The 69,868-nt window shown below is 44.8% G+C and overlaps 4 protein-coding genes and 1 long non-coding RNA gene across 12 annotated transcripts in view; 3 read left to right on the plus strand and 2 right to left on the minus strand.

Annotated features, from left to right (window-relative positions):
• Window positions 1-17,206, plus strand: part of ENTPD5 (ectonucleoside triphosphate diphosphohydrolase 5 (inactive)) — a 32,304-nt gene extending 15,098 nt beyond the window's left edge. The window contains exons 7-15 of one of the 2 annotated variants that reach the window (XM_034768560.1): window positions 1,227-1,262; window positions 1,998-2,086; window positions 4,192-4,271; window positions 6,829-6,890; window positions 7,313-7,411; window positions 10,198-10,338; window positions 10,888-10,944; window positions 14,382-14,497; window positions 16,982-17,206. In XM_034768560.1, coding sequence (XP_034624451.1) covers window positions 1,227-1,262; window positions 1,998-2,086; window positions 4,192-4,271; window positions 6,829-6,890; window positions 7,313-7,411; window positions 10,198-10,338; window positions 10,888-10,944; window positions 14,382-14,497; window positions 16,982-17,068 — 767 coding nt within the window. In that variant the 3' untranslated portion in view covers window positions 17,069-17,206. Of the gene's footprint in view, window positions 1-1,226; window positions 1,263-1,997; window positions 2,087-4,191; window positions 4,272-6,828; window positions 6,891-7,309; window positions 7,412-10,197; window positions 10,339-10,887; window positions 10,945-14,381; window positions 14,498-16,981 lie in introns of both variants that reach the window. The other variant, XM_034768559.1, reaches the window with a different exon arrangement.
• A 3,273-nt stretch (window positions 17,207-20,479) lies between these two features.
• Window positions 20,480-41,031, minus strand: COQ6 (coenzyme Q6, monooxygenase). 3 transcript variants are annotated; one of them, XM_034768557.1, is made up of 12 exons: window positions 40,818-41,031; window positions 37,379-37,513; window positions 28,775-28,833; window positions 27,746-27,869; window positions 27,110-27,240; window positions 26,611-26,718; window positions 26,463-26,525; window positions 25,966-26,073; window positions 23,946-24,148; window positions 22,989-23,104; window positions 21,566-21,732; window positions 20,480-20,658 (listed from the first exon to the last, which is right to left on the minus strand). In XM_034768557.1, the coding sequence occupies exons 1-12, from the start codon at window positions 40,999-41,001 to the stop codon at window positions 20,629-20,631; spliced, it is 1,428 nt and encodes a 475-aa protein (XP_034624448.1). In that variant the 5' UTR covers window positions 41,002-41,031; the 3' UTR covers window positions 20,480-20,628. The 3 variants fall into 3 exon arrangements, with proteins under 3 accessions (XP_034624448.1, XP_034624449.1, XP_034624447.1); XM_034768558.1 differs by lacking the exon at window positions 40,818-41,031 and adding an exon at window positions 40,076-40,487; XM_034768556.1 differs by lacking the exon at window positions 20,480-20,658 and having other exon boundaries at window positions 20,665-21,732.
• A 247-nt stretch (window positions 41,032-41,278) lies between these two features.
• Window positions 41,279-55,011, plus strand: FAM161B (FAM161 centrosomal protein B). Of its 3 annotated transcripts, none has more exons than XM_034768998.1 (9): window positions 41,279-41,378; window positions 43,348-43,665; window positions 44,110-44,663; window positions 49,537-49,874; window positions 51,055-51,170; window positions 51,657-51,824; window positions 52,324-52,423; window positions 53,856-53,989; window positions 54,255-55,011. In XM_034768998.1, the coding sequence occupies exons 1-9, from the start codon at window positions 41,308-41,310 to the stop codon at window positions 54,310-54,312; spliced, it is 1,857 nt and encodes a 618-aa protein (XP_034624889.1). In that variant the 5' UTR covers window positions 41,279-41,307; the 3' UTR covers window positions 54,313-55,011. The 3 variants fall into 3 exon arrangements, 2 of the variants coding, with proteins under 2 accessions (XP_034624889.1, XP_034624888.1); XM_034768997.1 differs by having other exon boundaries at window positions 41,279-41,376; window positions 43,349-43,665; window positions 51,052-51,170; XR_004645522.1 differs by lacking the exon at window positions 52,324-52,423 and having other exon boundaries at window positions 51,052-51,170.
• Window positions 55,012-58,738: 3,727 nt separating this feature from the next.
• ZNF410 (zinc finger protein 410) overlaps window positions 58,739-69,868 on the minus strand; it is a 30,762-nt gene continuing 19,632 nt past the window's right edge. For all 3 annotated transcript variants that reach the window (XM_034768575.1, XM_034768574.1, XM_034768577.1), the window contains 4 exons: window positions 62,707-62,832; window positions 61,896-62,033; window positions 61,081-61,216; window positions 58,739-59,538 (listed from right to left, as the gene is read on the minus strand). In XM_034768575.1, coding sequence (XP_034624466.1) covers window positions 61,089-61,216; window positions 61,896-62,033; window positions 62,707-62,832 — 392 coding nt within the window. In that variant the 3' untranslated portion in view covers window positions 58,739-59,538; window positions 61,081-61,088. The remainder of the gene's footprint in view (window positions 59,539-61,080; window positions 61,217-61,895; window positions 62,034-62,706; window positions 62,833-69,868) is intronic.
• LOC117876415 lies at window positions 60,083-63,427 on the plus strand. Its single transcript, XR_004645490.1, has 2 exons — window positions 60,083-60,310; window positions 61,753-63,427. It is a non-coding gene; the product is annotated as an uncharacterized LOC117876415 (long non-coding RNA).

Genomic DNA, 69,868 nt, shown 5'->3' on the forward strand with positions numbered 1-69,868 from the left:
GGGTGGCCCTGCCTGTGGGGGCAGGGGGGCAGTTCCCAGAATTGTGGCCATGGGGGCGGTGCCGCGCTGCGCAGAGCCACCTGCACAAAACAGGAGCTGCCCCAGGTAAGTGCTCTGCACCTCCTGCCTGCCCCAGCCCTGAGCCTCCTCCCGCACCCCCACTCTGAACGCCCTCCTGCACCCTAACTCCCTCCCAGACCCTGCATCCCCACTCTGAGCCCTCTTCCGCACGCTAACCCTAATCCAGCCCTTCGAATCACTGTATCACAAAGTGTTAAACCAAGATTTTCAGAAATAATGAAGCATATTCAATCACATTGCTCTCACTAAAAAATATTAATTTTTTTTGAGAGAGCAAAAAGGTTTTTTGTACCGTTAATAAATTAAAAAATAATTTTTATTGTATTTTAATATTGTTTTTCATCTTTATCTCATCCTTTTTTAATTTCTATTTTTTGTATGTTTTATAATGTACATAATATATTAGTACATGTATATAATTTATACATAAATAAATTACATATATCGGGTGCGTGCTCAAAATTTTTTTACTGATAGGGGTGCGCGATCAAAAAAGTTTGGAGACCACTGCTGTAGGGAACAGTACTGCATGCGCAAGGAGAAGGACTAGTGGGTGCTAATAGAGCCTACTATGACCTTCACAGGTTTTTATTTTCTAAGTTCTCTCCTCAAACTGCATCTGTTTCAGCTGGAATCCCACAGCTGATGTACACTCAAGTGCTCCCCAGTGCCAATACCAAGCTCAGTGGCTAGACCAGGAGAAGAGGAATTGTTCATATTTTACTGGGTCTCGCTAAGCAGATCCATGTTTTTCACATCTAAGTGTATATACAAAAAAATTAAAATACAAAGAATGTGTACGCAGTTTTAAGGTTAGGAATTTAAATGCTCAAAAGTCAACTAACACTGAAGGCAAATTTACACATGCTACCTTGTCTCAGTGACCGTTTGTGTATCGATGTGATACAGAGCCCAAGTCTTGGCTCTGCTCTAGATGTACAGATGCCAAAAAGCCCTCCCCCCACTTCTCCTTTTGATTTTACATGTCATGTTATTTTGTTATACGTGTAAGTTAGATTGTAAGATGTTTGGGGCAGGGAACTTGTCTTATTTGTTTGTCTGAAAAGCACACATTGTATGAGGCTGTGTGAGGGCACAGGAGGTAGAAGCGGTTTCAGTTCCTCTTTTTTTTTTCCTCCTTGCAGGAGTTTTAGCCTGGATCACTGTGAACTTTCTGACAGGTAATTAACTGCTTGACTCACTGTTAGGCCTGAACTGGGTCCCTCCCATAGAAGGGAAGGAGTTTGGAGTTGGCTACCCTGTCTGTCCCGTCCTGTCCCCTCCGCCCTCCCCCCTCCCCCACCTTGCCTGGCTTACCCTCCCTCTCCTCTCCACTGTGACAGTAGGGGTGGGGGGAAGAAAACAGGAGAAACTAGAAGAAAGAGCCTCTGCCCTGGCTGAGGGAAAATGGTAATGGCCAGATCAGTTCTCAGAATTTGCAAGAGCTGGAAGCATTTACCCTTCCCCTTCTGTACCTCACCAAGAATCAGCTACAGATTGGGGGAATGTATGCTCTCTCTCTCCTAGAGTCTGCTAGAGATGGGGGAGAAGATCTTACCCACATACAATTTTTGCCTGTGTAGGGATTTCCCCCCCTTCCTCTCCATGGAACTGAAGTTGAAATCAGGAGGGAAGTTCTCGCATCTCTGCCCTCAGTCCCTGCCCTGTGTCTGCCAGCCCCATGGTAATGAGTTGGGGGAAGGGCGTCATTCTTTCAGTCCCTGTGTTTCTGTCTGACACCACCCCAGCATGTTATGGAGACTAGCTTCACATTATGTGAAGCTAATCTTCATCTGGCCATGGACCCTTCAGGCCAAATCGGCCCCCATATGAGTCTGTGATGCATTGATGGCTGTAAGGACTTTATGGGCAGTCTCTGAGTTGAGTGGCTATTCTGAGCATGATATTGTCTTCAGGGCAGCTGTATGGCCAGAACCAGCAGACAGTTGGGACACTGGACCTGGGAGGAGCCTCAACCCAAATCACGTTCCTGCCACGGTCTGAGGTGAGGAGTATCATAGAATATCCGGGTTGGAAGGGACCTCAGGAGGTCCTCTAGTCCAACCCCCTGCTCAAAGCAGGACCAGTCCCCAGACAGATTTTTGCCCCAGATCCCTAAATGGCCCCCTCAAGGATTGAACTCACATCCCTGGGTTTAGCAGGCCAATGCTCAAACCACTGCATGTGTGCTAGAGTTGCCATAACCATGGGTAATGGTGCCCAGGCACCCACATGCTCTGAGGACTCACTTTTTCAGCACAGGCACCTGCATGCCATCTGTGAAGGTCAGTCTACTTTTGTTCCCTTTAATATTGACAATGAAATTCAAATGACAGGTGTTTGTAAACAAAAGATCCTGTTTAAGGAGAAAAGAAAAATGGGTATAAACCAAAGAAAAGCAGCTTGTGTTGTCTAGGCCCAGGCTGGACAGGCCTCACTAAAATGGAACAGGAGTACTTGTGGCACCTTAGAGACTAACCAATTTATTTGAGCATAAGCTTTCGTGGGCTACAGCCCACTTCATCGGATGCATAAGAGTGGAACATATATTGAGGAGATGCACACAGACACAGACACAGACACACACACACCCCCCATGAAAAGGTGGGCGTTGTCCTACCAGCTCTGAGAGGCCAATTAAGTAAGAGGAAAAAACTTTTGAAGTGATAATCAAGATAGCCCAGTACAGACAATTTTGATAAGAAGTGTGAGAATACTTACATGGGGATCTCCATGTAAGTATTCTCACACTTCTTAGCCCAGTACAGACAATTTTGATATCTTGATTATCACTTCAAAAGTTTTTTCCTCTTACTTAATTGGCCTCTCAGAGCTGGTAGGACAACGCCCACCTTTTCATGGTGTGTGTGTGTGTGTGTACATCTCCTCAATATATGTTCCACTCTTATGCATCCGATGAAGTGGGCTGTAGCCCACGAAAGCTTATGCTCAAATAAATTGGTTAGTCTCTAAGGTGCCACAAGTACTCCTGTTCTTTTTGCGGATACAGACTAACACGGCTGCTACTCTGAAACCTCGCTAACATGGGTTAGACTTCGTATGTTACAAAAGGAAAAAGTTTCCAGGGATGTTTCTTCCATGTTAGATGGAATTCTGAGTGGTGTCAATACTGGACTATAAGTGCTTCTCTTCCAGCCTGTTAGTGTATCTTCACTCCTTGAGCACAGGGGACAGATTATTAGGGAAGAGAAAGCACTGGGACAGGGACAGGTTGGGGGAGGTGGGATCACACGTGGGAAGAATGTGCAGAAGAGTCAGTGCCTACTAGAGCACACATTCCTTCAAAGCCTGCAATGGAACCCAAGATCCCTGAGTTTGACCATTTCTGTACGGTCAGCAAATACCTGTGAAACTCACTGGCAAAGTGTGTGTCTCATCCTCCTCTAGGGATCGAGGACGACAACATACTATTGCCATTATTTATGCTATCAGCTCAAATGGCAGAGGGTCTCTGTAGTGAATCTGCAGGTTCCAAGCCTGCTGATGACTCATGGGGGTGTCAGTATGATGGTACTTGATTCAATTTCTGATTTATTTTTCCCTGTTGGCTTTTTTAAGAGCAAAGAAATTACACACACAAAAACAACACTGAAAGAAGATTATTAAGGTTGCAAAGTTAAGTGCTAAAAAAATGCCAGAATTTAGACCCCTTGTGCATCTTTAATTTAATTTTATGATCACATTATTTTTTCAAGAGAACCCATGCCTCATTCAGTTTTTGAGTGTTTGACTTTGCAACCTTGATAATGTTCTTTTAATTTTAGATTTTGTTTGTGTAATATAATTTAATGACTCTTACACATAATAATGTGCACACACAATGGGCAGAATTAAGGCTGCATGGGCTATGCTGATTTTGAGGGCTGGACAGGTGAAGCATTATGGGTGCTACCACAATACCAAAAGTATGAGTTATTTGTCATGGAGGATGGATAGCTCCATGTAGCCACATTGGATGAGTACAATAAATTATCTCAATGCCTATGTGAAAATTAGCAATGATATTATCACTAGGTTTTGTGTTTTTATTTTTTGGGTTTTTGATCAAGTAACAGGGACTGAAAGATATACTGTTTACTTAATTTTTAGGAAACCTTGGAGCAAACCCCTGTGGATTTTGTCACCTCATTTGAAATGTTCAATAGCACTTACAAGCTCTACACGCACAGGTGAGGAGCAAGAAGCTGCCACTTCCACTGGAAAATCAGTCCTTTCACAGCCTGAGATCCAGCCTAGGATGTACCATATTGTTCCATAATGAGTTGTTGAGCCCTGATCTTCCGACTAGATTATCTGCTTGAAAACCATAACATTAATTGAACCTGGAAGGATGCAGAACCAATATGAATATCAGTGAAAGGGGAAATCACAGTTTGTACCTCGAACAAGTTTTACGGGTAATCATTTTGATAAAGGAGAAGCTCTGGTACATGGAGAGGTTAAATTAAACACTTTGGGCCACTTTGGAAAGGGGGACAATGTAGATTCAGCTATCATGACACAACCAAGGACTGGAAATGGGATACAGGACCTCTCACATCCCAAGCCACCAATTCCAGAAAGACTTGGCTTATTAATCACTGAGAAGCTCATTGTGTAAAAGTAATGTCCTGTGATCAGTTTCATCCTCTTATTCTGTTATTATGAGGGTAAATAGGAGCACCTCACTTACCATCTTTAGGCTATATGTTTTGTGTATCGGTATGTAAGGGTCCATGGTCATCCCCCCCCCCCCCCCCCGTCAGTTTTGGCGAGGGAGCCAGGCCCCCTTGCTACCATGTGGCTGTCCAACAAAGCTTAAGGGGGAACTGGCGCTTTCAGGGCTCTGACCCCAGTAGTCTATGAGTCTCTGGGCAGGGGCGAGCAGTAAGCAGTCTATAAGGCTCTGGCCCTTAGGCAAGTCAGAGCAACAAGCAGTTTTAAAGAGGGTCTGGCCCTCAGTGTAGGGCAGAGCTATAGGCAGTCTTTCGCCTGGCCTCCTGGCTCAGGCAGACCCAAGCCTCTCGGCCTAAGGTGGTAAGTGGCCACCCCAGGGGTGGGGCAGCCACAAGGGGTAGGGGGATGGGGCCCACCTTTCTCTATCAGGTCCTAGCCCCGGGCCCTGACAGCAGTGGAGATGTGTGCCACTGGGTCAGCGGGGATCCCACTTAAACACACTGACCAGTATTCTGGCCATGCAACCAGACTATTGTCTGGTGTCACTGGGCTACTTCCTATGACCCCATTGCAGTGTAGTTCTGTCTCATGGTGTCCTCCATCTTCCCGGGGTTATACAGCCAGCAGCAGTCCAAGCAGCTCCTCTGTCCTCCCGTCAGTTGGCCGACCCAGCAGTCCTTCTGGTTCCTTGGCATTGCAGGGGTCGTCCTCAAGCGTGGGGCTCAGCAGTGGGCAGGACACATCTATCTCCTTCGCCAACTCCCCTCCAACTGAGCTGCAGGGCCCACCTTTTAAGTTCCCTGGCCCGCTCTTCTGCTTCCGGTGGGGCAGGTGTGGTTGGTCTGTCTTTGCCTACCCGGAGGTGAATGGTGCTTCCTTCCCCCCCCCCCCCCGGTCCCTTACAGTCGCAGCTGGGGTCCATGGCTCCTCACTACACAATATCATGTCCCTCTCTTATTCCTCTCCTCTCAAAATTAAACAGCCCAGTCTTCTCGATCTCGCCTTTGCATAGAAGTGTGCCCAGGCCTCTTAGCACTTTTGTTACCCACTTCTGAAATTATTTCCTTTCTGAGATAGGGTGAATCGAACTGAGCCCAGGTCAGGGCATACCAATGAATGATGTAACAACATTAGATTAATTTAATAATTATTTTCTAACCTATACCTTGTGTATCCAAGCAGTTTGTTTGCTTTTTTTGCCCACTGTTGCCATTGAGCAGGGGTGTTTATTGAGCTTTCAAAGGTGATGCCCAATCAGTTTTCTGGAGTAATTTATAGTTAATTTAAAACTCAGCCAAGTGTGACTAGTTAGTGATTTCAGTCCAGTCCTAGTGTACAAGAGACCATTATCACAATTAGAAACTTGGTTAGTCGTCTTAGCAGATGTAATGAGTTCTGTGATATTCTGTGGTGTCAAGTGCCCCAAGAATTGGTCCTGGAGTCTCTTTCTCTCTTGCCTGTATCAGTTGCCTGTGGTCATTTTTCCTATTGTTTTACATTCCTTGTATCTTTACCCAAAGTATTTCTCCACTGCCCTCTTGCTCATCACATCGTGTCTTGTGGGCATCATAGATAATGTTGCCCAATTTCTGTTAGATCATCATCTCCATCACTGTGTATGACTTTTGGGTCATCTTGCTTATTTCCCCTTCTCATTGCATTTGTTTGTAGAGATATACAGGTGTTAATGCTCCTTTTTACTCCGTTCTTCTGGTGCAGCAAGTCCCTGTCTTCTTTCTGATGCTTTTTATTTTAAATCTCAGAAATTCACACCAGATTTTTTGAGTTGCCCAAAAGCTTCCTATTCTTCTCTACCCACTTTCTGCCTAGTTCTAGATTTGTACCCCATGTTTGTGCTTTGTAACACCTTGTTTTTGCATTAGTCCGTTGGCACTTAGTTTCCCTCTGCCAGGAAAAGAATTCCATCTAAGATGTAAAGGGGGATATAGGGTAGGAGGCACAGAAAGGGAATCTGGTTTGTGCATGCCATAGAGTTAGGTCTGGCTGTGTCTGGGCATGTCAGATGAGCCAGGGCAAAACTGCAATATTTTGTTTGGTGTTTTTTTGCAGCTATTTGGGCTTTGGACTGAAAGCTGCCAGACTAGCAACACTTGGAGCCCTGGAAATGAAAGGTACAGTCAGTTGAAATAGCCATGTTAGATACTTAAAGAGGTGAGTGAAGTTAATCTTGTGCCAGCTGCCCCTTTCCCATGTCTCCCATCCTGTATCTTACCCTTTTCTCCATTTCCCTGGCAGTGATCTGCCTAGAAAGTGAGAATAATATTTATTTCCCACTAACAGGTGAGAAGCCAAGCTGTGCTGCGGCTTGCAGGACCAAGGAGGGAGCGTATTCCAGAGTTCAGGCTATTCCCCAATTCAGAATCAGTTTATGCAGCATTTAACTTTTTAACCAAATCTTAATTTCCCCATGGACAAACTATAAGGCACCTTGGGGTTTTTCTCTCCTTCCTCTGGAGTATTGATTGGTTGCCGGGGAGAGTGGCATTGGGAGGTCGCAGCTCTTTCTGACTTTCCTCTGGCTTCCTTGCAGCAGTGGATGGACAAATGTTCCGAAGTTCTTGTTTACCGAAGCGACTGGAGGCAGAGTGGCACTTCGGGGGAGTGAGATATCAATATGGTGGCAACAGAGAAGGTATATTAAGGAGGCTTTGTTTCTGGCAGAGTTGGGTACCTTCCTTTTGTGGGATAAGCCTCAGACCCTAGGAAGAGGGTGTTTTTGGTCAACACCCTTTTTGTGACCCTGTTCTTTATGAGGATGTCGGTCAGTGCTCAGGGATATGGTCACAGAGCCAGTCACAAGTCCCTTGACATGGAAATCCCTTGATACAGCACAGGAAAAATCTGAAGTGATCAGGCTCAGGGCCTGTAGAAGTTGCCATTTCTCACTGCAAAATTCTGTAGATCTCTGGTAGGCAGTTTTGGATCTACTCGTCCCACTGAGGTAAAATTAGTGATTAATTTTGAGAGCTCATGGGATGGGTGAGGTCTCAGAAGGCTGGAGAAGGGCAAACATTGTACCTGTTTTTGAAAAGGGAACAAAAAGGACCTAGGGAATTAGAGACCTGTCACCCTAACATCAGTACCTGGAAAGATACTAGGAAGAAATAATTAAATTAATTGATAAGCACCTAGATAATAGAGTGATAAGTAATAGCCAACATGGATTTGTCAAGAACCAATTGTGCTAAATCAATCTAATAGTCTTCTTTGACAGGGTAACTGGCGTCCCCATTATGCATTGGGCAGTAGATGTGATTTATTTTAGTAAAGCTTTTTACACCATCACACGTGAGATGATCATAAGCAAACTAGGGAAATGTGGTCTAGATGAAAGTACTATAAAGTGGGTGCATGACTGCTTGAAAATCTGTTGTCAAAATCATTATTGATGGATCATCAAATTGGGAGGATGTATCTAATGGGGTCCCGCATGGTTGTGTTCTGGGATGGATACTATTCAGTATTTTCATTAGTGACTTGGATAATAGAGTGGAGAGTCTGCTTATAAAATTTGAGGATGACACCAAACTGGGAGGGGTTGCAAGCACTTTGGAGGACAGGATTACAATTCAAAAGAACCTTGATAAATTGGAGAATTGGTCTGAAATCAACAAGATGAAATTCAATAAAGACAAGTGCAAAGTACAAACTTAGTAAGGAAAAATCAAATGCACAATTACAAAATGGGGAATACCTGGTTAGGCAGTGGTCCTGCAGAAAAAGGATCTGGGAATTATAGTGGATCACAATGCCTAGTCTCTGAAGGATTCATACGCAGTTCAGCAAAAACACATATGATGTGAATAGTGGACTCAGCCAGGTGACACAATTGGGCCTGGGTCCTGGCAGAGTCCAAGTATGATGCTGGAGTAGAGAAAGAACATAAGAATCGCCATACTGGGCCAGACCAATGGTCCATATAGCTCAGTATCCTATCTTCCAATAGTGGCCAGTGCCAGGTGCTTCAGAGAGAATGAACAGAACAGGCAATCATCAAGTGATCCATCCATCCTCTGTCGCTCATTCCCAGCTTCTGGCAAACAGCTAAGATCACTCAGAGCATGGTGTTGCAGCCCTTCCTATCCTGGCTAATAGCCATTGATGGACCTATCCTACATGAACTCATCTAGTTCTTTTTTGAACCCTGTTATAGTTTTGGCCTTCACAACATCCCCTGGCAAAGAGTTCCACAGGTTGACCGAGCATTGTGTGAAGAAATACTTCCTTTGGTTTGTTTTAAACCTGCTGCCTATTAATTTAATTTGGTGACCCCTAGTTCCTGTGTTACGTGAAGGAATAAATAACACTTTCCTATTCATTTTCTCCACAGCAGTCAAGATTTTGTAGACCTCTATCATATCCACCCCTTTAGTCATCTCTTTTCTAAGATGAACAGTCCCAGTCTTTTTAATTTCTCCTCATATGGAAGCTGTTCCATGCCCCTAATAATTTTTGCTGCCCTTCTCTATACCTTTTTCCAATTCCAGTATATCTTTTTTGAGATGGGGCAACCAGATCTGCACACAGTATTCAAGATGTGGGCGATCATGGATTTATATAAAAGCATTATGATATTTTCTGTCTTGTTATCTATCCCTTTTTAATGCCACTGCACACTGAGTGGATGTTTTCAGAGAAGTATCCACAATGACTCCACGTTCTCTCTCTCTCTCTCTCTCTCTCTCTCTCTCTCTCTCTCTCTTGAGTGCTAACGGCTAATTTAGACCCCATCGTTTTGTATGTATAGTTGGGATTATGTTTTCCATTGTGCATTACTTTGCATTTATCAACACTGAATTTCATCTGCCATATTGTTACCCAGTCACCCAGTTTTGTGAGACCCATTTGTAATTCTTCGCAGTCTGCTTTGAACTAAACTATCTTGAGTAATTTTGTATTGTCTGCAAATTTTGCCACCTCACTGTTTATCCCTTTTCCCAAATCTTTTATGAGTATATTGAATATTACTGGTCGCAGTACAGACCCCTGGGGGACACCACTATTTTTCTCTCTCTCTCTCTCTCTCCTGAAAACTGACCATTTATTCCTACCCTGTTTCCTATCTTAACCATTACCTGATCCATGAGAGGACCTTCCCTCTTATCCCAATACAGTTTATTTTACTTAAGAGCCTTTGGTGAGGGACCTTGTGAAAAGCTTTCTGAAACTAAGTATATGTAGTGTACTAAGGAGGAGAGTTGCTGAGATATTATGGAAGAGAACTTCCTCTTGGGTTTGGATGTCTAAACTTCTCCCTTTCACACTCTCTCATTCCCTCTCACCCTTCGCTGAGTTTCTCTCCCTTTCTTATTTCTCCTTTGGACTCTTTCTCTTTTGCTTTCCCTTCAATTGTCACTGGTTCCTCTATCTCCTGATCTGTCTTTGTGGGTTCATTTTTGTGTGTGTTTGCCCTGGCAGGGGAAACAGGATTTGAGCCTTGCTATTCAGAAGTGGTGAAGGTCGTACAAGGGAAATTGCACCAGCCAGATGAGATTCGCAGACGCTCCTTCTATGCCTTCTCCTATTATTATGATCGAGCTGTTGATACCGACCTGATAGGTAAATCAGCTTGTGATAGAGAGCTCTTGTGTGATGATGTGCATGCTCATTAACTAGGAGAGGGAAACTGAGGCAATGAGGTTACTTAGCATAAGGGGTGGGAATAACAGGGTGTGGGGAAGATGGGCCGCCTGTGTGGCTTTGATGGAGGATAGGAAGAAACGCACCCAAGGAACAAACATGGAGCTAAGTCCCCCAACACAGTTTGTCTTGGAGTACCTTTCCAAGACCTGAAGAGCATCTCTGTGTAGCTCGAAAGCTTCTCTCAGTCTCCAACAGAAGTTGGTCCACTAAAAGATATTGCCTCACCCACCTTGTCTCTCTAATATCCTGAGACTGACACGTCTACAACTACACTGCATACAGCATTCAGTAGATAATGACTTTCACTTTCTTGTGTTCTACCCTCTGCAGCTCTGTGTATTCTGTGCTGCAGAATCTACCCTTTGCCTCAGAGTTATGCTCCAGAATCTAAGCTTTTGTTTAAAAAAAAAAGAAAAAAAAATTTCTCAGACCTGTGATGGTGCTTTCTCATGTCTTACTTTTCAGATTATGAAAAGGGAGGAGTTCTAGAAGTGAGAGATTTTGAACGGAAAGCTAAAGAAGGTAAATACTGTGAAACATGAGAGCTATGGGAAAGGGAGACAATGGCAATATGTGCAATAATTATACACCGTACAGAACATGGGACTAATTTTAAAAAGAAATACAAATCAGCTATGCCCAATTGTTCCCTCCATCTATCCCTTGCTGCCCTGTCATGTATCCTTTATTAGTTTCCTCATTTCTTGTAATAGAGGAATTTGAAGATGGAAAGCATACTGGCCTTACAGTTCAGGGAGTGTGTTTCATTCATAAGGATCATTGTGGCAGGAAGTGGATCTGCTGTACTAAAATCAAGAAGGATTTCTGGACTTCATGTCTGAGCTTAGCAGAGTGCTGACCCTTGTTAGTCCAGCATCCCATCGCTTTTGAACTCGTTATATCTCAAACAACCTGGACTCTCTTTGAATTCTGTTAAAGTTTACCTGGTAGCCACTTCTGCTTTTTACCCTCCCATGAGTCGATCATCTAGTTTTCACATCCTATTATGAAAAAATATTTGAAGGGCCTGATTCATGTGTTTTCATCTATTTATGAATCACCATCTTGAGACTTGAACTTGGTGTTTACAAAGCTAATGGCAGTGCAGTTTGAGTTGTCACATTGTTCATTGCTCTATCCATCACTGAATATGGTGTTCCTGATAGCAACATTAGCCCAAAGAATGAGATCCAAGACCTGCTGGCTGATCACCCCCATGTATGCTATTCCGTAAGAATAAGGTGTTTCTGTGCCCACACACAGAATTTTTAACTAAAATGGGCTCTGATTGCCACTTTAATCCATCTATTAATTATCCATAATCCTCCCCAAATCACATTTGTGACCGAGAGGCTAAATTACATGGTTTGGGGTAAAAATTTCAACCCCCAAGTGAATTAAGAGCCTAGGTCATTTTATTTTCAATTAAACTTAAGCTCCTGAGTGACTTAGGTGCTTTTGAAAATGGTCTTAAGCTCCTAAGTCACTTTCAAGATTTTGAAAATGTAACCATAGATGTTCAGAGAACCTTGAGCTCTTGAGACACGAGTAAGGACCTGATCCATCACTCACTGAAGTCAACTAAATGACTTCAATTGGGAATTGGATCAAACAGTAATTTCATATGTAAAATTCCTAGACTGTTTGTACCCTGTTCGGATAAACCTGAGGGCAGGCTGTTTGACACTTGGATTTATCTAAATAGATTAGAATGTGTATGCAAACATGTTATGGCCTTGAGGATGTGACTGCATCAGGATTTTAAACCATATTAATATAGGTCTAATATTTTGATTGCATGTCTCTGACATTTGCCATCACAGAGATATGTAAAGCTGTGTCTTGGAGTTCTGGTCAGTGCTCTATGCAGCATTACTCTGTTTATTTGGCTTCTAGATCTGATGCTCCACAAGAACAATCCTAGAGTCTTTATTTAATTAATGCTTCTCTTGCTCACGTCTGTGAGGCTGCGACTACATCTCAATTCCCTGTAGTGATGGACCACACAGTCAATTCTTGCTTGAGAGGAGGAAGAACAGTTATTTACCCGGAACAGTAGCTCTGTGAGACGTTGGCCTGTATGGGATTCACACTTCCCAGTCTTCTTTGTCTTTGCCATAGAATCTTGATTTAGCAGAAGAACTTAAGTGGTAGTAGGGGCCACATATAACCCCTTTTATATCCTGGGGCTTGTACGTGGTGTTGAGGAGGCTATAGCCCCAACAGGCTCTGCTGGTTAGAAGGTTCCAAACTTGCATACTGACCCAGAGCCTACATCCATACAGGAACTCAGCTTGAACTACAGCTGTGTGGTTAAGTGGCCTTTCTGTCCACCTTGTGACCTTTTAACCCTAAAATATCCAAGTCCACCATATGGAGGGAGGGATGGCAAGTCTTCAGTTGTGACTATGTCGTTTCTGAGTTGTACCCATCCGTACGGGTGGAAAACTTTCACAACTTGTATCAAAAACAACCTGAGCATTTATTATGAATTTGTTTTTTTTAAAAAGGAAAGTCATGGGCTCTGACCTTGTGACCAAGTTTCAGTCCAAAGAGCATTTTTATGAATTTTATGGTGATTTATAAGCACCCCAAGGTGCTTATAAGGTGGAAATGAGACGTATATAAAGAGGCCAATGTAAGGAAGTGAAAGAGATGCGGTGAACTTACTGCTTGTAAGATGGTAAGGGCCTAAGTATATTTAATGGAACATACATTGGCTAGCAATATATAAGCAATATAATTGTTGGCCTAGTTTGGTGTGATCAATAAGACCTTTGAATAACCCTTTTGGGAAGGAGTGGAAACAAAGCCTTTCTAACTTACTAAATATCCTGTTGTTCAGTTTTGTGGAATGCCCTTGAATGTCCCTGATTTGGCTACAAGACAAAGAAGACAGCAAGCATTGTGACCTGCCAAACACAATCAGAGTAAACAAGGAAAATCCCTGTCAAATAATAAGATTAGTAGGTTTGTTACTGTTAATAAATAGATAAACGTTCTATAGTCTAATGTATAATGCGGAATTTCATATTTGGTCATAAATATTAATTATTATATAATGAATCACAAGCGGGGGTATTGATAAAAGTAGGGAGTCCCCTTGGGTATAAAAAGAGTGTACTAAGACTTAAGCTGTGGCCTTTGTTTGTGTACATGCAGGCAACATATTGGCCTGTTACATCCTAGCTGATCACTGGGGTGTGGCATTCTGTACCTAGGCTGAAAAAAGGCTGTTCCTTGGATTTGAACTCTGAGTTAGCAGCGGTTATTTTTCTGCTACAGCAAGCAGTGCTTGTCTGTTTGCCTAGGTTCATATATAACTTGTGGGCCTGGCTGGTGGTCTGTAATATCCTTACAGCTAAGAGAAGTGAATGCGCCCATTACAGATGCAGCGTAACTTTCTCCCAGCTATTGGACCTGTGAGGAATTAGCTAAAAGGAAAGGGTGGAAGGCTCAATCTCGAGGCCTCAGTGTGGGCTAGCACTTAGTAACCACCTAAAATCACAAGGGAAAAATTGAGTTAAGAAATGAGCTGTCAAGGGAGATGGTGGAATCTAAGTCATTGGGGGGATTCCAGGTGAGACGACTAGACAAGGAAGGATTTGGGATAGTGTGTCCTTTGATGAAAAAGTAGGTAACCTAAGAGCTCACTTCTAGCTTTAACGTTCATCAAAAGCTGACTCAGCCTTCACTAGAGCTGTGTGAATGATCTTGCTGTGTTAAGAGGTGTTCATAATGGTGTCCAAAGGAAACAGGAGAAGTACCTTGAACATAAAATACTAATGTGCTAATCCCTGGCTTTAAAGAACAGCTGTGTAGACTCTGATTCCCTGCACTTGGAAGCAAAGGGCTTGTGCTCAGCACCTGTGCCATAGATTCTGATTATATGTGCTGTTTAGTCAAGTGTTCTACTAATGAATACCCTTCTGAGCCCTTTTTCTCTCTCTTCCCTCTAGTGTGTGATAACATGGACAGGTACACCTCCGCCAGCCCTTTCCTCTGTATGGATCTCAGTTACATCACTGCCTTACTAAAAGAAGGCTTTGGATTTGGGGATAACACACTCTTACAGGTGAGAGAAGCATTGCAAGGACCTAGTACTGGCTTTCCTGTATTTTGAATGAAGAAGATGCATTAACCTTCTGGCTCATGGAGTCTTACCTCTTCCTTCTATGTACACAGTGGTGGGATGAGACAGAATGCATTTCATAGATTCACTGCTTTGGCAAGGGATTGAATATAGCCACTGGCCTGTTGGTTATGGTGACCTAGAATTAAGCACTAGAGACTTCCAGAAGTTTGTCATTTCCTGGTGATCTTCTCAACTCAAACTTGACACAACATTTAGATTTTGTTTAAAATAATAATAATACAAGAAGCTTTCAAAACCTAAAATTAGAACTAATTTCCTGATTTTTAAAAAACTTATTCAGTATAAATAGATATGAACAAAAACTTTCCTCTGCAGTGTGTGCAACCCCAATATGGAAGCTCTGAGGACTCAACAGCATCAGTGGTGAAAATAAAAATAGATTTGAGAAATTCTCCCACTTTGAATTATCTTGGGTGCTGCTAGTCACATAGGGAAGGGAATGTATCTAATGTACATATGAGCCAAAGGCTCTTGGCTTTTCTCTGCTCTGGACCCTTAAGTTTCTGTGGGTGTGCCTGCCTTTTACATGTCCTTAGTCATTTGCACTGAGACACTTGTTGGCAGCTGCTCTTCCCTCCTAAGTAGCACAATACACCTTGCACTTTCCCAGCCCTCTTCTACCACCCTACAAACTTCCAGAACAAATGCCCATTTGCCGAGCACCTCCTGACCTTTCTTCCACCATCTAAACTGGACATGCAGGCCTAGCTGACTTTCTTATTTTTGAACAGCTACTTCCCTCTCTTTCTGGCCACGTTTGCATTCAAACTGTTCCCAACTCCCTTCCTTCCAGTTCTCAGCATGTGTGTGTGTGTGTGTGTGTGTGTGTGTGTGTGAGAGAGAGAGAGAGAGAGCGCGCGCACAAAGAATAATTGCTGCCCCCCCAAACCTTTCCAGTACAGATGATCAGACAGGTCTTGCTGGAGAGAGGACAATAAGCAAGTAAGAATAAAATTTACCTCTAATAAAGTGATGAGGCTGCTTGTTTCATAGTGGACATGTTTTTATTTAGGTTGGTGTAGGAAGGAGGGTTCAGGTGGAAGAAATGTAAGAAAAGGTGGCTGGAGGGGGATGTGAAAGAGGAGGAAGGGAGGGTGCATGGGGAACAGGATCAAGGAGGCTGTTCCTAGAAGAGGGAGCAGCATGGGAGAAGGCACAGAGTTATTTGTGGAAAAAGGATTCAGAGGGTGAGAAGGGAAGTAGATGTGCACACCGAGTGGATGTGAGAGAGAAGCAGGAGATAAGATGTGGGCAGAGCCTTGACTGAAACAAGATTGGATTTGATATGGAAGGAAATTAAAGGCTTGGGGCGAGATAGTGTTGGACAGCAGCAGAAGCGGAAGAGAAATTTGGCAGCAGCAGGTATACATTCTCACCAGCTGCTAACTCCCTTCCACCCAACCTCTTCCCCACCATCTTCCCTCCCCACGAAGCACTTGGTTCCTCCATCCATCTAGGACATATGACCCCAGCCCGCCTCATGATGTGTAGTTTCCATGTGTATAATCTCTTGAACCTAAGCACGATGAAGGTTAATCCAGCTCCTTAGAAAAGTCCAGTTCAGGGGTCACTATTGTTTTTACCGATTATGAAACAGGAAATAAGAAAATATAAGAATTCCTGTGTTTATCCCATTTTTTTCTCTGTGGCCCAAGTTCTGTCTGTGGAGGGAGGTTCTGTGGGCTTTATTATTCTTCACAGAGCCAATCTCTGCTTAGCTCTTCCCCCCTCTTGTAGCTGGCTAGATGGCAGGTGGAGAACACTTAGCAACTTGTTGCTATGGGAGGATTTTAGGCAGGTCTGGGGGGAGGCAGTCTGAGGTTGGGGAGGATTTCTTACAGTGGAGAGCAGGCTGAGACTGTTCACTTTGCTTCCTCAGTGTATTTACTCTTTTCCCCAAAATCACTTATTTCTTGTCTTCAGTATGATTGTCAGGCCAGGGACCAGTAGGGGCTAGCAAGGAGAGGGCAGGACAGTGAGGAGTGGCTTTGGGAAGTGCAGAGGGAGACAAAGTTAAAGAACTGAAAAGGATACTGGTCCGGATTGTACAGTGGGCTACAGATGAGTACAACACCTAATAGAAAGCAGGAATCTATGCTGCCCAAGCAGTCCCCTATCCCCATGTCAAGTTGTTGCAACTGGACTCAAAGGAGAGAGACTGTTAGTATTTCTTTTAAAATCCATCTGATTCCATAACAGATGTTCGTGGACACTAGCAGTTCAGGTTGCTGCCTCCAGGCAATATCCATTGTGTTTTCCTTTGCAGAGTACCGAGTGAAGCTCTTTCAGGTTGTTGCCATTCTGTGCATCTATCCATCAGCGCTCGCTCTTTGTCTATGGTGGCAGCTGTATAGGTCTGGGAGAAATGCTGCAACTGACTGATTTCTTTTTGTTTCTTCATAGTTAACAAAGAAAGTGAACAACATAGAGACAAGCTGGGCCTTGGGTGCCACCTTTCACCTGCTGCAGTCTCTGGGCCTCTCCCACTGAGCCAGCACCCCCTGCAGAACATTGGCCTTTCCAGAAGGAAGAGAGGGCAAGTTCAAATTTCTAACTGCATAGCTCAGCAGGAGTCAGTCCTTCAGCAAAACATGGATCGAAGCCATGGAATCAATTCCTCAAGGACTAGGCAGTTCCCAGCTGCAATGAGAGCAGCCCTAGTATGGTTTCTAAATAACTTAATTGCAGTCTTTGATACAAAATCTGCCTCCAGAAAGCCAAAGAAGCTGATTATACTTATAAGCAGCCTAGACACCGGTTCAGTGAATGGATTCATAGATGCCCCGTGTTACCAGCAGTTCAGAGTGCTTGTCATGCACCGGCAAACTGCAGACCTTTTGTGGCTGATGCTTGATAACTTTTATATGTAGAACTGAAGTTTGGCCCTGAGAATTTTAAAAAATATAAATATTCAAACATAACACATGCATTCAATGCAGAGTGAAATCCCCAACGTGTTGTAAACCTCAGTTTTCAATGTGTTAGCCCTTAGCCTGCTTAATACTGAGGGCTTTTACCCTTTCAGGATTGGCCAGTTCCAAAGCAAGTGTTTCTTGGGCAGGGATGAGGGAAGGGTTTTAGCAGAAGGCAAGAAGGGGTTATGTTGGCTGTCTTGGTTTGGAAGCCTGGGCCTCTTCCCTCCCTGTTCTCCCCCTCTGACCAGTCTCATGCTAAGCAGTATTGAGTAAGGTAGAACCAGCATGGAACCAAAAATCAATTCTCTGGGTAGAGAATGCTGGTTAAGGAGCTATGGTGAGACAAGAACAGAGTTTTTCACTTACTTGAGGTGAAAGGGAGAGGAAAATGGGAGTGGAAGTAACTTGGTTCCTGGTCAAATTTAGAATCAGACAGATCCTTCATTTCCCCCTTTAGGGTTTGTGTTTTAACCCACTGAACTCTAAGTCAATGAGAGCAGGAACTATAATAATAATGGTGCAGGGTTGGGCCCATAACACACAAATCTAAGCTACTGGGGGGGAGGGGAGTGTGTGGCTGGCCCCTACAACCTCTATTTTATACAGCCATACTCTTAGTACAAGACTCCTGGCAAGTCACTGCACGGGGGTAGAGAATGTGTCTTTTTTAATATCTTATACAGTTGGTCTGTAGAAACAGGGCACTCAAGGAAGGGGTTGTAGCTTCTCAGTATTTCCTCCCCTCCCCCAACCCAGACACTCTGGCATGACAGTACTTGGTTGTCCAATGGTATGTGTCAGAAGTGGCAATTTTAATCTCGTAGCCTGAATGGTTATGTGGAAGCAAAAGTGAGGTTTACATTTGGAAGCAAAAAGTGCTCTCATGAGATGGCCCACAGTGCCAGCTTGCTTCTTCAGCACAGCCTGTTGGGGGCAGTCTTTTCCCTCTCATGCTAAACTGCCTGCCCCTTCTCTTCCAGCTGAGGTGAGGCAAAGCTCCCATAATGACCTGAGAAATTCCCCTGCAACTTCCCAGTAAAACAGGCCAGTCCCTCTAGTGTAAAATACCTCAAAACTGGCCTGTGTTACATTCCCTGTATAAGAAGCCTTCACCACCCCATCCTCATGCAGAAATGACTGTTCTGTATTATTTGCTAGAGGTCATGGCAATGCTGCCTATGCACACATTATTAGGGAAGTGCAGTCATCTGCTACTTATAAACCTTGCTTTTAGCAAACTTTTTCTGTCTTGCAATTTTCACTGACTACACGATTGGATGAAGTGACCAATAGCACGGCTAGATGACATCTGAGAACTAGCTATTTTAGCCACCCATTAATCTGAGCCCTCGCTGTGACATGTAGCCTGCTGCTAGTTCTAGATCTGACCTTGGCAGCAGGAATGAAGCCAGCTGCATCTAGAGCTGGAAGGCAAGGGGAGGGAGTGGGACAAGGGCAACAGAAGACCTACCACCATCTCCATCTGTTCAAGCCCTTGGGAGAACTTGGAGAAAGGCCTGAGCGTGTTTGGGGGAGGGAGGTAGACCAGAGAATAGCACAAGTACAGTTCAGAATAAGTTTTCTTTGTGTTCTTAGTATCAAGTTCAGGCACTACAGACTCTGTTGGGAGCATCTGCTTTCTCTGTACCAAAGTTGCATTAAGTCTGGCAGGCTCAGGGCCTTCATCTTTTAGTTGTACAGTTTGTAAACTGAAGCATTGCTGCTGTTGATCAAGGGCCCAATTGTGCAGTCCTTGCACAAAATTCTCAACTTGCACAAAAACTGCAGGATAGAATCCTAAATTTTCATCTGAATTATCCCAGAGGTGAGTTGGGGACTTCATCTGCTTCTTCAAATCCCCATACCTACCCTAGTGCAATGAGATTATTTATTAATAAGCACAAAGTAGCCTTGTAAGAGAAGGGTCCTGATCTGCATCGTTGCTGGAGAGGAGAAAGTGCCTAGATAGAGGACATTGATTCTAACAGAAGTGACTGTAGAGCTTAGGGCTATGTCTGTATTGTGAGCTAGAGGTGATTTCCCCTGCTCATGTATACATACTCATGTTGGTTCCCATTGAGTTAGCAAGTGTATAAATAGCAGAGACGGGCAGAGTACAAACCTGCCTAAAACCAGTGGGTATGTTCTTGGCCTGGCTCAGCTGGGCCTCCGTTGTCACTACCTATGCTAGCACCGCTACATTGCTATTTATACTCCTGCTAGCTCAATGACAGCTAGTATGAGTATGCATGTGAGCAGGGGAGTCACACCCCTCGCTTGCAGTGCAGGCATAGCCTGAGAGAGTTTGCTTTCAGTCAAACTCACATTTAAGTCCCCTTTGTAATGTTAATGCCTGATATTAGTTAAATGTACATGATAGCACTGCTATAAAATATAAATCCAGTGCTCACATTGTATTACAGCATTAAGTAATTAATTGTCTAATGCAGGACCCTGGTGTTTGGAACATTAAGACAAGGCCACTCAAATGCCTATTTTAGTAATTAAAAAGCTATTTTTAACAAAATGTTCTTGGATTCAAACCTTGGTGATGAAGTTTTCCTCCTTTCTAGATCTCACTGTTACTCCTCAGTACTAAAGAAATGGGATAGCACCCCCAACTCTCAAGACTAGCCAGTTTCCTGAGAAGGGCCCTCCATTAGACACCCCTTGGCCCTCCCAAGAGGGGGTTGTTTGGGGACGAGGAGACAGGCTCAGGCTTACAGAGCCAGTCTTACCCTGATCTGCCACCAGATCTTGCTCCAGCAGCTGGAGCCTGGCAACCCAGAGGAAGAGCACCATAGTGCAGTAAGGTGTAGGGAAAACAGTACATTTACTGCCTCTTCAACCTTAGGCTAAAAGGACTACTTCTATATGAAAGCACATAGCAAAGATGATTCAGTAGCTGAAACTACTGGTTCCACAGGACAGGAGTTGGTCCTCAAAGGCAGGCAGAGCAAAGATGAGCATATGTTGGGGAAAAAAAAAAAATTCATTCCTGTTTTTATTATTGTTCTTCAAAGACACTATTTAAATACATGTTTCCAAACCAGGCATGATATAGTCCTCACAGGATTAAAGATCTCAGGTTCCCAGCAGTCACTGGTGAACTGCAGCTCTAGACACATGGAGAACTTACTTACTGGCAAAGGACATAATCTGCTCCTAGAGAGGGAAAGAGGAAAAAAATGAGTCACTTGTGAACCAGTGAGAGACAAATATTTAGAAACAAAGCAGAGAAAGCTGCTGCATCCTCCTTCCCTCTACCCCACTGGATACCATCTCTCTTCCTGTCTAAGGAAAGGAAGGCAGAGGGATTCAACATGGCCTAATTTTCCAGCAGACACAGGGAAGACAAGTGGAGCACTTTACTGTCCTTCCTGAGCAGCCCAGCACCGAGGGCTGACCCACTCCACTTGTTGCTAGAAAGAGAAAAAACAAATGAAAAGCCCGTCTCCTTTCTGGTCAGATAATAACATTTTCAAGGTAGTCAAAGCATTCGTGCAGAACAGTGCACATTACTCTCCACTAGCAGCCACTGAGCCCTGGGAGACTGCTCATTCCTAAGTGAGTGCTGTTCAGAATAGTCGGCTTCTGACCATCTGCAACATATCTCAAGGAGTTACATACAGTCAGGGTCAAACAAATCAAAAACTGAGAAACTCAAAGTGAAGGTTGCTGGATTAGAGGGAGCTGTGCTGATAATAGGTGGTTTGCCTAAGAGATGGCTCACCATAAAAGCATTGCAACTAGGTCAAGTCATCTGGCTGTGTGGAAGTGGGTCACACTGGCATCTGGGCCTCAGGGGGAAAAAAAAAAAATGAATCTTTAGGGATAACACTGTTACTGCCACTTCTCTTCAGGTAGCCCTCTCTGGGCTATAGGAAGAGACCCACACTGTAGCCAAGGTAGAATCATTAACAAATGGCACAGAAGACCACTCAAGCCATCTTTGGAGTGCCTCATTCACATGCCATTTGAACACAGGGTGTCATTCCTCCTGAATCTGCTAGTGACTCAGCCCACTGTATCATCACAAGTTAGTTAGTAGTGTCCTAACGGTGCCTCTTACTTTGACTGGAGACAAGGCATTTGTTGTTTGTAATCCCCATGTCCTCAACAGCACAAAGGGAGCGACACTTGTGGAGTAGAGTCTCTTTAACAAGTCGATGGCAGCCATTAAAGAGAGGTTATGCCTCTGACGTTCTGTCTCAAACTGTAAGAGGTGCTTTATGGAGCCTGGAAAAGAGGAGAGAATTAAATTGCAGTCCCAACTGCTCATGCCACTGACATAATGAGCTCCACAGGCACCCAAAACACACACACACACCAACGATCTTTGCACTCTCTAGATCAGGGATGGGCAAAATTTTTGGCCCGAGGGCTACATCTGCGTGGGGCAATTGCATGCAGGGCCATGAATGTAGGGCTGGGGCAGGAGGTTGGGGTGCGGGAGGGAGCGTGGGAGAGGGTGCAGTGTGCAAGAAGGGGCTTAGGGCAAGGGGTTGGGGTGCAGAATGCGGGAGGGGGCTCAGGGTATGGGGGTAGGGTGCGGCAGGGGGCTCAGGGCAAGGGGTTGGAGTGCAGGAGGGATTCGGGGTGCAGCTCAGCATCACTTACGTCGAGCGGCTCTGGGGTGGCAGCAGCGCACAGCAGGGCTAAGGCAGGATCCCTGCCTGCCCTGGCTCCGCACCGCTCCTAAAAGTGGCCAGTATGTCCAGCAGTGGCTCCTGGGGGTGGGGTGGGGCAGGCGGCTCTGCCACGCGCTGCCCTTGTCCGCGGGTACCACCCCCAAAGCTCCCATTGGCCGCAGTTCCCCATTCCCGGCCAATAGGAGCTGTGGGGGGCAGTGCCTGCATGCAAGGGCAGCACACAGAGCCCTCTGCCCCCCACCGTCCCCCAGGGGCTGCAGGGATGTGGTGCCAGACACTTCTGGGAGTAGCGTGGGGCCAGGGCAGGCTGGGAGCCTGCCTTAGCCCTGCTTCACCATGGGGCTGGCAATCCCACAGGTCGGATTGAAAGCCCGGATGGGCCGGATCCAGCCCGTGGCCCGTAATTTGCCCTCCCCTGCTCTAGATTCATCTTAAAAAGGTGCTATTCAGCAAGTAGCAAGATCCAAGAGTTCCTTGTTCCCTTCAGCAGCTCTTATTCCCACATTTCCTTATACCAGGGGCCAGCAGAATGGAACATTCTGTCAACTAGGCAACACAACATGGGTTTTGGGAAGGGAAATGCATCCAGAAGCATCACTCTCTGACTGGTCCACAGATGAAGTTTGGACACTCCAGCTCATCCCAGTTTATAAATATGCTGATACATTATTCATTTTATGAGACACCAATGTGCCCAGAGGTGTACAGGAAACAAACTGAGTCAATCCTTGCCCTGAAGAGCTCACTATGTAAAAGAAAGAAGTTCAGATATACTGGGAGACTTGGAGAAGGGGATATTCAAATTATTACCATAGATTATTCCTTACGATTATGTATCCTTACCCAGATCCTTCCCATTGAAGGCCGCTGTGCTGAGGTGATGTGTCAAGCATGCAATATCTCCAAAGCCCATATTTACACCTTGTCCTGCTAGTGGATGGACTCTGTGTGCTGCATCCCTAAGGGCAGAGCAGAGAGCATCTCATATCCTAATCAGAGGAGAGCAGAGACAGTCCATGTTTTCCATACCCATTAAGTCCCTGCCCCGAGTGTAGCACAGAGATTCTCAATCTTTTTCTGAGGCCCCCATCAACATGCTATAAAAATTCCATGGCCCACCTGTGCCACAACAACTGTTTTTCAGTAGATTAAAAGCCTGGGCTGGCATCATGGTGTAGCAAGCAGAGCAATTGCCCAGGGCCCCACACCACAGGGGGCCCTGCGAAGCTAAGTTGCTCAGGCTTCTGTTTCAGCCCCAGGCAGTGGGGCCCGGGATTCAGCTTTCTGCCCTGGGTCCCAGTGAGTCTAATGCTGGCCCTGCTCTCTGGTTTATTTTGGTGGACCCCCTGAAACCTGCTCGTGGCTTCCCAGGGGACCTGGGACCTCTGGTTGAGAACTGCTGGTGTAGCACACACTTCAGTTCCTCTTTCTAATAAGCCCCTCCTTATAGCACTCCATGTCCACTATATCTACACACACACACAAACACACACCTTATTTAACAAGTATCTGACCTCCAATACCTCCCCACACTGTGCTACACATACTCTGCCTGCCTTTTTCCTTGAAGAACCTCTCCACTCCATGGCTCCAGATGTAATCCACGTGCTCCACCTGTTAACTGGGGAGAGGAACATGTCTGGCACCACAACTATCACCCTCCCTGAATAATCCACACCCCTGCTGTGCCAGGTGCGCTTCACTTCATTCCCCAAACAACATACACTTTATGGAACCAGAAATGGCCTGTTTTCCCATAAAAACAACCATGGCACCTGCAGCCCTCAATAAGCAATTTACCCAATAAGCGCCATCCGGTGCCGGACATATTCTGTGGCATGGCCCATTCCAAGAGGAAACACAGCTCGGCTCTTTGGCTCCACTCTGGCGATGCTTGGGGGCAGCTGGCGGGCTGCAGTGCCTGATGGCATCAGGAGAGAAATAGCAGATCGGAACACGGATCCAGCAGTATCAATAAAGTCCGAGTGGTGTAGGTTGCTCCACTGAATAACAATAAAGACTGATTTATATGGTGCCCCAAACCCCAAGGCTTCTGGATGTCCCAACAAAATTACAAACACTTTGTTTTGTGTAGTGCCCACAACGTACTTGGCACTGAACAAGCAGAAGGGATGACATGATTCCCTGCCCCAAAGAGCACATTCTGCCTTTACTAACACCCAAAAGCAACATGACCTAATAAATACCAGACTGATGCATAAAAGTCCCCAAATACACAATTCTAACCACTCAGCAAACCAAACCATCCTCGTTACGGCCTAGGAGGAGACCATCTTAGACGAGGAGAGTCTCCCCCTCCTATCGTTTTGAAAAGTAATTCACTCTCCATCACTATCTCCAGTGATGATCTAACTTCAGTCACAAAGGGTAACCCTCTCTCTGAGAGGTGTTTTAATAAAGCTCCCATGTGAAGATCTCATTTCAGGGTTGTTTTTTTTAATGTTTTAGTGAGACTTTTTTGATTGACAAAGTGTTAAGAATGTCAGCTTGTAACTGCACTAATGGAAAAGCGAATAGAAATCTAGTAAAAGTAAAATCGTAATAGGCTTTCAAGTTACTGCTCGTGCATTTAAATCAGACACTTTATCTACTAATTATACAGCCTGGTTAGTATCCATGCAAGTTCACAAGTTTTGATTATAGCAGGCAGAAGAGAGAGCCTATACCATTCTATTTGAGCAAGATAAGATATGTACTAATAATCAACAAATAAAAAAGATTCAAAGCCAAAAGCTACCTTAATGCAAATTAACCAGATCTGAATGACAAAGAGTCACAAGTCAGAGCATATGGTGAATGAACACAAGACTAAAATGAAGAATTCTTTATTAAAGGGCAAGTTAGACTTTGTGGAAAATAAACTGGAAGTGAAAAGTAGTAGGCTTGCTGGGCCTCCGAGGAATTCCTGCATTGACTAAGAGTTGTTGGAGCCTTGGAAGTGCATGAGTTAGGATAGTCAAAGGAAGTGCCACCTCAAAGCACAACTGCACTTAAAAATGCACTCACAGGTTTTGCATACAAATTTTGTTTGGCTTATTTTTATATAAACATATGCAGAAAAAATGGTAGTGAAGGAAGTGTGTCTAGAATTACAGGGTGAGATTCTGTAGGAGACTGAAGAGGAGCTGCTGTCCACGACGCAAGGAACATATATACCTTTCTCTTTAGAGGCCTCCAATTCAAGAACTAACCAGACTCAACCTGTTCAGCTTTTAAAATGAGGACCAGATCAGACCTACCCATGTGATGTTTTTCAGCACACACTAGCATACTTTTCTTCCAAGTCAACTTACTGCAACTTCCATAATACATTAATTATGTTAGGTCCATACATGTCAGAACAACGGCGGTGAATTCCAGATTCATCACAGGAAGACGAAAGTCTTCCATAATGCAATTCCCTGTAGTGGTATCCCATGAGAGGGACATTTCTTCCCACCCTGAAATCCTGGTAATTACAACGAAGGAGGAGGATAGACATTCCTTATTTTACTCTAGCTAGTTCACTGAAGAAGCTATTCTTATTTAGACAGGCATCTGATGTTTTTTGAACCTTATTAAAAGGTTCGCTTCAATAGTATCCTGCAGCAGCAAGTTTCACAGGTTAGTTATATGTTCCATTAATAAATATTACCCTTTACTCATTTTAAAGTTGCCATCTTAATTTCACTGAGTACTTTTTGTATAATAGGATGGAGTAAACAGGGGCCAAAATGGCCACCATTCTTTAATTTACAGAAGTCTATCTTATCTCAGCAACAAAGTCAGCTCTGCATCCTCATGAAATGATGATACTCACAAAGGCAGTGTTGATGGTGTCCACAAAGCTTTCCTCATCCATACTAAGAAGCTGTGATGCATGTTCATGAGATGTGGACCAAACCAAAGAGCTGGCAGTGTCAGAGAGCTGACCCAAGAGAACCATAAGAGTCAGTATCAAGAGACAGAAAAATAATCTGTGCAAGGCTCTCCCACATGCCAATCCAGGAAAGGGCCCAGGCCCTACCCACACGCTAATTTGGACCAAGGTCTTCATTCCACCCATCCCAGAACCAATATGTGCAAGGGGCTCCAGACCCAAAAAAGCCAACAGGCGGGAAATAGGAAAAATAATAAGAATTAGAGGGGGAAAAACAACTACAGACAACAGTGATAGGTCAAGAGTTATAGAAAGAAGGAAAAGTCTTGAGGCAAGATAGAGGCAATGTAACTAGGCACTGAAAGGTAGAAGAAAGGTGATTAGAAATAAACGGACCAAAGAGTTAAAGATGGGTGAGTCAAAAGTCACTGTCTTACCGGGAGAAGAGCAATTGGCCCTGAAGGGAGGAATCTCTGCCATGCTACATTGTTGTCTGTGGCCTATAACATGAAGAAACACGAGGACTGATGCATCACCTACTTAACCTGCGCAGACACTGCAGCTCAGGAACTTGCAGGATCTCACCTCAGACAAGTGCAGAGTAGCAACCACAGCTGACTGATCATAGTGATAGTGGATGTTCTGAATTCCAGCTGCTTTCCGGACCATGGAGTTATGACCATCTGCACCAATCTGCAAGGGGATGAGATACAAGGAAACCTCGGCAATGGCTTTAGAAAAAAATCAGTATTCCAGCCCTTGTTATCTGCAGTGAATAGCTAACTCAAAGTAGCAAAGGCCTCCCCATTGCCCTTGGATATGTGGTTTCTTTTAAATAAATGAGAATACTGCAACAAGAGGCAGCCTCTTCAGCCCTACTCTAATTCAGCAGAGTCCTCTTTGGTTAGCCACAAAAGAAGGCTACCGACGTTACCCCTTAGTATCTCTGACACAGTCAGCAGCTCACCTCACTCAAACCCTCCCCACTAATGGAGCAGCCCACACATGAAATCAGAAGTAAATCCATTGGAAAGAACTTGGCAAGAGATGGTGCCTGATCAACACAAAATGGAAGTTTAGATACCAGCAGTTTGGTCTCCAGTCTGCGTCCATCAGCTAAGTCAATTTTGACCCAAGGGCTTGTGTCAGAGAGATGACAGGTAAGGGGCCAGGTATACCCCACTGCTCTGCTCCTGTAGAGAACCTCCACCCGATCTGATGGAACACAACATAGCAGGGTCACAGCATGATACAGACATGAGAGAAGGAAAGTTACAAAGAGAGCAAAAGGCAAGGCACAGCTAGGCAACACAATGACTCTCGGAGCTGACCCCATTGACACCCACCCTTAGGGCACAAGGAAGCAATCTATGAAGGCACTTGTATTGCCCCCATCACTGCAGAGGCTGATCACCTCTCAAATCTCTGAGCTGGGGGGGGGGGGGAGTTAAAGCCATTTCACAACAAAACATAAGATACCACAGTGAGTGCATGTGTGAAGTCTAGAAAAGGACTTAGGATAGAAGGCTTAGATACAGTTCCACTGAGAACAAGTATCTCTTCCTAACCCAGAGGGCCTGACTCTTCTCCATAAACCTCCGAGTTATCTGCTGAATGCATTTCCTCCCTCTCTCTTCCCCTGTTCCAGAGCTCCCTGCTGAATGCAACTCACTGATAGCTCCCACACTGTGAATAAAAAATGAAAGCAATCATCGCCTACCTGACACTGCATCTAACTGTTTGGTTAGAGCAGACATAATGACATTGTTCTCCACTACATAACCCATGTCTTCTAAGTTGTTTTTATCAAAGATTATCATGGCTTCTGAACAAGCATCCCATACCTATTAGGGGGAAGAGAGAGAGAAAATATTATCACACTGCATAGACTCAGCATGAACTGTGCAGCTCCATCAGGACCTGCTCACAACTCTCCCTTAATAGGGAAAGGTGATGGGCAATCTCTAGAACTTCCATCAGGAATCATCCCTCCAGCCGCTAATTTCAGGAGATTGAGGGAGGACGAAGAAAGGTGAGAAAGTCTCCTAGGAAGACTCCCACTCCCAGTCCTGATTCAAGCCCAAATTAATAGTATTAAGTTTGCAAATGAATTGTAGCTTTGCAGTTTCTCTTTGAAGTCTGTTTTTGAAGTTTTTGTTGAAGGATGACTACTTTTAAATCTGTTATTGAATGTCCAGAGAGATTGAAGTGTTCTCCTACTGGCTTTTGTATGTTCCCATTCCTGATGTCTGATATCAGACATTAATTTGAGCTTGATTAGGGACTGGGAGTGACTGGCTCACTACAAAAGCAATTTTCCCTCTCTTGGTATTGACATCTCCTCATCAATTATTGGAGTGGACCAGATCCACCCTGACTGAATTGGCCTTGTCAACACTTGTTCTCCACTTGTAAGGTAACTCCCTTCGCCAGCGTATTTATGCCTGTATCTCTAATTTTCACTCCATGCATCTGAAGAAATGGGGTTTTTACCCACGAAAGCTTATGCCCAAATAAATCTGTTAGTCTTTAAGGTGCCACCAGACTGCTCGTTGTTTTTGTGGATACAGACAAACCCCTCTGATCCTAGGAAGACTGACACACCAAGAATACAACAGGCTTAGTCAGTGTGCCCTGTTCCTCTCCAGGGAGGAAACAAATCTTGGGCCATTAGGGCTAAATATTTCTGAGAATTCTAGTTACATTAGCAGAAACAGACAGACTGCATTCATGGCAGTGAGTCAGGCACCTGCATCCGCCGGAAGGGTTTGAATCGCAGGCTGCAGACATGATCCCAGGCACCAAAACCTAAAGGAGAGAGAAGGACCCACAACATGAAGAGAAACCAGTCACAGTGAGACCAAAATGAGACTCAGATTCATGATCCTCTCTTTCTCCCCTCGATCCCCTAATGAATAACACTCTTCCAGCCTAGCTATAGACTGCTTTCTCCACCCGCATACAGAGCTGGGTCTGTCTAGGTTCTTATAAGGTTCTCACACCACTCTTGATACTGATGCAAGACAGGAGGAAAGATCCACCTGCCTGGGGTCAGTGAAGGCCTGACTTCAGGAATTCAGTGTAACATACAGTCAACTCTCACTACATATACTTAGGCTCTGAGTTGAGGGCACAGGAGGGAGGGAAAGGCTCAAGGACACAGCTGATTAAAACACTTTTTTCCATCATTAGGATGCAGGGTTCAGCTCTGCCTATAGCCACACATCAGATTCTCTCAGCAGCCCATAAGTTCCCCTTCTCCTCCTCTATCCCGGAAGACAACTTCAGTGTCACATTAGACAAGGGGTGGGCAAACTACAGCCCGCGGGCTGGATCCGGCCTGCCAGCTGTTTTAAACCGGCCCTCGAGCTCCACTGGGGAGTGGGGTCTGGGGCTTGTCCCGCTCCAGCACTCCAGCCGCGGCGCAGGGTTGGGGGCTGCTCCACATGGCTCCTGGAAGCAGCAGCATGGCCCCCCTCCAGCTCCTACACGTACGGGCAGTGAGGGGGCTCCATTCTGCAAGCTGCCTCCACGCCAAGCGCCACCCCTGCAGTTCCCATTGGCTGGGAACCGCAGCTAATGGGAGCTGCAGGGGCGGTGCCTGCAGACAGGGCAGCACACAGAGCCACCTGGCAGCGCCTCTGTGAGGAGCTGGAGAAGATAAATGCTGCTGCTTCCAGGAGCAGCTTGAGGTAAATGCCGCCCAAAGCCAATACCCCTGAGCCTCCCCCCACGCCCCAACCCTCTGCCCCAGCCCTGATCCCCCTCCTACACTCTAAACCCCTCAATCCCAGCCCGGAGCACCCTCCTGCACCCTAAACTCCTCATCCCCAGCTCAGAGCCCCCTCCTGCATCCTGAACTCATTTCTGGCCCCACCCCAGAGCCCACATGTCTAAACAGAGCCCACACCCCAACCCCAATTTTGTGAGCATTCATGGCCTGCCATACAGTTTCTATTCCCAGATGTAGCCCTCGGGCCACAAAGTTTGCCCACCCCTGCATTAGACTCTTTCTCCTGCCACCCACCCAAGCCAGCATCAAGTCCTGTCAGTTTTTCCTTCACAACTACTATAAAATGTCGTTTTCTTTCCCTAAAATCCTTGTCCAGGCCTTGATCGTCTCTCACTTCAGTATCTGCAACTCCTGTATGTAATCTAGCTTTCTCACCCAACCCTGATCATATGAACACCTGCTTGTTTTTCTCTTGCCTTCCACATATTGTTTCAAAACTCTGCATGACTCTCCCATGGTTTGTATCTCAGCCCCCATTTCCTCTGGTTGCCTGTGCTTCTCCAAAGCCTCTCTCCTAATCTATCCCTCTGTACTGTTTTCAAACTCTCCTTTCTGCCCCTTCCTCCATGCTTCCCTCCCCACCCCCAAGCATCAGCCAGCCTCCCTTCAGCCAAATACTTCCACAGAACATGGTGATTCTGTGAAATGGCCACCAACAAAAGGAAGCAGAAAAAAATAATCGTTCACACCACTCAAACTGGATTTCCCAAACTCTGGTCGTCTAGGGTAGTGCTCATCTGCACATTGTACTTCGAATCATAAGCTCCTTGGTGCAGTCACCCTTTTTATGTCATATCATATTAACATTGTTCAGCAAATGACTGATCATATAAGCATTACATGAGAGATGGACAAGGTCATTTTGTCCATACTCTAGGGGCCACTTCACACCAGCCCAAACTTTGAGTTACCCCACCTTCATCAGGCTGTATGTTGAACCTAACTAGTTTCAATGCATGACTTGTGTTTAATGTATAAATGATCTAGAGAGGAAAGGGGATAGTTCATCTATAGAAAGGAGAAATAAAATTCAGAAGTCATTCTAGAGAATAGAAGCAGAGGGCTGAGAAGTTCAACATTCAGTGCAGAGAATGATGAAGTAACAAGGCCAGTGAAAAACATCAACGAGAATCCCCCAAGTGAGAGTGGACACAAACCATTCAGGGTAAAGATTCAGGAGTGGGTAGGGAAGAGAATTTTCACTTCATTCAAAAATTCCCTGTTCAAATAGGACATGACAGAAGGTTCTGCTACAGAAAGTGAAATTACAGATACTATGAAATTAAGCACAGGAGCATTAACACCTTAACTGTCTCTATAAAAAAACAAAGAGTGAACTAGAAATTAAATGATTACAAGCTGTTGGGATGATTCTCTAAATCAGAGGTGGGAGGAAGATCAATGGTAGGGATACCACTGCATCTCACATGTTCCCAAAGTTGTAATATGCAATCTGATAACTAAGGAAGCAATGGTGAAATCCTTTGGGTAAAGATAGGAGATGGGCTGGGCACTTGACCAGTCCAAAAATAATTGACAATATTTGACTGGTCAATTGATCAATGTCAAAAATGGTCAAATATTTTAAAACACTAATTTATTAGAACAGTAACAAAAAGAATTTCCAATAGGCTTAGCCTTAGATAGCTTATAGATTCATAGATTCTAGGACTGGAAGGGACCTCGAGAGGTCATCAAGTCCAGTCCCCTGCCCACATGGCAGGACCAAATACTGTCTAGACCATCCCTGATAGACATTTATCTAACCTACTCTTAAATATCTCCAGAGATGGAGATTCCACAACCTCCCTAGGCTTAGTTATTTTAACTCAGAAAAATGTGAAACATAACAAAACTAAGTTCTAAAAAATGAAAGATTGGGACCATGATGCAATCAAGAAGGTAGGCCACCACCTTCATCAGGGCATTCTTGCTGGAATATTTGATCCTGGTCAAAAAATAGGAGGTCAACATACATTATTTAACCGGTCAACTGACCAGCTTCCCAAGCATAGATATGAGAAATGACAAATAACGGAAGCATTGCCGAGATTATCTGCTTCAGTTCTGGGGTCTGTAGGACAACAAGAGTCAGAAATTCTTCAACCAACTAGTGTGAAGTCAAAAAGTGACCAGTGCTGTACTCAGAAGAAGGGATTTTTGTTTCAATTGCATACCATATTCTTCTCTTAGTTCTAAACCTAAACCATTGTGTACAGTTCATAGAATATCGGGTTGGAAGGGACCTCAGGTCGTCACCTAGTCCAAACCCCTGCTCAAAGCAGGACCAATCCCCAACTAAATCATCCCAGCCAGGGCTTTGTCAAGCCTGACCTTAAAAACCTCTAAGGAAGGAGATTCCACCACCTCCCTAGGTAACCCATTCCAGTGCTTCACCACCCTCCTAGTCAGGGCTTTGGAGCAGAGCCCGGAGCTGGAGCGCTGAGCAGTGGAGCTGCAGGATTTTGCACAGCTCCAAAGCCTGCCCCTAGTGAAAAAGTTTTTCCTAATATCCAATCTAAACCTCCCCCACTGCAACTTAAGACCATTACTCCTTGTTCTGTCATCTGGTACCACTGAGAACAGTCTAGATCCATCCTCTTTGGAACCCTCTTTCAGGTAGTTGAAAGCAGCTCTCAAATCCCCCCTCACTCTTCTCTTCTGCAGACTAAATAATCCCAGTTCCCTCAGCCTCTCCTCATAAGTCATGTGCTCCAGCCCCCTAATCATTTTTGTTGCCCTCCGCTGGACTCTCTCCAATTTTTCCACATCCTTCTTGTAGTGTGGGGCCCCAAAACTGGACACAGTACTCCAGATGAGGCCTCACCAATGCCGAATAGAGGAAAATGATCATGTCCCTCAATCTGCTGGCAATGTCCTTACTTATACAGCCCAAAATGCTGTTAGCCTTCTTGGCAACAAGGGCACAGTGTTGACTCATATCCAGCTTCTCATCCACTGTAACCCCTAGGTCCTTTTCTGCAGAACTACTGCCTAGCCATTCGGTCCCTAGTCTGTAACAGTGAATGGGATTCTTCCATCCTAAGTGCAGGACTCTACACTTGTCCTTGTTGAACCTCATCAGATTTCTTTTGGCCCAATCCTGTTGCTCTGCAAATGCTAAATAGGTCCATCCTTCTATTTCAAACATGGCTATTTCAGGGATGGGTGAAGACATTTCTATTTGTTAAATGTTTTGGGATTAGAGCTGGTTGAATTTCTTTTTGTCAGTATGGGGGGGGGGGGGGGGTTGTGTGTGTGTGTTTTAAGAAAAAATGGCTTTCTGGAAAATTGTTCAACAGTTCAAAATTTCTGATCAAAACAAACTGAAAAACATTGCTTCATTTTAATACAATACTTTTTGGTTTTTGTTATTTTTAGTCCCTCCCTTTCCTAGTGGATGAAAGAGAGGAACCGTCAAAGTTTTTTGTTTGGTTGGTTTTTTTGGAATTGGGGGGGAAAATTTCCATAAAAAAATTGCAAAAAAAGTTTGTTTCATTCAAAAATGTTTATGGAAAATACTTACAATTTTTTGACCAGACTTATTTGGGATCCTTTGTGATGAAAGGCACCATGAAATTGTCAGAGGTGGTAGAAAAGAGGGCGAGAGAGAGAGAGCAGAATTACCAGAGATGGAATTTGGGCAGGACCCAGAGATATCCCTGCTCTTAGCCTGGGTGCCATAGGATAAATGGTCAGAATCTCAGTTTTGTGTCTCATAATGGTAACTCCAGCAGCACTGAGCCCCTGCTCCAGGCTAGGGCATTAGTTCAGCAACAACTCAGATAAAATTACCAACACCACTTTCTGGAGCACCTGGGTTGTTCACACATCCAAGTCCTAACAACCAGATCTAACCCTACTTAGGGCTTGTCTACACTAGGGTTACCATATTTCCACAATCAAAAAACAGGGCACTGGGGGAGCCCCGCCCCTGCCTCGCCCCCATCCACTCCCTCCCACTTCCCATCCCCTGACTGCCTCCCTCAGAACCCCAACCCCCCCTGCTTCTTGTCTCCTGACTGCCCCGACCCTTATCCACTTGCATGGGTGGCAGGGTTGTAGAAATTTTGGTGGTGCCCAGAACCCGCCCCCCACCTGCCTAAGGCTCTGGGAGGAGGGTTGGGTGGGGGGAGAAGGAGGTCTGGGGTGCAGGTCCCTAGCTGGGGATTAGGGTGCAGGAGGGGTGCTGGGTGCAGGCTGGGGGTGTGTGAAGGCTCTGGGATGGAGTTTGGGGGTGGGAGGTGGTGCAAAGGGAGGGGGTGCAGGCTTTGGGAGGGAGTTTGAGGGCAGGAGGGTGTGTGTGGGAAGGGGAGAAGGGGTTTGGGAGGGAGTTTGGGGATAGGAGGGGATGCAGGGGTGAGGGCCTGAGGATGAGGGGTTCATGATGCAGGAGGGGGGTCAGGGCTGGGGCAGAGGATTAGGGTGCGGGGGGATGAGGGTTGGTGCTGAGGATGAGGGGTTCATGATGCAGGAGGGGGCTCAGGGCTGGGGCAGAGGATTAGGGTGCGGGGGTTTTGGGGCGTTGGAGAGGCTCGGGGCTAGGGTGAAAGGGCAGGGTAAGGACAGCCTGTCTTCCCATTAGTGGATGGGGGACGCTAGGACCCGGGGGGCAGCAGACAGTAGTTGCCTCTGGCTATGGCAGTACAAGCAGGCAAGGGAGAGGCAGGGGGGCCAAGGCCGGCTCTAGGTTTTTTGCTGCCCCAAGCAAAAAAATTTTTGGCTGCCCCACCCCACTGCACCCTCCTGCCGCCCCAGCCCTGGGTCACTGGTAACTCATTCCCAGGGCGGGTCATTCAGCAGGAATTTTGGATGTGCACAGAACAAAGACAGGATTGGTTCCCATATGGTTACAAAACTGCAGTAAAGTGGAACAATTTTCAGCTTGTGTGATGGAAGGCTATCTGGGTGCATATTATAAGACTGTCCTACATAAATGAGGAAAAGTTGAGGTGCCTTTATTATTCTTTTGTTCCATTCTTTGTTTCTATGGGGAATTTGCCAATGCAATATCACTGTCTTCCTTTTAAACAAACAAAAAAGGCAATGGCTGTTGAAAATAGCAATTCCAGTCCTAATAACCACTGGGAAGCATTTCTTGCTCAATTTATTCTACTTTTTCTACAGCAAGTTACAGTGGATCAGTATATTTGATTTGGGAGAAATGAAGTAACAGCTGCCCAAATTGAGCTTGAGCACTCCTGAATTTTGAGTGTGTTCAAATCTGGAAGACAGGTGCTGGATTCCCTTTCTGAATATTAGCTAAATCTGGAAAAGAAAAGTCAATTTCTACTTTTGGAAATGGCTCAGAAGTGTAAATCCTCCTACGTGCCTGGTACTCTATCTAAAGCTGCCCAGTCTAGTAGAGCCTCCCTTCCCTTACTTTTCATTTTAAATTCTAGTGGGATCTACGTACCTGCCTTGCTAGGCTTCAGATAGAGAGGTGCAATGTCCATTTAGTCCACCCAATTCTTTCTTTGGGGGAGAGCCCAGGGTGGGGTGGCAGGAGGTGAGGGTGGGGGCCAGAGCTGGGGCAGCAGGGAGTGCGGGTGCAGAGGGGGAGAAGAGCCCAGGGCTGGGGTGGCAGGAGATGCAGGTGGGGGAAGAGCCCAGGGCTGGGGCAACAGGAGGTGCGGGTGGGGGCCAGGGCTGGGGTGGCAGGAGATGTGGGTGGGGGGCAGAGCCCAGGGCTGGGGCAGCAGGGGGGTCCAGGTGGGAGCCAGAGCTGGGGCAGCAGGGGGTGTGGGTGGGGGAGAGTCCAGGGCTGGGGCAACACAGGGGTGCGGGCGGAGCCCAGGGCTGGGGTGGGAAGTGGCAAAAAACCTAGAGCTGGCTCTGTCCCTACCATTTACAGCAAGCTGCAGCATGAGGTTTCAGTTCCACACTCCTTCCCTTTCCTGGTAATTGCGGCCAAGGGAATGCTGGTAAATGTAGTTCTTTCCCTGCTCCAGGGCTGGCTCTATAGGCAGGGAGGAACTCTATAGGCCAAGGAACTACAGCTCCCAAGGCTCCCTGTTGGTTCTCAGCTCCCATGCTGGATTCTTGTGCCCCTGCAAATTTGCCGCCCCAAGCACCTGCTTGCTTTGCTGGTGCCTAGAGCCGGCCCTGGGGGGAGGGTCCACGGGGGGGGGGACACGTGCGGAGGGGGGTGGCGGCAGGTGGAGGCCGGGGACCCATCCAACACTCCCCCGCTCCTTGACTGTCTCCCCCGGACTCCCCTTACCATTCTGGCTCCACCTGTTTGCAAAACACGCTGCCCAGTGGGTCGGTTTGTGTGTTACACAGGGCTGCAGACAGAGAGAGGGGGGAGCAGGGGAGGGCTCTGGCTGCTGGAGGCCAATGGGAGCAGCTCAATTGGCCAAGCCACCCAATCAGCAGCTGCACTCTGCATGGAAGGGAGGGAGGGAGGGAGGCGAGGGAGAAAAAAACCCCGGACATTTTAACCTTGTTACCAATTCCTCCCGGACGGCTATTTAGAGACGCAAAAGCCAGACATGTCCGGGGAAATAAGGACGGATGGTAACCCTAGTCTACACTTACATTTTATAGTGTTCTAACTTGCTGGCTCAGGGGTGTGAAAAATCACCCCCCTGAGCGCAACAAGTCTGAGTGCTTTAAAGCACTAGTGTAGACAAGCTCTGAGCACTTGGAGCCGCGCTCCCAGCACTCGGAGCTAATCCCCTCATGGAGGCGGATTACCAGGAACGCTGGGAGAGCTCTTTCTCAGCACTTGCGCCCGACCACACTCGCACTTCAAAGCGCTGCTCCAGGAGCATTCCCACAGCAGCGCTTGAAGTTTCCAGTGTAGACATACCCTTAGTTTACAAATAAGTAGTATGGCTTCAAGCTAGCAGGGTTAGGGAGCATGAACCAGCTCAAAACCTTCCCACCTACCTAAATATTCATGCTGTGAAAAGCAAGAAGAAAGGGAATAAAAGGTTTGGAGGAACCAACTCCGTACTGTGTATCAGAAAGCAGATACAAGACTATTTCAGAACCAGGCTGTGAAATTAGTTTTTTGTGGCTGCAAACCTCAGTCCGGTTACCCGAGGAGGGGAGAAGCCTTCACATCTCAAAATCCACTACCACCACCACTTATCCATCTTGCTGGCTTCTCAGCAGAGAAATCAAAGACTGAATGGGCCCAGGAGACTGAATTATGCTGCAGAACCAATTCCTCCATGGCAGGGGTGCGATACATAGACTAGGGAACAGTGTAAGAAGATTCCTTCACACAAGCCAGGCTGTATCTGTTCTGTGAAAAGAATACTCTAGGGCTGTCACTTGAAGCCCTTTCACTAGCACTGAAATCACACAAAGAGCTATACAAAATGAACAAGGATTCCAGAACAAGAAGTCACGCCCCTAACCTAGAAAAGCCTGATTTAGACACCTCAATTCAGAATGCTTGGCATAAGAAATGGAGAGTAGGAATCAGCCAAGTCAGTTTAAGAACAACAGTCCCAATCTGAAGAATTCTCAAGGGCCCCACAAAAATAAAACCAGTTCTAGTTTCAGATTAAAGTGTTATACAGAAAGAACAAGAAGAGCTGTACTCACTGCTCAGAAGGGTGGCTGAACCAGGGGAGATGGAACTGACCCTGTTACTGTAATTCTCAGGCAAACGGCCAGACACTTTCCTAGGGCCAGCTTCCAGTAACAGGATTTTCTTCTCACGGAAGTGGACATCGTGTCCTGAAACAGGCAAACATTTATTAAGATACTTTTAATAAAAAACTCATGTGTTTATTTATTTATTTATATAATCAAGAACTCCCATGCACCTTGCAATGAGACACTTAAATAAAATTCCCTACAGGGAAAAGCATATATAACGCAGATTTCTAACTAGGTAAATAGATTTAATACTATGGAGGCACTGTTCACAACTCCATAGTTAAGGTTTAAGAGCCATTTTGCAATTAAAGCAAGGATTCAGCCTGTTTTGTATGAAAAACTACAACGTATCCTCCCCAGACTTGCAGCACTTAGTTTTTTGAGTACAGATCACATTTTCTGAAAGTTTACAAGTAAATCTGTTAATTTCTGATTTAAAATTAATTAAGAACCAAATTCTTTAAGAAATTTAGCATCTGTGAAAGTCTTTTCTTTGTCCCAAATGATCTTCACGATGGAATAACCCAGACACTTCAAACTATTCACACAGTTAAAATTATTTGAAACCTTTTGCACAGGCTATACTTGAAAAAATAAGGTGGCAATTAAGCTAAGATATTTATTACTGTATATAATTGTTATGGTTATATAGGCTACAATTAGGCTCATGAAATCCATACATGGGGTCACTCTGACATTAAAAATAACTCACCCAATAACTACTCTTCCTCTACAGCTAATTTGCATGCAACAGTTCTAGTGGCTGTAATGACTCAGTAGGATGAAGGAGAGTGGACACTTATCAAGAATAGTTCTCATTGGTAGGTTACTTTGCCCAACTGTTACTGCTTTTTAAAAGTTCCATGGCTGCATATTAGCTTTGGGGGATCAGGGCTTGAAAGGCTCCCTGCAGCACTGCTGCCTCAGCTCCACTACACACTGAATTACCTCTTGGAAGAGGCAGGGATGTAAAGGGAGCCTTTAAGGCACAGAGATATTTGGACATGGGGCCTAGGCTCTCCCTTCAGATAGGGTGGGTCTCACCCAGCCCTTTGAACCTATAAGTAAATTTCAAATTAAGCTTTGCATTGCTCCGGCTTTGGTGTACCAGTGGAACTGTCCTTAAAATTTTTTTAAAAAATGGTTAATATGCATCATAAAAATCACTAGAAATATAACAGGCAAGATTCTCTTTAGGTTTCTTGTTTGATCTTTATGATGTTTTAATTTTTTTTTTTTTTTTTTTTTTTACAAAGTTAAGTAAATTTCCCCCACACCCAAAAAAACAACAACCCCACAATATTAAAATGAAGTTAAGATTGCAAGAGAGGTGCTGCAATTAGCTCCAAATAAGCATTATAAACCCAGGAAATTCAAAGTTACAATTGCATTTAGAAGACATCCATCTGTTATGGTAAAATATGATAGTTAAGGCATCCAAACAACTTTAACTCTGCCCTGTTACCCTGTTGTGATGTTGCAAGGAGAAAAAAAAAGAAAATATTCTAATGCATCTTTAAAAATCGATTTAATGTGGGACCACAAACACTAAAAACTCTTAATCACATAGCTATTGCATGACATCACTACAGGGAAGACAGATTAGCTTGTAAATTGGTATGATGGGCAAGGGGCCTGGGCAGTTTGTGGGGAAAATATATGATCAATTAATCAAGGGATCCCAAGACACAGCACCCTAAAAATGAGGATTTTCAATGCTGAGGAATTAGCTGTGCTTGAAAGCATTACAATAGGGAAAAAACAAATGGCAGTACAACACATGAAATATACTACTGATCTCCCTTGATGCGATCATGTGTATGGTACCGAAGAGGTCTAAAAACTTAAGATTTGAAATTATTAGACCTTGGTTTGGAAATTATGTAGCACAGGTGATCCATTAATAAGAACTGACATTTCCACTGTGTGCACACTTAATTTCTGATTGACTCTTATTTATATACCCCAATTAACCTGTGTAGCACCTGTGTTTCAGGAAGTCATGTCTGTTGTTTGGTTGAGAAGACACAAGACAAAAAGGCTTAGGAACGGGTAAAGTACTGATATTCTGAACTCCTCTAGGCATCCTTATGGAAGCTGAGTTTGATCAGGAAGTGCTACCCCAACTCTGTATTTTCTAAACTATGTGTTTTGTTTCTTACTATATCTTGCAGTGGATATGGGGGTAAAAGGAAGCTTGACTCTACATTTTCTGACATTTGAGTTTTGGAAGTTACACTTTCATATTCTGGAAGGACAGAGGGAGAACATGACACCATTGAGCACCTACAATCTTACCTACACGTTAAGGATTTATTTATTTTTAAATAAAAGACATTTTAGCAGCAGATAGGTGAGATGATTCACAACTTGTACAAATCAGAACCCCAACTTGCCCTACTTCCAGATATTAAAACTAGCACAATTATCTCGCCACACACACACACAAAAAGGAAGAGAAACAGGACCAGTGAAAACAGTCAGCTACCAGCTGGAATGTAGTCACTTATTTAAGACCAAAAATTAAGGAAATGAATTGGCTTAAAATATTGGACTTTTTTTAAATGAATGAAAAAGAACTAAGTGCAGATGTGTAGACTACTGCTGTATAGTTTAAAACAGAGATTCTCCTTTCCTTACCCACAATAAACTGCCACTTCTCAATGAAAGCTTTTTCCATAGGAAGTGTAATGGCTGCCCTAACTAAATTAGGGACAACTCCATTTTAGGCCTGGTCTACACACAGTATAGAGTTGTGGGTGTGATTCCCCCCCAATCAGTAGATCAGCACAACCCTCATGTTGGATACACTTATAGTCCCCATATAGGTTAATTCCCTTCTCCCTTTACACAAGTTACACCCCTACAAGCATCTTTATCCAAGGATAGCCATATGCCCATTTTGAGAGGTGGAGAGGAGCGTTGTACCGTTTCAACGCTACCAGCAGAGTGTGGACGAGTTTCAACCCGGGTACCACAATCCACCATCGAGCCCTAGGGCTTGATGGAGTCTAGGCCACTGTCCTATCCTATCTCCTAGAACTGGAAGGGACCTTGAAAGGTCATAGAGTCCAGCCCCCTGCCTTCACTAGCAGGACCAAGTACTGATTTTTGCCCCAGATCCCTAAGTGGCCCCCTCAAGGATTGAACGCGCAACACCGGGTTTAGCAGGCTAATGCTCAAACCACTGAGCCTGTCCTCCCTCTGCCCCTACCCCTCCTCTGCCCACCCACCACCGCCGGGCTCTGAGGCGTCTCTGGTCGCATTCACGGCCAGTCAGAACGGGCCCCGGCAGGGCCACTCCTCGGGACACGTTCTAACCCCGCAGCAAAGAGGATGGACCGACCCACCCCCGGCCCAGGTGAGCGCGACAAGGCCTTACCCAGCGCCGCGGCCATAGCGCTCCCGACCATCCCCCCGCCCGACACCACCACATCATACACCGGCCCGGTGCCTGCGGCCCGCAACGGGACCCTCCACGCCAGGACCGCGGCCCGCCCGGCCCGGAGCCGTCCCCTAATTGGCGACAAGAGACCACAACCACCCGCGGACACCCACACCGCCATCACTGCGGAAGTGACGAACCCAGCACCATAACAACCGCCCAAAACGGAAGTGACAAAATAAGCGCCATGACAACGCATGTGCCAACAGCCGAGGTGCATGCAGGGCGACTCCTTCCTGGACAGGGCCTCCCAATCGACAGGCAGTAGGAAAGGCGATCATTGGCTATTGAAGCAGCGAAGACAGAGAGGGCGGGCTTAAAGGCCTGGCCACAGCGCTAATTGGACTAGCCTACTGGCCTCCACTGACCAATGAACTGGTAGGGCCCGCCGGAGGGCGGGGCTAGGCACAGCCTGTGAGGACTAGAGATGACAGTGTCGAGGCAACTGGGAGCTCTAAGTGGAGCCAAAATGGGGCCCGGGGCGCGGACCCGACAGGTGAGAGAAGGGCGGGGCTGACCACCATGGGGCTGTTACCATGGGAACCACCGGCGTTTTCTTTGCCCGCTCCGAGTAACGGTTTCAGGGCGCGTGCGGGATTGACGGCCCGTGTGTCACCTCAGCGCCATGGCCCCGTTACCATGGCAACGGAGCACCTCCCCTGGTCTGGCCATTGAGGGGCTCTTCCCCCTATTGCACGGGAGGGACTGATGCCCAGGGAGGCCACGTGACTTGCCCGAGGTCGCCCAGGGAGGCCACGGCGAAGCAGGGAGTTGAAGAAGCCAGGTCGCCTAAGTCCCAGTGCCTGCACCATGGGAAAACCCTTTGTCCCCTACTGGCCCCCATTCCTCTTTACTAGCCAGAGACCTTGGACATCAGCACCCTAACCCTTTGTCTGCCTTGTGGAGAGGCTGCAGCCTCTGCCCCGGTAAGGTTACAGCCAGCTTCCATTTTAACCTCCCTAAAAATATAGCATGGAAAATGTACATGGCCTGACAACTGCCAGATTCACCCCAGAGGTCAAAGAGGGATGTTTGTGTTACAGGTCATTGAAAAATTACTAACCCTTTTGTTTCTTTGTCTCCCCCTACCTCAGAAATACTTGTTCATAACTCTCCAAATTTCCCAAATAGTTAAATCCCCTTAAAACTCCCAACCTGGCACTATTTGGGAAAAAATAGATTGTAATTAAGCAAAGTTGTTAATGAATTTTGTTGTGGATAGTTTGGGGCTGATTCCTGCTGCCATTGAGGAGAGTTAGAGGCTCCAGTGAGAGTTAGAGGCTCAGTCCTGCTCCCATCACTAAAATGAGATTTTTGTTTTTGCTATTGATGTCAGTTGGAACAGGACTGGGTACCATAGGCCAGATTCACAGCTATGTCCAAAAAGTGCTGGACACAACTGAAGGTGGGGAGGAGAGCATAAAGGACTGAGTTGCATAGATTATAGTGTGTAAACTGAAACAGCCCCAACTGCAAGACCCTTGCATGACAGGGAGCGCTAGAGAGGCATTGGGTATTCTGCTTTTTATAGCTTTTAGGTCATAGAATCATAGAATATCAGGGTTGGAAGAGACCTCAGGAGGTCATTAATCCAATCCCCTGCTCAAAGCAGGACCAACACCAACTAAATCATCCCAGACAGGGCTTTGTCAAACTAGGCCTTAAAAACCTCTAAGGATGGAGATTCTACCACCTCCCTAGGAAACTCATTCCAGTGCTTCACCACCCTCCTAGTGAAATAGTGTTTCCTAATATCCAACCTAGACCTCCCCCACTGCTTCTTGTTCTGTCATCTGCCACCACTGAGAACAGTCTAGATCCATCCTCTATGGAACCCCCCTTTCAGGTAGTTGAAGGCTACTATCAAATCCCCCTCACTGTTCTCTTCTGCAGACTAAATAACCCCAGTTCCCCCAGCCTCTCCTCGTAAGTCATGTGCCCCAGCCCCCTAATCATTTTTGTTGCCCTCCGCTGGACTCTCTCCAATTTGTCCACATCCCTTCTGTAGTGGGGGGACCAAAACTGGACGCAGTACTCCAGGTGTGGCCTCACCAGTGTTGAATAGAGGGAAATAATCACTTCCCTCAATCTGCTGGCAAGGCTCCTACTGATACAGCCCAATATGCCGTTGGCCTTGGCAACGAGGGCACACTGCTGACTCAGCTTCTCGTCCACTATAATCCCCAGGTCCTTTTCTGCATAACTGCTGCTTAGCCAGTCGGTCCCCAGCCTGTAGCAGTGCATGGGATTCTTCCTTCCTAAGTGTAGGACTCTGCACTTATCCTTGTCAGCTCTTTTATGTTGTATTTTCTGCCTTCCTGCACCAGTGGAAATGCAGCTGGCTAAGATGGAGTTTGGCATCAGAACAGGCAGAAGGCTGTGTGTGGGAGTTGCCTCTCAGAGCTCAAGACATTAGTGTAAGACAGTTATTAATGGCTTTACTGAACGTCCAGCTCTGATCTCTCTAGGTTCCACTTCAACCTTCCTCAGATTCTGAGCCAGAAACAGAGAGAGTTGGTGGTGGTGTCATTCAGCCCAGGACAGATGAGCTGTTGGAATTTCTCCAGCCAGGCAAGGAAATGGTAGCTGCCTCAAACTCAGCTGAGGGGTATTATGACACACTGCAGGCACTCAAGATGAAAAACAGACAATATCTATTAGAACTGGGTTTGCTCTACCAGGTAAAATTGGAGAATGACCAGAAACCCTTCAAGGAGGAACTGGAAGACTTCTTCCAAGACAACGGGCGATTGACTCAGCAGGGCAAGCCCTATGAGGCTTCAAGGTAGGACACATTGGAAACCTGTTATTTTCCTTCTGTTCATGATCTTCCTGGAAATGCCTCCAGTTGAACTCCGATATTGGCCAAGCAAGTGCAACCTAACCCTCCACTCAATGGCATTTCTGTTTGTCTGTCTGTAACATGATAACTTTGGAAGACCATGTTGGATCAATTCCAGATTTTCAGGGAATGTTCTAGGCATCAAGGGGTGAGGGGCCCAGTTGTATGTGCTGCTTGGCCTACATAAGCAACAAAGTATGCAACTCTCTAGTATATTGCATTTATATAGCACTTTTGATCAGAGGTTCTCAAAGGACTTTACAAATGTATATAAGTGTCATTTCTACCCAGCCAGAACATAGCTCTCTATTGCATGTCCCTTTGAGATTTCTTATCGCTTTATTTGTTACGGCCTCTTTAATAATCATGTCTTTGTCCTACCCACAGATCTAGTATCATAAGCCAGTCCAGTTCTTTAACTGATCTAAACTTGGACAGTCCTCGGGATCAGCAAAATCCTCTCTCACTTCCTCAGTCCCACCTGAGGCCAAAGAGTGCTGCATCTGCCTGGGTCGCTACTATCACCATCCCCCAGCCCTTCAAGATGACTCTGCGTGAGGCTCATAAAAAGCCCCAGTTGATGAAATCACGTGCATCCCTTGAGCTGGAAAAACAAAGGGACAAAAGACAAAGTCAGGAGGAGGCAGAGTGCCAGAAGCAGTTCCGCGCACAGCCGGTGCCTGCCCATGTCTACTTGCCACTCTACCAGGAAATAATGGAGCAGAATGAGATTCGCAGGGAGGTGGCAACACAGAAGAGAAAAGAGTTGCTCCTTTCCACTCAGCAACCCTTCAGCTTCCTGGAGAAGGAGGACAAGAAAAAGGAGGCCATCAGACAGAAGATCTTGGCAGCACTGGCTCCAGTTGAGAACTCCAAACCAAAAGGCAACAAGACAGTCCCTAAATTCATCTACAACCCAGTTCTTGGGGATAAACTCAAAGGTAAAGTGCTTAGTCATCTTCCTGTAGAAGGGATTCCATGTCTGCCTCACTTCGCCTGTCATCTCTCTCACTGACTGCCATGACAATGCATGCTGGGAAATAACATGTTGTGCTCCTTGTCCTGTTAGGCACTTCCTGATAGGGACATCTCTCCAGGAGAAGAGTCAAGTTTGCTCAGAGCCATAAGAAAGAAGTAGTTGTCCCACATGTAGGGATTGAAAGAGGGCTGCTTGTTAGCCTGTCCATCCACCAGGTACAAACATTTATTTTATCAGAGTAAAGGAAGCAGGGAGGCAGGGCTCTCACACCTTGAAGCAGGCAGTGAGAACTTCCCAGCATCTGCAGCATGTGAATTGGGAAGACATTTTCTCCATAGGGTAGTACAGGGGTCGGCAATCTACAACACGCATGCCAAACACGGCAAGCAAACCGATTTTGAGTGGCACGCTGCTGCCTGCTGCGGTTCCGGGTCCCAGCCCCACTCAGCCCCCCCACCCACCGCTCTCCCCTGCGGGGGCAGGAGGCAGAAGCTTGGTCCTGCGGCAGCCAAGCTTCTCCCCTCCCCCGCTTCTTCCCCGCTTTCTTGCCCCTCCTCCTTTCCTTCCCTGCACCAATCAGCTGATGGCCCTTGCGAGGGGGAGGAGTGGCAGCGTGCTTGCTGCTCCGTAGAGGAGGCAGAGAAGAGGTAGGGACGGGACCTTGGGGAAGGGTGTGGAACAGGGCATATCCCTTCTAGCCCACTGCCATGAGCCGCTCAGGTCAGGGGGCTGGGAGCACCCCCACGAGCTGAGCACCCCAGCCCTCTGCCCTGAACCCCCCCACACACACACCCAGCCTTCTGCCCTGCACCTCCACACACCCCCAGCCCTTTGCCCTGACCCTGAACTCCCCCCACACCTCCAGCCTTCTGCCCTGTACCCCCCCACACCCCCCGCCCTCTGCCCCGGCCCCTGAACCCCCCCCCCCCCCCCAGCCCTCTGCCCTACACCCCCACACACCCCAGCCCTCTGCCCTGACCCCTGAACCCCCCCCACACCCAGCCTTCTGCCCTGCACCCCCCCAGCCCTCTGCCCTGACCCCTGAACCCCTCCACACACCCAGCCTTCTGACCTGCACACCCCTCCACACCCCCAGCCCTCTGCCATCACCCCTGAATCCCCCTACACTCCCAGACTTCTGACCTGCACCCCCCCACACATCCCCAGCCCTCTGCCCTGACCCCTGAACCCCCACACGCACACCTAGCCCTCTGCCCTGACCACCCCCGCCCCAGGTCTGGGGTCCCGGCTGCCAGCCCCTTGCCAGCGGGCATCCCGGCCGCAGGCCTCGCTCAGCCCACTGCCAGCCTAGGTGAACAGAACCCCAGGCTGGCAGTGGGCTGAGAAGGCTGGCGGCGTAAGATCAGCATTTTAATTTAATTTTAAATGAAGCTTCTTAAACATTTTGAAAACCTTGTTTACTTTACATACAACAATAGTTTAGTTATATAATATAGACTTATAGAGAGAGACCTTCTAAAAAACGTTAAAATGTATTACCGGCACGTGAAACCTTAAATTAAAGTGAATAAATGAAGACTTGGCACACCACTTCTGAAAGGTTGCCTACCCCTGGTGTAGTATTGCATAGTTACATGAATTAGATGAAGGAGTAAAGCATGTTGTTGTAGCAGTGTTGGTCCCAGGATACTAGAGAAACAAGGTGGGTGAGGTAATGTCTTTTATTGGACCAACTTCTGTTGATGAGACAAGCTTTTGAGTTACACAGAGCTCTTCCTCATTTCTGGGAAAGGTACTCAGTGTCATAGCTAAATACAAGGTTGAACTGCATAAGTAAACTATCTGTTCAACCTTGTATTTACTGTGACAGTCAGAGTACCTTTCCCCGGCCAAAGAGCTCTGTGTAGCTCAAATGTTTGTCTCTCTCATCAACAAAACTTGGTCCAATATAAGATATTACCTCACTCATCTTGTCTCTGTAATGAAGGAGTAATGGTTAAAGTAGATCAAAATAGGAGGGGGAGTCATCAATTGTAGTGATGTTGTCACATAGTGACATGACATTGCATCAACCTGTGTGATGGAACATGGCCAGGGAAGAGCATGGGAACATTGGTCTTTGAAAAATATCCATGTCTCCAAGTAAGCTCATAGCTGTCCAATCATGAGCGTGTGCGAGTAAACGTGAATACACAGTATGGGAACGCTGTAGGAGCACATCCCTTGTGCTCCCAACCATCCCCTCCTCTCACACATCCCACACGGAATGCCAGAACAGGAGAGGAACCTGATGGGGTAATTCAGTTTTTCCTCTGGATGGGAGGGGTAACCAGCAGTGGGACAGATCTTCCAAGAAAGCAGATGGGAGATTGTCCAAATTATAATCATTTCTCTCCCATCAGGTGCCACTACTGCTCCACATATACTGATAAGGCTTGGAGTCCTATATAAGGTGCTCAGCCAAGCCACAGCTTCTCCTTCCCCACTCCTGATTCTTCTACCAGATGAATCTTTATTTCACCAATGAAGAAGCAAGAGCAGCAGCCATAGAAGTTCTGACACAGCACCTCTAGCTTGTTCATCTGATATCCAGGGACAAGCTGTGTTGTGTTATGGCACTGGCTCAGCTCCTTTAACTGGCTTGGCTGATGTCAATGCACAGGGCTTTGTGAGGTTAGTGACATGCCCTTCTAGCTTTTCTTTGCTGATATCAAGTTAGAAGTCTCTCTGAAGTTACCAACTTAAAACCTCTAGATTTCTGGTCTGTTGTTAAAGGGAATGATGATGTATGGTCACTCAGTGCCTCTTTTTGTCTGGACTGATGTCAAGGCATCTTTGAACTCATGGGTTCAGCAGCTTTAGCATGCTGTTCTGAGCTGTCCCTGAGCTCATTGGCTCACCCCCTCTAGCTTGCTGAGTTGATGTGAAAGTACAGGCCTTCATGAGGGTTACTAGCTCAGGGAAATTTACACCTTCTTCTGAAACATCTAATATTGGCCCCTGGTGGATTAGATAGATTTACAATATTTTCCAGTACCACAGGGGTCAGACTGTTGATTCTGAGCTACATGGACTATGCTGGTCTGTGACAGAGTTGGCAGTGGAAGATTAAAGGACACGATGAATCTTAAAAGTTCAAGATGGGGGACATCTTTTAAGTTATGAAAGTCTATACAAGATTGTTCCCCACAGTCTTGTTTCCAGGGCTCTATATAGTCCACTTTTAAATGTCCCAAGCAATGAGACTTCCACCAGTTCCTTCAGGCAAGAATTCCTGAGCTAAGTACAGCTCTATCAGGGAACTTTTCCTCATATTCAGCCTAAATGTACCTACTTGAAGACCCCTAAATACATTTTCTTTCCTTCAGATATTTGTAGACTTGTTACACTGTGGTTGTTGTTTAGCTCTTGAGAAATCAATCCCCTAATCATTTTTATTGCTCTTCTCAGTCCCTCAACTTTATCAATATTTTTCTGGTACTATGGTGCCAAGAACTCAAACCACTATTGCAGGCAGACCTCACCAGAGCCATGTACAGTCTCACATCACCTCCATGCTCTGTGACATGATGTGTTTGCATATACTATCCAAATTTGCAATGGCCATTTTAAAGCCATATCACATTTCTTTGCAAATGTCTAATGTGCTAATTGCTGTAATCCATATCCCTTTACTGTTGCCTCTGGTTTTCTCCCCAATTGAGTGTGTTTGTTATAATTTTTTCCACCAGCTATATTATCTTGTAATGTACTATTCTAAATGGACTATTAAACTGATTGGATAGGGAAGACATAAGATACTTGATTGGTTAGACAACTGGTGTGATCTGAGTGTGCTACCAGATTGGGTGGATCATTGTTTTGCTATTCTGTGGTGTACCATTATGGTCAATGTCCCAGCAGCCAGTGTGGGTACCTTGTACCATTGTAATTAGGCAACTGACCAATTGGATATGCACAAATGCAGGTTTCATGTGTTACATGAGAATCAGTGGAAAAAATTGAACATTTTCCAATAGAATGTCACACTTAGTCTACAAGGTTATAATGACTTATGTATATTTCTACATAAGCCCTATAAAAACCTTATTGTGCCAACAGCACTATCCACCATCCTTTCTAAAAGTGGGGAAAATATTTTGCGTACATAGTGTCCACGAAAATGGCACAGATGAAAGAAGTCAAATTTGCATATTATCCCTACAACATACACTCCCCACCTCCCACAGAAAATTAGGTCTAGAAATGACATGAAATGAGGACTTCAGGGATGCAGAGCTCTGCTCCCCACTGTATGTATTTTTACCCAGAATCTTTTCTAATATGGACTAAGATGACTGGATCCTTCGTAGAAAAAAAATCACCTGGTAAAAAGTATACTCGAGTTACAATGTCTGGATCATGTGATCAGCCCCAGGGACACTAGTCAATGGAAGAAAACAACCGATCATCACAGAGCCCCCTTACCATCACATTCCTGCAGGACAGAAGGGTGCAGCAACCTTCACCGGCACCCTTATGGTGGTGGTGGTGGTGGTGGAGAAACAACCTGTCCAGAAACTGCACCCCTGGAGGGATGGTGTGCTCAGTAATTTATGCCACAGCAAGAAAGGAAAAAATCAGTCCATGGTGCTTGTGAGGGGTTAAGAAAAAGTCATAAAGAACCAATCTTGCATTTTGGGTGAAAAAATGCACTAAGCAAACAAATACTGAACACTCTGCCTGTGTTGAGCCGCTCCCATTCTCTCCCATTATGATGAAATATTTGTAGGAGCAAGACCCCACTGAGCTCCCAACCTCTCCCTTTTCTATGTTGGCAGTTCCCAACACCCTCTTCCAGTCTTTATTCTCATTGATTTGGTTTTGTTACCCAGAAGCTGAACTCTACAGGAAAATTCGCATTCAGATGAGAGCCAAGGATTTGTTGGAAAACTCCTCAGCTCCTATTGATCCTAGCAACAGACAAAGAGAGCCACAGTCCCGAATCGCCACCAAAACCAAACAAGAAAAACTCAGCTTCCTGCAAGACGACTTCAGCTTTAAACCAAGAATTAACCCAGAGGTGCCTGATTTTGAAAGACTTTACTGGGCGTTTCAGAGAGAAGCAATAAGGATACGAGAAGTCAAAGAGCCAACTCGTAATCAACCATTTAAACTGAGAACCTCCAATCTCCACTACAGGCAGAGACCGGCTAATGAGCAGAAAATGAAGGTGAGGGGATGATGTGTTTCTGCAGCATTACACCCTTCACACCGCTCCAGGTGGCAGATTGCTGGGATCTCTGTCTTTTGATTTTATAATCCTATATATTTTTACTGAAGCTAACCTACCTGGCAGGGAGACCTCTCTACTCTTGTCTAAAACGGCCCCTCCCTAGATCCCGGGTCAGCCAGAGGCAGTATAATTTGCCTTGTGTGTTTTCAACAACCTTATTTCCTTATCTGTATTGAACAATCTGTGCCATTGATTAGAAACTCACTTCTTTGTGAACATTATGCATTCTTAGGATTCAAGAAGAAAGGGAAAATTCATGCAGAATATCTGCACAAGCTTGTGGATAATGACATGCATTAGGCTGTGGAATAGTCTTCCAAGGAAAGTTGTAAAAGATGGTCTTTAAAATTAGACTGAACAAAACTCTAGAACAGGGGCGGGCAAACTTTTTGGCCTGAGGACCGCATCGGGTTTCGTAAATTGTATGGAGGGCCAGTTAGGGGAGGGGGTCGTGCCCCCCCCCCCCAGGACTCCTGCCCCATCCAACCCCCCCCCCCCCATTCTGACGGCTCTTCTGGAACCCCTGCCCCATCCACACACCCCTGTCCCCTGACCGCCCCTGAACCCCCGCCGCCCCATCCAACCCCTCCTCTCATTCATGACTGCCCCCCCGACCCCTGCCCCCATTCAACCCCCCTGTTCCCCACCCCAACCCCATCCACACCCCTGCCCCCTGACCACCACCCCGAACTCCCTTGCCCTCTATCCAACTCCTCGCCCCCTTACCACGCTGCCTAAAGCGCCAGTGGCTGGTGGTGCTACAGCCGCGCTGCCTGGCTGGAGCCAGCCACACCACTGCGCAGCACAGAGCACCAGTCAGGACGGTCCTGCGGGCCGGATGTGGCCCGCGGGCCATAGTTTGTTCACCTCTGCTCTAGAAAGTGGTAATGCTGCACTGGGAAGAGATGGACAAGATTATCTTTTTGATCTCTCTTCAGTGTCATGATAAGGACTTCCACCAACCTCATTGGTAGGCATGAATTGGAGGTCTGTCCTCACAGACTGCTAAAGACATGTTTGAGTCTCTTCAGTAGCTACCTAAAGAACAACAGAGGAGATTCTGCACATTTCACAATTATACTAAACTAGATTTCATTTCTGTCTGGATTTTCAGCAGTCTTCTAAGGCTCCGGTGCAAAGAAGTCGTTCTCTGACTGGTCTCTCCTCTCTCTCTTCCAACACCCTTCCAGTGCACATTACAGATGCAACAAGAAAGAGGGAATCTGCTATTAGGTGAGTAGGAAAAAAATGTACTTGGTTACAGGACCATGCCCCACTAATAATAAAGTAGAGAAGATGACATTTTAAATTGTTTAGCTCTTCCCCATCACACCTGCCTCTCCCACCAGTGCCTACATTGGTTTTTCTGGAAGCAGCTTCTCCCCCATTGAATGACAAGAAGTGCTGACCTCTGTAAGATACGTTTTTTTCCCTCTGCATGTCTGTCTGTCATTTCTTAGATAGTCCCATCACTTTAGTATCCAAGTGCCTATTGTCCTCCCTCTCTCATCTTCTTCCTCCATATATTTCCCCCTTGCTAATCCCCTTCTCTTGCCATGCTCCACCCCAAGTGTTTTTGGCATTACATGGCAGTAACACATTTAATTATCCTTTTAGACAGCTTGTCACATTTCAGCATTAGCAGAGTGAGATTCACAGCCAATACTCCTGTACTCTGAAATGAACTAGCTGCCCCATTACCCACTTTTCTCTGTATAGATACTGCCAGGAAGACAAAAAGAGCAGGGAGAATGAAGGAATTCATTGGATGGAGATACAGAGAAAGAAATGTCAGGCTATGCATAAATCTATGAGCAGCCGAGCAAAAGCAATGGATCCCCATAAAAGCTTGGAGGAGACGCACAAGGAGAAGCTGAAACAGAACTGGTCAGTATCCCAGGCCACATTGATAGATAGCTCTTTGCAGCAGTAGCTTGTTTTTAACAACGAAAGATAATTGCTTTGGAAGGGGATTGACCCTGGGCACCTGTGACCCAAAATCTACCTTCCTCTGGCAGTCATGCCCATTTCACCTTTTTTTTTTTTTTTTTTTTGCATTTCAACTCAGCTCTTTCCAAACAGATAGAAAAAAACACAAGGATCACATTTTCTGTGAGTGCCTCCACCACTGCAACCTCAATATTTGTGTTTGTATTAACTGTTTCACTGCTCATCTTCAAGTGAAACCTTACCTAGTACTGTGTACACTGCAGCAGCATGAATGCATTTTGTCGGATGCACACAGTATGTGAAGCAGAAGCAAAGCAATTAAGAGCATGTCCTGGAGGTATTTGAGATGAGGGTTTAGAAGGTCATTCCAACTGATCAGAAACCAAGAAGTCAGTCAGAGGGCACCACGATTAGTCAGGGAACTTTTCCATTTCAGGCAGAATGACCGCAAAAGAACAAAGGAGTACAAAAAAGAACTGGAAGAAATGCAGATACGAGTTAAGAACCGACCATACCTCTTCGAACAGGTCACAAAGGTAACCATTCAAAGCTCCAGTACCAATATGGAGCACAAGATATTTTGTCAGCTAATTGTAGAGATGAGTAAGGAAGCTGGGTGGAATTCAGCCAGGAATAAGAAGGTGCAAAAGCTATGTAGTCTCTGGACTAAATTCAGAAAGGGACAGACATGGAGCAGCTTCCCATTTAATGTTTGGGAAACTCCCTCCCTCCCTCAGGAAAAAAACCACTCCACTGTGCTCAGCTTTTCAGTGAAGCTTTACAGCTGCTTATTAATTTATAATGCAGTAACACCCCAAGGCCCTAATCAGGATTAGGGCATCATTCTGACAGGCACTATATGTCCCTGCCCTGAATAACATAGTTTACAATGTAAAAATCTACAGTCTACAACCATTTGAAGACCATACTCAATTTGGTGTTTGTTCTGTACTTTTGTTTGGAAAGGTCCTAGAAAGAAACAAACAATGTAGTCCCTCCAATCAACTGCAAGCTTGTTGGGCAGGGACTATTTATTCAGTACATCTCATCACTGTACAATATCCTCTACATATCTTATACTATATTAAAAATAAACAGCTTAAAAACCAAACTTTTACTGTGGGTGCAAACCTTGTACCATATAAAAAACTTCCTCCTGGGTTTCCTCTTTCAAATTCTACACATCAGCGCTGAGCTGTGGAATAGTCTGATTAGATGTAGGGACAAGCCAGCTGCACACTAAATTAAGCCTCTTAAAAGAGCTGTCTTCCTGGCTCATAATAAAACTGTTCAGCTGAGCAATTGATCTGGGTGGGAAGAGAAAGACATAGGCATCTTTATGCAGTAACCCCATTGAGGTCAATCTCCTATTTTTCAGGTTAGAAAGAATTAGCCAAGATTGGTGTGGCATTCATTTACCTAACGAGAAGGAGGCCATCCACACCAATAGTTTGGTTTAACCTTTAGAACTGTCTAATTTCTGAATGGATGACATCTTGGAATAGGCAAATTTGCAGAGTTTAGTTGGAGTCAATGAAGGGTGTTGGACTAGTGTGGGGGGATGACTTCTGGCCGCTTGCAAGTGGGCTGGGTGAGACTCCAAAGTGGATCTAATTCCTACACCAGTCCCACCATATTCCCCTGGGACTGAAATTACCTGGTTCCCAACTTCTCCCTCAAACTGGGAACCAGCGCATAGAAAGAAGGGTGTAGCTGAATCAGGATTGGGGTACATCTGTTGGTGTACTAGGACGGGACTGCTGTCAGCAGGGAGTGTGAGAGGGGCAAGGAACAGGAGTGTGGAAAGAGGTGGCTCACAGTTGTGACTCTGAACAGAGCTCTCTCTATTATCACAGCCACTGTATAGCTGCTAGGAACTGAAACCCTCTAGATAGAATTATTTTAGGGTGTCCATTATGGGGAAGGACCCAGTTCTGGTTGGTTCATTTTTCTGTTTCAATTCCATAGCATGATGCCCGGCAAGAGGCAGAGCGACACTACCGAGACACCCTTTGTCAGGTGGGGCTGAATGAGGAATTTGTAAGGAACAAAGGGAGAGATGCTACTGACCTACCAAAGGAGGAAGAGTCTGAAATTCACAGGTAATGAAAGCAGTAAAGATATAGAACCAACTCTCCTGTCTTTGGCTAGACAGAAACATTCTTCCTCCTTGTTCCCAAAGAATTCTAATCTGTGCCATCACAGATGAAAAGTGTAACTCAGTTATGCCTATTTCAAGTAATAAGGCTCCCCTATTGCTTTTTGTGCTTATGACCTGTATGACCAGACTTCTGCTTCTCATGCAGAGAATAAAGTAGCTCAGATCATTTCCAATACCTTAACAAAAGGTTCTGACTGTTTCTACAGAGCTCAGGAGTCTCAGAGGGACACAGACATTGGCACTGTACAGGAAGAAGAATCTTAGGAAGAGCAGAGCACAAAGAAAATGACAACATAAGAACCCTGCATAAGACTCAGTGGACCTTCTTTCAATTATTTCCTTTAGTCCAAGATTCTTGAGAGCAGCAGTTCCAAACTTTTTACCTGCAGGCTTACTGCTTCCTGTGACCTGACAGCTTGGAGGATGCCATTTTGTAGAGCAGCATGGTGTCTGCCACACAGCATGATCTCACACACACTGTACATGCAAGGTCACATTGTGTAGAGCAAAATGGCATCCTCCACACACACAGGAGCACTGTAAACGCATCCACTGATGGCATGACTGTAGTCCCATCTGCCGATGGCACAATCCCACTTGAGGGTACAACCCATAGTTTGGGAACTGCTGTTCTAGAGTTTCGACAGTAGAACCTCAGAGTTATGAACACCTCAGGAATGGAGGTTATTTGTAACTCTGAAATGTTCGTAACTGAACAAAACATTATGGTTGTTCTTTCAAAAGTTTACAACTGAACATTGACTTAATACAGCTTTGAAACTTTACTATGCAGAAGAAAAATGCTGGTTTCTCTTTATTTTTAGTAGTTTGCTTTTAACACAGCACTCTACTGTATTTGCTTCCCCTCTCCTCCTCCCCCCGGCTCTGCTGCTGCCTGATTTTGTACTTCCGGTTCCAGATAAGGTTTATAGTTGGGCAGTTTGTAACTCAGATTCTACGGTATTTCCAAGTNTTCCCCCTCCCCCCCCCCCCCCCCCCCCCCCCCGGGCTCTGCTGCTGCCTGATTTTGTACTTCTGGTTCCAGATAAGGTTTATAGTTGGGCAGTTTGTAACTCAGATTCTACGGTATTTCCAAGTGACTGACTTAAGAGAAAGTTGCTGTGGTTTGAATGACATAGGAAGACTACACACAGGAGTGAGAAGGTTAGGATTGACTCTTGCCTCTCCCCATCGTCCCCTCCTAAATCCCTCAAAAGTGTTCCCCAACTGACTCATTTCCCTGTCCCTTGGTTTGAAACCTGAAAACCAGACTAACAGTGAGACTGTTTGAAGCAGGGAGAGAGGAGGGTGATGGGTTGGGGCACTATTGCTGAAAAGGAGAGGTAGACCTGAAGGCGAATGACATGTACACTTGCGTTCACTTCCTTTGTACTCAAAAGATTCTGAATGGAAAGGGCAAATTTAGTAGATTTTAAAATTCTGCTCTGAAACTGTCTTTTTGATGTTGATTTCTGTTGATGTTTCATATTGAATGTGTATGTTGAAGTGGATTTTAAGTAAGATATTTGTACAGAATAATAGGTTTATGGATTTGAATTCCCCTGGGGAGAAGACTGGAAAAGAAGCTCTTCTCTAGCATCTTGCCTCTGTACCAGCTCAACAGCAGCTCTGCTCCTCTCCTATTATTCTGGAGACACAGTCTTGCCATAAAAGTTGCAACCACTTTCCATTATAAAGCTCTATTTTAGCCCCTTGTAATTTTGGCTCAGATCATGGGTTTGGCCTGAAAGTGGTATGATTTACGATGAAGGGTGTCGGTGCAAGGTTTGAGGCAATTCATCACATTTTGAGCTCCCTGTAATTAAAAAGCTATCCTAATCTGAAGTTTGGACTCCTGTCCAATATTGTTCTCTCCTAGCTCAAAATCAGTTTAAGGGGTTTTAACAAAGTTCTCTAAAGTCTCATCCTGCCTATATGCTGTAATTAAGCAAAGTTCATAGAAATGTAGGGTTGGAAAGGAACTTGAGAGCTCTTCTAATCCAACTCCTTGTGCTGAGACAGGGCCAAGTATACCTAGACTATTCCTGACAGATGTTTTCTAACCTGTTCTTAAAAACCTCCAATGGCAGGGATTCCATCACCTACCTTAGAGGCCTATTCTAGCACTTAACTATCCTTATAATTAGAAAGTTTTTCCCAATATTTAACATAAATTTCCCTTGCTGATTACTTCTTGTCCTACTTTCCTAGAACATGAACAATTGATCACTATCCTCTTCATCACAGCCCTTAACATTTTAAACATTGTCAGGTCCCCCCATATTTTAACACTAGCATCAAGTCGTCTTTTTTCAAAACTAAATACACCGCTACCTTGATATAACATGACCCGATATAACAAGAATTCGGATATAATGTGGTAAAGAGTGCTCTGGGGAGACGGGGCTGCATACTCCGGTGGATCAAAGCAAGTTCAATATAACACAGTTTCACCTATAACGCGGTAAGATTTTTTGGCTCCCGAGGACAGCGTTATATCGAGGTAGAAGTGTACATCAATTTTTTTAATCTTTCTTCATAAATCAGGTTTTCTAAACCTTTTATCATTTTTGTTGTTCTTCTTGGTACTTTCCAATTTGTCCACATCTTTCTTAAAGCGTGCCACCCAGAACTGTCAAATAGAGCAGGACAGTTACCTCCCACTTCTTACATACAACATTGCAGTTAATGCAACCCAGACTGATATTAGCCCTTTTTTGTAACTGCATCACATTGTTGACTCATATTCACTTTGTGATCCACTCTACCCTCCCACGCCCCAATCCCTTTCAGCAGTACTACCACCTAGCACTTATTCCCCCTTTTGTAGGAAGAAAAAATTAGATGCACCCCAAAGTATAGTACTCTTCACTTGTCTTTACTGAATGTTTGTGTTGATTTCAGACTAATTCTCCAATTTGTCACAGTTGTTTTGAATTCTAATTGTGCTGCAAAGTGTTTGCACCCCTCCCAACTTAGTGTCATTTGCAGATTTTTATAAGCATATTCTCCACTCCATGATGCAAGTCATTAATGAAAACATTGAATTTTACCAGACCCAGAATAGACCCCCTACCAAACTCCCCTCTTTCACTGTCAACCATTAATTACTACTCTGAATACAGTCTTTCAACCAGTTTTGCACCCACCTTACAGTAATTTCATCTAGCACACATTTCCCTAGTTTGCTTTTTTGTTGTGGATGGTTTGGGGACCAGTTCTACTCCTCTTGATATTAGTGGCTGTTAGGGGACCAAGCCTGTCCCCATTAACATTACTGTGATTTTTTTCTAGATGGATTTCAGTGGGACCAGGCACTATATACGAGTATGTCCACTCCACTGCTTGCATCTTAAATGATATAAAGGGTATTTCTATAACTGACAGCTAAGAGAGATCTTCCTTCAGATAACAGTGGGGGTGGGGGTCTGTTTTTTTAGGGGTAAGTCTCATTGACAATTAAAATATTTTCTGAAAATGTGCATTATGTCAAAGCGCTTTGAGATTAAAAGATTTTAAAATGTTTTTTTAATTTTTTTGCAAGATGTCTGTTTCTTTGTGCCACCCTGTCCTCACGCTGTTCTCTCTTCATGCCCTTTAAGTTGGAAAAAAATAAGGTAGGCGCAGGAGTTGCCACTTTCCTTTCCACCAGCTAAGCCAATGCCCCAACTTTGAGTTGACACACACCAGTGCTGCAGCAGTCCTTCTCATTGGCTGAGTCTCAATAGAATCTAAGCTTTCATTTAAAAAAAATTAAGTTTTCTAGCCTTTCTGATTGAAGCACCTTCTAAATGTGGAACCAATGCAAGTTCCGAGTCTGCAGCCAGAGAGAATGTATCTCTGAGAATCACATATGGTCCCTTCACTATAGCAAAAGTCCCTACCTGCAAAAGAGCCACTGTTGTTCCATTAGGCAGGGGTACTCTGGGCAGAGAGGTTTCAGGATGTGAGCAGTCTGGTGGCCAGGGCACTACATTGACCCTTCTATGGGACAGGATTTGGCCTCAGAGGCCTCTCCTGTTACCCATAAATAGTAGTAGTCAACGGACTGTGTTGTCAGTGTGTGCCATGCCACTAGGTTGGATGGGATGGGGAGAACAGAATTCCTCCCCCACCCCAAATCATTTTCTGTGTAAAGCCCATTTATACTCAGGCTTGTAGATGTGTATCTGTAGGGTGGCAGGAAGTAGTATATTGTCCTAAAGATGCAAACTGCTGCCTTTATCTCAATGGGGTGCTAACTCAGAAGTCTAATAACAATTATTTAAAATGTCCACACAGCTAACTGTTTCACCGCAGACCATTACAGCGGAAAGATCCACAGTTAGTTGGATTGATGGAACATGATTAGAGCACCACCTCCTCTGTGCTCACCCCGGCTGCTACCTAGCATGTTTTCAACTGTGACCCCTGCAAATACTGTGTATGCCACACTTTGGGAGAAAGATATACAAATTACACCTCTACCCCGATATAACACTGTCCTCGGCAGTCAAAAAAATCTTACCACATTATAGGTGAAACCGCGTTATATCGAACTTGCTTTGATCCACCGGAGTGTGCAGACCCCGCCGGAGCACTGCTTTACCACGTTATATCCGAATTAGTCTTATATCGGATCGCGTTACATCGGAGTAGAGGTGTATTACATTTACAGAATTTAAATAAAAACACTTTCTGCCAAACCAAATCAGAAGCCAAAGAGCAAAACAGGCTGTTTATTTACAATACAGTAAACACTTAAAATCTTCTACCTCTGATTTTTAAATAAAAAAACTAAACATACTAATAAGCATTTTAGAAATGAAGAAATATGCAAGCAGCAGAGCTGGCTCTGAGGTAATCCTCTAACTTGTGTCTGGCCTCAGACTCTGGGGCAAGGTGGAACTCTCGGGAACATATTTTCAGAAAGCAAGGAAGAGTGGTGGAGAAGCTCCTGCTCCTCAATGAAGAGCCTCAGATTCTAGTTAGGGTCACCTTGGAAATAAACCTTCAAAACTCAGAAAGAAGAATGGACTGCAATGCTCTGGTTTAGAATCCACAACACCCTAAATATTCTCCTCTAAGAAAAGCCCCTATTAGTTGCTTAAGCAATACTAATGCCTTGTACGTGCTGGAGCTTGTGAACAAACTTCAGCTTCAGGTGAAAGTGGTTTGATGTTGCAGTGGTGGAAGTGCTGCATCCCTCCCGATGGCAGGTTTAGAAAGTCCCACTTGTCAGTCCAACATGATTAGTGGCTCCTGAATTTAGCTTCAGGAATCTGCTTCAGTAACCAGGAACTTTCATGTTCTACATCTCATATCCCATTCTGGACTACAGTTTAGTTTTTGTTGCAGCAAGTCATGAAAAGTAAGCTGCCTGCACAGCATGTACTCTGGATTCAGGTCCTGCATCTCTCCTTTAAGAGATCTGCACGCAGAAGTCTGTTCTTTAACTTTACATCCTGTGTCTTCTCTTACTATATCATTGGTTTCTTCTTCCTTTTGTAACTGTAAAGTCAACACACACTCAATTCAGATTAACATTTATCTGCATACAGAACATTATCTGTATACTGCACATAGAACCCATACATCCTCTGTATACTGCACATAGAACTTGTTTACTACATTCTTCCGAATCACCCACAACTGTCCTGCTACCCACAAACACCCAACCTGTTCTAAACAGCTTGCCACAACATTCAGCCAAAGGAGGCATCCCTGCTCCCAGGACCAGGTCACCAGCATCTGCCTCCCAGGTCTCAGAAAACGCATTTTCCGGGGCACCCATCTGGAAACTTATGTTGAACCCCACTCTGAATTAAAATTTGTAAGTGTCTGGAAGGAAGAGAGGGAGGAGAAAGAATGGCAGGAGGATCCAACTTAATCTATAAACCTATTAAGTAAAATTGCAACTGAAAGAAAGCCCAGATGAGTAAAAAAAGTGGCACAAAGTGAGCCTGTTTGAACTGAATGAAATTGCTGATAAGAGTCTCTCTCTGTCTGTCGGCCAGTTTTCAGAGTTTTTACAGCAACCTCCCATAAAAAAAAAAAAAAAAAAAAAAAAAAAAAAATCTTAAAAGGGATGGAAATGTCTCTATGTGAACTATCAAAACTTGTTTTGTTTGGACAAGATTGCTACTCCTTTTAGGCAGTTCTGGGGAACACTTAATAACATAGGATAATTTGACTGAATTCGAAAGCTATTCCACCCAGACGACATCATTATCCCCATGGCTATGTCCTGAGCAGCTGCTAAGGTTCCAGCTATCTCTGGCATGTAAGTTTGCTCCTATCTATTTTATATCTTTCTCTTGTTGCCTTCTATGTAATAATAGTTCAGTTTAACCAACCAGAATAGATTTAACATTGCAATATTTTGGCGAGATCTGGTTGGGAAGCTAAATGCAATTCCTGAGCAGCCTGTCTTGGTAAATCCCAGGACCTTGGCAGTTGGGTCCTGTACTGTGCTAGTGATCTTCCAGCAAATGAACTGCAAGTCAGACACCCCCACTTTTGCTATTTTTATTCTCTCTGCCTTTGTGTATGTTTTGGCTTGTCCTAAGGACAAACAGGATTGGACTTTTAAACAATGTAAGAACTTTGATTCAGTTCTAAGAAGAACAGTTGATGCCATTTAAAGAGATTTCCAAACATAGATTCTCCTTTTAGTTTAAACTACTCCTTACAAAGGGGGAGGTGGGGAGGGAAGAGAAGGGAGAAAATGGTACAGCTAAAATAAAGAGCTGAGTTTTAAATATTATATATTGTACTACGAATTTACCCACATCTTGGCATTGTAACCATGAATTCAATTTATGCTTGACAGTAAAAACAACAAAATAAGTAACTTAAAAACCATCTCTGATCATCCTAACAAAACAAGCTGTGTTCCAAGGCCAGAAAGGGGTCTTTTTTTTGGTCTACAAATATTTTAGAAACAGCAATGTGAAAATACAGACTTTTCATTTTTATTCTGAAATTTAGCAGCAGCATTAGATTTTTTTTTTTTTAACTTTAAAGAAGGAATAAAGGGCCTGCTCAACTGACCTGTAGATTTACTGTAGTAAAGCAGACACCCCATAGGGGTGTCTCCCTGTTGACATGGTGACCAGGTGATGAGACTGTGGCAAAACCACATCAGGTGCTGACTGGAGGGCTCCTGGTGTTGCTTCAGCAAGAACCTCTGTGAATCACAACACATTTACATAAAGTGGCACCACACATTTAGATTGCAATTTGCAAACAGACATATTTAATTGGGGATTATTAATTTAAGTGCATCAAAGAACTCTGAGCTCTTCACGCAAGAGCCAATATATATATAAAAATGCTATGCACACTTATACTAGAGCTAATCCAGATGGGGAATATTTTAGCTCAGAAAAAGTCTGAACATCCAAAAGATACCAGAACCATTTAAAGAACTTGACACACAAAACAAACTTGATTGCGGCCTTCAACAAAATGACTAAGTTAGGAGGATGAAGAGAACACAGTGGGTATAATTTAATTATATTAAGTAGTACATTTATTTAGGCTATTAAGAGTCAGCCCTAATAGTGAGATGTATTAGCTTAGTCTCTCAAGGTAAAGAATGGAAGGCCTGTTGCTTGAAACTTTTAAAACATCGTAGGTTTTAAGAGAATGCGCGGCAGGAACAGTATTGCAATGCCTTCCCAGGACATGGGCTAAAAAAATTCATCTCTTTTCCATCTCCAGCTTTAGACTTCATCTACTCATCCCACTACGTGCACAGTAAAAGCAACACTCAATCATCCCTCTGCATCATAGTGAGACTGGAGGAATGACCGTCCTTCAGTCACCACATATAAGGGGGCGGAAAAAAGAGCAGCTGGTCTCACCCTCCTCTACTCCAATAATAGACTCAGTATCTGGCAGGTGCAGAGACTCCACGCCAAGTCGAGGCTGAGAGTTCATGGAGATCAGATTCTTACTATGCACAGCTGCTTCCTCCAGCAAACTGCTGCCCAGCAGCGACTCTGTTAATAAACAACGTGCTGTGAACTATCTAGATTCTGCCCTTGCTGCCCACCCACCACCCTCAGAGGAAGGGACTACTCTGTCTCACACAGACCCAGTGAAAATGTCTATTTTCCAAAGATACCCCACTTCTATGAATTCCCACTCTTGGGTCTGTGCTTCCAACACACCACTAGGTGGGAACTCCCAGAGTTTTAAAATGTTAAGCCCTTAGAACACTTGCAATACAAACAGGCAGAGCTGGATATGTTAGGTGAATTACTTATATAGGAAGAATAGGTTCTGCCCCTAAAACAGAGGAAAGGTATGTATGAAGGGCATAAACTTCACTTCAAAAGAGATCAGATTCAAGATTTTTCAAAGCAAGGGCCCACCTGCCCCTTGGCTGTCACACAGAGATGCCCTTCTATCCTTTACCCTCAACCTTTCTTACCTACTCCTTTCCCAAGAAGGGCTTCCTCCCATCCAAACAAGAATTCCCTTCTCCATCCTAACCTAACCTCCTTAGGGAGGGACAAGCTGCCTGCCCCCACCGGCCTGTCCTCTCCTATCACTTCCTGTAAGAACACTCTCTCACCACCTCCTCCTCCTCCCCTATATACCCACTTGCTCACCCATGTGTCAGAGCACCCTCCTCACACGCCCATCCCAGGGAGGATGCCTTTCTCTCACCCGGTTGCTCTCGTTCTCTGCTTCCAGCAGCTCCAATTCTGGAGTGGTGCTTTCTCATATGCACATTCCGGCTACCACTCTGGGAAAATGTCTTCCCACAAATTTGGCACTGATGGGGCTTCACTCCTGAAAAAAAAACCAAACAGACCAAAGTTGATACTTCTGAATTTGGGAGTCCCCAATCAATAAATGGGAGCAAGGCATCAAAAGGAGAATATCATTGGCACAGAAATTCAGGTTAAAATCCATTCCTGTTTTCTAGAGAGAAGTAATTCTAGCAGAAGGGAAGCACTTCAGAGATCACTGTTGCAAAGCGCTGAAAAAATCAAGTCTTGAGGAGGACTATCAGGTTCTCAGCCCTGTTTTGTGAAGATGTGTAAGTTATTTGCAGTGTCCGGCTATGTACTCAGGATAGATGTGGAAACATTTGATCTCTAGTTTGTACCTAGAATGTACTCTGACCAAAAGAGGGGTAGTGGATGGGGGCAGAGTCTTGTGCAGTCTGAAAGATGTTGCCGTCTCTGGCCCACACCATAAAGAAGAGGCAGGGTTTGGTGTCCAGCCTCTAGTTAGTAGGTAGGTTTGCTGTTTAAAGGCCAGTGTGTAGAGTTTTCACCAGGACAACAGTGTTCATGGCCCACAGATGGAAGGTCAGTGGAGATGTTGTTCAAGGAAAAGAGGTGGAGTTAAGCTTAGGTCCAAAGAAACTATTAAAATTACAAAAAAAAAAAACCAAAACACACACACGCACACACACACAGCCTCATTGAGGACACCAGAACAAACCACATTTGGAGTTTGCGGACCATGTTTGATGTTCAAAAGAGAATGGAAAAATTTTTACAAAAGTGAAAATACCTCTGCTATTTCAAACTCCTGTCTCCCACTTTGTCCAATTACCATGAGATTAAAAACCAACACACACACTCCTCCAAACCTGCTCTAGCCAACCATCACATGAGAGAGAACTCAGATGGAGTGATGTTGATTATGGGGGGGGGGGTAGAGGTTAGCTTTCTACTATAAGACCGATTCTATTTAAAAACTGTAACTATGGAGTAGCTATCTGGCTCAATAACATTTTATATAAATCAGTGAAATATTTGTACCTTTGAATTTAGAAATGGAATAAGCTAGAAAGGAGATGCAGGAGATAAGTCATAATCTAGTTTCAGTACTCATGGCCTAATTGGCATCACAGAGACTTGGTGGGCTAAATATTGTGACTGGAAAATTGGTAGAGAGAAGCATAGGTTGATCAGGAAGGACAGGCTGGAGGAAGTGTTGCACTATACATGAAGAATGTATACACTTATTCTCAGGTTCAGAAGGAGGTGAGAGGCAGACCAGTTGAAATCTCTTGGTAAAGATAAAATGGGGAAGAAAAAAAAAAAGATGACATTATGACAGGGGTCTGCTACAGAACATCAAACTAGGAAGGAGAGATGAATGAGGCAATTCTAGAATAACAGAAATGCCTGTAATATAAACATAACACCTGTAATAATGGGGGATTTTAACCTTAACAGAGATCTGTCAGAAAAGCAATACAGCAAAACACAAAATGTCCAGTGAGTTCTTGGAATATGTTGAGAACAACTTTTTGTTTCAAAAAGGGGAGAAAGTAACAAGAGGGACAATCATTTTAGACTTGATTCTAACAGGAAGGAATTAGTTGCAAATCTGAAGGCAATTTGGGGGAAGTAATCACAAAATGATAGATGTAATGATTCTAAGGAAAGAAAGGAGTGAGAGCAGCTGAATAAGGAGAACGAACTTCAAAAAGGAAGCTTTAACAAACTCAGAGAACTGGTAGGCAAGTTCCATAGGAAGAAAATGTAAGAGAAAAACAAGTTCAGGAGAGCTGGCAGTTTAATCAAAGAGACTATATTCAAGGCACAACAGCAGATTATCCTGGTGTGAAGAATTATAATATGGAAACATGGCTGCATCAGAAGCTCTTTAATGGCCTGAAAATCAAAAAGAAACAAATTGCTAAAGATGAGTGTCATGCTGTCTGGAATGGCTCACAACTGTGAGTGCCACTCTCAGATCAGACTGTCAGAAAACAAGGCAGACACCCCAAAGTGGTGGTATGTTCTATAATTAGATTTCACTAAGCCAGTAACAAATGTGAACTCCTGGCTCTCTATATTAGCCTTACTATGGAGTCACGGATAGCCCCCTTAGGCACTCCAGCTTATATTACCATCCAGACAATTGGACTTTGTGATATTGGACTTTGTGATACTGGTCGTTACGCCAAATATCACATCACATTAGGTTACTCCTGTGATGTTATAGGATTAAAATATGACCACATAGATCATTGTTCCTACCCCTGTTATATAATTGCAACAAATCTTGTACAAAGTATGTCACTTAAGATGTCTTTGGAAAAGTTCTTATTTGCTGAATTTGATTACACTATTTCATAGAATATTAGGGTTGGAAGAGACCTCAGGAGGTCATCTAGTTCAATCCCTGCTCAAAGCAGGACCAATCCCCAACAAAATCATCCCAGCCAGGCCTTTGTCAAGTCTGACCTTAAAAACCTCTAAGGAAGGAGATTCCACCACCTCCCTAGGTAACCCAGTCCAGTGCTTTACCACTCTCCTAGTGAAAAAGTTTTTCCTAATATCCAATCTAAACCTCCCCCACTGCAACTTGAGACCATTACTCCTTGTTCTGTCATCTGGTACCACTGAGAACAGTCTAGATCCATCCTCTTTGGAACCCCCTTTCAGGTAGTTGAAAGCAACTATCAAATCCCCCCTCATTCTTCTCTTCTGCAGACTAAACAATCCCAGTTCCCTCAGCCTCTCCTCATAAGTCATATGCTCCAGCCCCCTAATCATTTTTGTTGCCCTCCGCTGGACTCTTTCCAATTTTTCCACATCCTTCTTGTAGTGTGGGGCCCAGAACTGGACACAGTACTCTAGATGAGGCCTCACCAATGCCAAATAAAGGGGAATTTTATTTGTATACATGTATCATTTCCGTAGCTGAAGTTATGAATATTGACTATGTACCTGTACTTCAAATGTGTCTGCTCCTGTGGTAGCACCCACAGGGTAATTTGCATCCAGTCTGGCCAGCACATTGTGAATGGAGTATTCAAGTTGATGGCTCATCAACGAACACAATGAACCATGGAAGAAACCTATCCACACCTGACATGGGTAAAGGCCTCTGCTATGACTCAGCAAAGCATGCATGGACATGTGACTCGCTCATGTGACTCCAAACTCCATCTTTTGTTACTTGTATTTTTCCACAAACTTGTGTGGAGGGCTTTGTTTGAAACAATGGGTTTCCCTCCACATGGCAGAAGCTATAAAAAGCCCTGGAAGCACCTCCATTTTGCCTCTTTCCTGCTCAAACCTCTGGACTATGAACTTATACTAATGGGAGCATTCTAATAAAAAGGACTCAAGGACCTTTCAATGATTTGGAAGCAACCAGGGAGTTAACAAGCCAGCAGTTTATTCCATCATTGCTACAAGTTTGATCCAAGAACCTTGCAATTTTTGTGTGTGTGATTCCTTTAACCAATTTTAACTCTCACTGTTCTTTCTTTTTATAAATAAATCTTTAGACACTAAAGATTGGCAACAGCATGATTATTAGATAAGACCTGAATTACTGTATATATTGACCTGGGAATGTGGCTGGTCCTTTGGGATCAGAAGAACCTTTTGGTTGATGAAATTGGTTTTAAATAACCACTCATCATTAAGTCTAATGTCTTTGGTGGTGATACAAGGACTGGAATACCTAAGGAGACTGCTTTTCTGACTTCTTGTTAGCCAGTGTGGTGAAACAGAAGTTTACTTCTGTTGCTGGTCTGGTATATCTTATGGGAGAATAACCACCAGTTTTGGGGTGTGTCTGCCTTATTTCTCAGCAGTTTGTCCTGAATTTGGTATTCTCAGTTGTGACCCGCTGAGGCACAGTGACAACTCCCAACCCCAAAGGGTCAGTCACTTACCCTAGGTCAATGGGTACTCTCAATCTCCAACCAAAGAAAACGCTGGCAGCCAATTTCTCTAGTAAACTAACTAAAGATTTATTAGCTAAAAAAAAGAAATGAGTTATTGAAAGGTTAGAAGCAGGTAAAATACATTACCAGGTAAATGATTAAATTAAATAAATAATTTAATTAATTAAAAAAATAAGTTTGTAAATCCAAAATGACAGCAGAGATGGGGTAATCTGCTAGTTTTCTACAAGTCTCTCAGGGTTACCCAAAATAACTTTGGGGATCTCTGATTTGCATCTGGAACGCTTCCTTGTGAGTGTCCAAATAGTTCAGAGATACAGGATTATTCCCTGGATCCATTCTTATAGCTCCTTTCCATGAAAAGCAATCTGGGAAGTGCTTTCATTCACAGCATGGGCTTCTCCTTTGTTGACTAAATGCATACTGAGCCTGCAGATTTCCATTGTTCAACAGAATGACCCATGCTTTAAAGTTAGCAGCCTTCTTCATTTACATTTCCAAGGTTCCAATTGTGTTTGATAGGTAAAAGTAATTACCGGGATATATACTATGTAAATTGTAATGTAACAGCACACATTAGTCCTTCGTTAGTTTTCATGAAGTTTACACATCAAGTAAATTCTCATCTTAATACTAATACACCTTTTGATCTAGGGTTAATTAAGTACAGGAATATACATAATGTAATATGATAGCAATCAACAGAATATAGATAGGTTAAAACAATATCTATTAGCACAAGTGAATTGGTCTATGTATACTAGACTACTTAATATTTCTTTGATATTCACACAGAAGTGAATTGGCCTATGGCTCTGATCTGCTGGGCTGTCAGCGTCACACTGAATATCAGAATAGCACAAGCATGTAGGGACAAAATCAGAAAAGACTGAGTTACACCTCGCAAGGGACATAAAAGACAATAAAAAGAGGTTTTATGAATATATTAGGAGCAAGAGAAAGATGAAGGAAAGTCTAGGTCCACTACTTAGCAGGGAAGGAGAACAAATAACAGATGACACCAAGAAGGCTGAGGTGTTTAATGCCTATTTTGCTTCAGTCTTATCAAAAAAGGTTAATTGTGACCAGATGCTTAACACAATTAACAACAACAACAACAACAAGATGGAAAGAACACAAATTATAAGAATAAGGTAAGAACAGGTTAAAGAATATTTATATAAAAAGTTAGACGTATGCAAGTTGGCAGGGCCAAATGAAATTCACTCTAGGGTACTAAGGAACTAGCTAAAGCAATCTCAAAACCATTAGTGATTATCTTCAAGAACTCATGGAGGACAGATGAGGTCCCGAGGACTGGAGAAGGGCAAACATATAGTACCTATCTTTAAAAAGGGGAACAACGAGGACCCAGAGAATTATAGACCACTCAGTCTAACTTCACTACCTGGAAAGATACTGAAACAAATTATTAATCAATCAGTTTGCAAACACCTAGAGAATAATAGGGTGATAAGTAGCAGCCAATGTGGGTTTATCAGGAACAAAACGTGCCAAACCAATCTAATTTCCTTTGAGAGGAAGCAGAACTAGTCAATCTTTTTAGTCCTGGAGTCATTCTGCGCCAAAAAATTAAAAATTCTGTACACAATATTTTAAAATTCTGCAAAATTTGTCAAAATAACACTACATAATCATACCGGTTTCAATTATTTTGGTAATTTATTTCAAAATACCTGTCAGCAAGTATGTCTGTAACAATACAGGCAAACACAAAAATTTCCCCAGGAGTGGAGAGTTAAAGAAACTCCTATGACAACTGAGTTTCTGTTTCTCTGCCCCCTTTCCAGCCCAGAGCCCAGATGGGGGGGCCAGATACCCAGAACCCCCTCCCCCCCCCGTGCCCCTCTGCAGGCTTCCCCCCCCCCCCCCCCCAGCCAATACACCCGAACCCCTGCACTCACAGCCGCACAGCCCACCTGGCCCAGATACCAGCATACTCCCCCCTGCCTCCCGAGCCCAGCCATGACCCCCCAGCCCAGACACCTGCCCCCTCCCCAGAGCCCAGGGATCCAGAGAGAGAAATAGCCTATTGCTCAGTCCCAGGCTTGTGTGGATTTCCTGTGTGCCACCCTCTCCTTCCCTCAGGGCATGCTAGGAACTGCAGCTGCTAGGAACCCTCTAACTCCCTCCCCTCCCCCCGGCTGTGTCTTCTATGTGCAAGCTGGGCTCTGCCAGGTCCAGCTGCCCCTCATGGCAGCCAGCAACACTGCAGCCCATTTCTGTGGGAGAAAGGAAATTCTGCACGCACGTTAATTTCGGCAAAATTCTGCATTTCGCAGTGGCGCAGAATTCCCCCAGGAATAAGGCTTTTGACGCAGTCCCACATGACACTCTCATAAGCATACTAGGGAAATGTGGTCCAGATGAAATTAGTATAAGGAAGGTGCAAACTGGTTGAAACACTGTACTCAAAGAGGAATTACCAATGTTTCACTGTCTTACTGGGAGGACGTATTTAGTGGGGGCCTACGGGGGTCTGTCCTGGGTCCGGTACTATTCAATATTTTCATTAATGACTTACATAATGGAGTGCAGAGTATGCTTATAAAATCTGCAGATGACACCAAGCTGGGAGCGGTTGCAAGCACTTTGGAGGAGGGGATTAAAATTCAAAACAACCCTGACAAACTGGAGAACTGGACAGAGGCACTGGAAATTGTCAGAAGACGGGATACTGGGTTAGATGGATCATTGGTCTGACCCAGTATGGCCATTTTTATGTTCTTTTGTCTGAAATCAACAAGATAACATTCAATAAAGACAAAATACTAGGAAGGAAAAAATCAAATGCACAACTACAAAATGGGGAATAATTGGCTAGGTGATAGTACTGGTGAAAAGGATCTGGGGGTTATAGTGGATCACAAATTCTAGGGCTACCATATGTCCGGATTTCCCCGGACATGTTCGGCTTTTCAGTCTATAAATAGCCGTCTGGGGGGGATTTTTAAAAATCTAAAAATGTCCGGGATTTCCCCCCGGTCGGCTATTTATAGATAGAAAAGCAGCGGCCAAGCGCCGCTCGGCAGCCAAAGCCTCTTCCCAGCTCCCCCCATCCCCTGCAGCCTTACCACGCTGTCCGGCCCCGCAGCTGTCTTCCCCCTCCTCCCCTGCCCTGAACGCTCCGCCCCCTGC

The sequence above is a fragment of the Trachemys scripta genome, chromosome 4, assembly GCF_013100865.1.
Source record: "Trachemys scripta elegans isolate TJP31775 chromosome 4, CAS_Tse_1.0, whole genome shotgun sequence".
Taxonomy (NCBI): domain Eukaryota; kingdom Metazoa; phylum Chordata; order Testudines; family Emydidae; genus Trachemys; species Trachemys scripta.

Coding starts and splice junctions, on each gene's coding strand:
- COQ6 (XM_034768556.1), bottom strand. CDS start 41,001: ATGGCGGTGTGGGTGTCCGCGGGTGGTTGTGGTCTCTTGTCGCCAATT. Junction 28,834..37,378: donor TTCAGCCACCCTTCTGAGCA/GTGAGTACAGCT, acceptor TCTCTCCTTTAG/GTTTTGGTGCCTGGGATCAT. Junction 27,241..27,745: donor ACAGTTAGATGCAGTGTCAG/GTAGGCGATGAT, acceptor GTGTTCCATCAG/ATCGGGTGGAGGTTCTCTAC.
- FAM161B (XM_034768998.1), top strand. CDS start 41,308: ATGACAGTGTCGAGGCAACTGGGAGCTCTAAGTGGAGCCAAAATGGGG. Junction 41,379..43,347: donor GGGGCGCGGACCCGACAGGT/GAGAGAAGGGCG, acceptor CTGATCTCTCTA/GGTTCCACTTCAACCTTCCT. Junction 53,990..54,254: donor GAAGAGTCTGAAATTCACAG/GTAATGAAAGCA, acceptor CTGTTTCTACAG/AGCTCAGGAGTCTCAGAGGG.